General features: G+C 40.0%; 2 protein-coding genes and 1 pseudogene across 2 annotated transcripts; 1 reads left to right on the forward strand and 2 right to left on the reverse strand.

The window, feature by feature from the left end:
• Positions 1–15435: 15435 nt before the first annotated feature.
• LOC135475812 (complement C1q-like protein 4) lies at positions 15436–23213 on the reverse strand (annotated as a pseudogene).
• A 3130-nt stretch (positions 23214–26343) lies between these two features.
• On the reverse strand, positions 26344–36724 carry LOC135475267 (solute carrier family 35 member F6-like). The gene is made up of 7 exons (XM_064755102.1): positions 36521–36724; positions 33515–33584; positions 33134–33347; positions 32437–32718; positions 29619–29774; positions 26938–27237; positions 26344–26420 (listed from the first exon to the last, which is right to left on the reverse strand). The coding sequence occupies exons 1-7, from the start codon at positions 36595–36597 to the stop codon at positions 26389–26391; spliced, it is 1131 nt and encodes a 376-aa protein (XP_064611172.1). The 5' UTR covers positions 36598–36724; the 3' UTR covers positions 26344–26388.
• Positions 36725–37100: 376 nt separating this feature from the next.
• LOC135475408 (programmed cell death protein 2-like) lies at positions 37101–49580 on the forward strand. The gene is made up of 4 exons (XM_064755293.1): positions 37101–37807; positions 40321–40574; positions 47691–47814; positions 49420–49580. The coding sequence occupies exons 1-4, from the start codon at positions 37216–37218 to the stop codon at positions 49578–49580; spliced, it is 1131 nt and encodes a 376-aa protein (XP_064611363.1). The 5' UTR covers positions 37101–37215.
• The last annotated feature ends 22509 nt before the right edge of the window (positions 49581–72089 follow it).

Genomic DNA, 72089 nt, shown 5'->3' on the forward strand with positions numbered 1-72089 from the left:
TTACAGTTTGGGGATAGAGATGTATTTACATTCAGTGAATTTTAGTATGGAAGAATTATTCGAGATTTTTTTGTATATTACACGTATTTGATTATGTTTCATGCTGTATTGAAGAATTTTTCACTTATCTGATTTCTTTATTTATTTCATTGGTGTTTTACGCCATACTGAGAATATTTCTCTTATACGACTGCAACCAGCATTTTGATAGAAGGAAAGCGGGCAGAGCCCAGGGGAACCCACAACCATCCGCACGTTGCTGTCACACCTATCCACTTACGGCCGGAGATCAAGCCAGCATGAGTTGGACTTGAATTCACAGCGACCGCATTGGAGAGATGCTCCCGAGTCATTGCACCCTGCTGGGTACATATACTGTTTCTTCTTCTGGCAAACAGCCAAAGTACTGCTAGCACTGAAACATCGTGCCGAAAACACCAGACGTGACACCACACACAACATATTACACTGACACCGGGCCAACCAATCAATTTTCTTGCTTTAACCTCTCAGTACTGTGCGACAAGCGAGGCGGCACTGAGTACCAGTTTGAAAGTCTTTGGTATGACCCGACCCGTGTTTGATCCAGGGGTCTTTGAATTTCCAGACTAACCCCTGTAAGCATTTAGCCACCGAAGCGGCCTCACTCATTAATTTGGTAAGGGCCTTAACCGCCAGAGCCATATATGAATATGTTATGTCATTTCCAGCAAGTCTGTGAGAACTGCGGATATTGATTCATATCGGACAGAGTTTAGGAAACAAAAACACCTGACAGACATAACAGGTCCTACTGACCATCGTGTGGACAAGCGCTTACAGCTATATACAACCAAGTCTCTAACATGAGTTTAGGTGAAGATAATATTTCGTGAACACCTATTCATTTGAAGTATTTGTGTCATTTTAATGAGAAACACTCAGGGAAAGTATGTTCTTCATGGATTTTGATGGATACACTGATGTATTATTAAATATTGAAGATAAAACTATGTGCTTTTTCAGATGTACAATTATGTGAATTTGAGTTCTGATCAGGAAGATGTACATATTTCCATGCAGTGTATAAAACTGGTTATCAGGTTGTCATGGTGAGCATAGATGACGAGTGATGTGAAATGTGACACGGGGTTACCCATGCATCTATGCATGCACCAAAGATTAAAACAGTATATGCAAAGCACTTGTAATTGTATCCTGAAATACATGTCTATATAGCATAAAACGGGAAAATAGCAATTTGGTTAGCATGGTAACTCCGGAAATGGACAAGTGTAACGCACGGACACATCGTCATATTTGCATATATCAAATTCAAGATGGCAGCACTTCTGACGTCAGAAATGGAAAACTGGTAAAACTCCTGTACCAAGACGCTCCGAAGTTGTGAACTCACTTGTTCTTTCCTTTATTACGTCCCAATTAGTGGTGTACGTGTGCTCAAAAAACAAATATATAGTACATACACGTATACATAAATATATAGTATAGTACACACGCACTGCAACGACACAGAAGAAAACGAAACGTTCTACTGTCATTTGGACCGCCTGTGTGGCTTTTCCTCGAGTCTGCCATAACATTTATCTACAAGAAAGGAGATACATAGCATGTAAAACGCAAAATATAGCCCATCCAACCCACTGACTGACAAATGGACGTAGGGGCAGACAGATCGACCGGCCACTGTAATAACTTACCTCAAGACTTACCGACCAACATAAATTCTCTATGGGTAACCCTGCACCAATATAATACATTTTCGGTCATTACTGGCAAGTCCCACGGCCCCAATTACAAACATCACATCTCCATCATGGATATAAGTTGTCAATCACGGGAGTCTGTAAACATTATCTCTATCTAAATTTTAATCATGTTCACAACGTCCAACATCATCTACGATGTCCACAGCGCAGCATCAGCCTTTCTGACGGCAAGGCGACAAGCATATAGACGGGCGTACTTTTGTGAAGCTATATGACGTCACGGGGAACTATGACGGCTTACCATAGTGACGTAACAATCACAAAATTCCAGAATTGATGTTAACGTACCAGTATCAAGGATGAAGATCGTCAGAGCATTGCCGATACTTTTGTTACTTATTGGTTTGAAGTGGGTCGCAGACACTACACTTATCTTTCTTAATAATGAGTAAGTACATAATTCAAGTATTACCTGCTTCTAATAGAAGTTATCTTCACTAACCATGGCATCTATACGAACAAACCATAGCAATTTCATTCATCTTTGAATGTTGGTCGGGTCGGACATAATTTGTGCCATATGGGCTGATCAACTTGTCTTTAACGCTAATGTCTTACATTTTGCTAAACACATGATACGATCTCCTTCAGTTCATCCTCAAAGATTCAAGCTCAAATTTTAAAAGTTAAACGCGCCACTTCAGACATCGTGAGGATATGATAATTCAAAATCTAACGCGACAAGAGCCAAAGAATCGACTGTTACATGTGGGAAAGTTCGTCAGTAGCTTGCCAAAGGTCAGTGGTCCTATTTCCTTCACCCATCAACCTTACCGCAATCCGGTTTAAGTTAAAAATTCTTGAATATGACGTTAAGCAACGCCCAATCAAATAAATAACTAAAAAACAAAGATTAAGAATGACAGTGTTGTCTGAAATCATATCAGCTGAAATGATCCATGAAACGCTTGGTTTGTATTTCTAAATTACCGGTATATAATTTGGCCTGACCTATAAAATTACAAAAAATAAGCTTCTTAGCTTTTTTTGTTACGGATGGGTTGGTGGGGGGGGGGGGGGGGGGTGGCGGGCACAAAAATGAAAGCTACAGTTTTCCTCAAGCTCAGTGGTTAGTCCGAAAATTAATTAAGTTGTGATGACATCAAAAGTGACACCGGAACAAATTTGTTGGGGTCAGGGAGAGAGCCCAACTTAGGGGAGGGGTTTTACCAAGCTTGTCGTTCCCAGTATGTTCATCGATGACGTCCTTTCCCAATATTCCCGACTACTGACGGAAAATATGCATAAAATACAAGGGTCATTAAGAAATGCAAAATACTTTTTTGGCTTATCTTTCTTTAGTTTCCTTCAAACCATACTCTTCGTTTAATAGTACCTTTTCATGTATCCTTTTATTTAACATAAGCTTTCTCAGTACTTTATTTTGTTTTTGTCCTAATATAGGTGCTACCAGGAAGGGATTTTTGAATCTCTCTTCACAAAACTTCTGGTTGTTCTCAGGATAAAGAACCCTACTGTACCAGCGTGGTGGGCGCCATTGTGCAGCCTTACAAGTATACAAGGTAAGGCATGCAGTATTTATCTTGCATCGCCTGAACTTTTTGTTAATAGAAATTTCCAGACTTTATCTATATTGTTTTCTGAAAACAAATCTGAAATTTATGAAATTCATGAAAAAGTCATTTCAAGAATCAGAAGAAAAGAAATCAATTAATTTAACACATACAGCTATACAGAATTTAAAAAATATATTCAAACAGAAATAAATGTTATACATAATACATCATGAAAATAAGAAAGAATCCGATTTAATGTCAGCAAAAAGAGGCATAAATTTTGAAATTGTCTGCCTTTCTTTATTACAGGTTATTTTGATCCAGCATTCGCCATGTTGACCCTGGCTTGGTATCTGTATGCTTTTCTGCAGCTGAAACAGGGAAAAGGTATACTTCGGAAGGAAAAACGGTTTTTAATACACATGCATTGCATATATATTTCTGCCATATGGTTCCAAGGGTATTTGAGAGTAAGCATGAACCACACTCCTTTCCCGTGGTGCGTGAGAAGGTCTGACAGCAACTTGCGGTTAGCCAAGATTTTCCCCGGGCTCTGTTAGGTTCCTCCCATCACATTGCTTTTGGAATTGTTTTAAAGGATTAGTGTCCATGTCCATTATGTATTCATAATTAGCTACCCTGTATACCCTTTGTTAAATTGAGTTAAAGATATTAAGAAATTTACATTTATCTGATTTCTTTTTCAGAAAAAACATTACGAAGAAGATATTCAAAAGTAGTATCACTTCGAGGAAAGAGAGGCAAACGTAAGTGGCAATTTTTCTTGTTTATTTTTTTTTTTGACACCGCACTGATGAATTTTTCATCATATGGCGGCTTTCGGGTTTATGTGTGGTGGAAAGGGATGTGCCCGGAGAACTGCCCTTCTCCAGGCATGTTGTAAAGTTTCTGCTCTAAACAGCATACTCTAAGTGGAAATAACTGGATTTGAACCTCCAACCTAATTGCTCAGAAGACCGACAGTCTCAGGACAGTTTTTAAAATTTTAATCCCCTGAGCCAAGGAAGTGTCTCAAAACATGTATTTCTAAAGAAACAAAGTAAAACAGGAAATAAATTGTCATACGTGTCTTGTGATTTTTTTTTTGTTCAATTAAATCTGTCTAGGAAAGCTTACCAAATGTATAGCTATTTATATGCTAGTGACAGATCAGAGCTTAGCCCTACATGTATATTTTCTATTCCAGGAAAGCGCATCTCCGAGTGGCAAGAAGTGCTGCCAAGAAAACGTAAGTTCTTCTTGGCGACTTCACGCATCATAAGCATCTTTTAGATTTGACTGTATTGACATCCATTAACGTCGCTTTAGAAATGTAGGCATACAATAATATTCACTGGCTACTGTTTTACTTAAATTCACATATATTTAATTCACAAATCTTTTAACTAGGTTGTCTATATCTTGCAGGTCCATGTTGGAACAACAACAACAGTAACTTCTGCAGGGCTTTGTTGCCCAGACCACCTCCCATCGATGGGAAAATATTTATCAATCATGTAAGAAATAAGTTGAGCCTTACTGTAGTATATATTGTACCCCATGGTGGTGTACAACCACATGCAAACAACTACATGGCATCCAAAACAGTTAGTGGTTGCAGATTAGATTCCATTAGTTTAAATCCCGCTTTGCATATTTGAAATAAATGACATGAAAAGCTGTGATATATTTTAAACATAAAAATATATAGCAAAAATCCTTGCAAAATGACATAATTGTAATTGTCATATAATTGAATAGTTTAATGGATAACAATATATACAGTTCGCTTTATACACGGGTTATACATGTTTAGTCAATACAAAAATAATTCGCTGATCGACGGTAAAGGCATATTTTGTTATTTTGCAATATTTTTTTTTGTTTTAAGGTAAACTCACGCAGGGAGCGACTTCACCAAATTCTGTTGGGGCCAGTGGCCAGGACGTTTGAGGCGATCCGGCTCGTCCTGGCGGCCACGTTCCAGACGCTGAAGATTCCGGCGTCAGCACTGGCCTGGTCGTCCAGGGTCGACACGCATGGGAACCCGGAGTTTCTGGGAGTCCGGTCCCAGGACATCCGGGTTGATGTGGTGCTGGACCCAAGACAAGGCATCAACATCGATGTGCAGCGTCTGGGTCCAGCACGCGGCCGCCTTCGGGAGGTGGCTTATGGTGTTACCAGGTAACCTATAGGGGCGTGGTTTGTACCGAACAGGGTACTAACGTCCTGTACGGTTCACGCTGGGACCCTTAAGCCATTGGCCGTTTACTGGGAAGGGTGTATGTATCAACAGGTAAACTTTCGATAGCCACAATCTTCAGCAAAATTTCACAGTTTAGAGCACAACAATTACTTTTCTAAATAATTAACCTCTTCTCGAAAAACATTTTAAGGATTGTACATTTTTCGAGCCAGTAATTTATTTTCACAGTCCATACCCTCCCCATTAACCAGCCGCTGACCATACCAGCTTGTCACCATGCTAAATTTCTTCTGCAAAAAACAAATCAATACTATTACTTAATTTTGCACCTTTCTATTTGTTTCGATACAGATAAAAAGCTGGCACTGGGATATTGCGGCTTTAAGACGAACTTGTATGGTTGGTTTTTCGAATAACGCCGTGTGCACTGTAGAACATTTTTCCGACATAGGAAACCCTTTCGGGTTGATAACGAGTCGGATTCGTGTACAATCGTCACTGGCCCTGGGATGCACAACATTCAGAAGTACTCAGCATCTGGCCACACAGATACATATCCACTATACCTAAGGTTTCGTTGTACTTTCTTTATCCTTTACAAATAAACTCGCTTTCAAGCGAGTCAAGAATTGCTGTCAAGAAATGACTGTCTGTGGTAATTTTTCTTTCCGCCAGCTGTATATATAGATAAACAGATTGATTTGTTGGTTCATTGATTGGCGATATTCAGCTCAGAACAAAATCCCAGTTTGTTGGGTAGAGATGTATTTATATTACATTTACATTTACGGAGGGAGAGGAAGCCAAGCATGAGCTGGACTTGAACTCACAGCGATCGCATTGGTAGGAGCTTCTTGGTCATTGCGCCGTCCTTGTTTGCTACACCACCCGGTCACGGAGGCTACCAATCTGATTTATGGGTAAAGGAAATCGAAAGCTGCATTTGAATCACCGTGCATGTGTATACACTCTTACAAGTAAACACTTTTCCATCTGTTTCTATCTGCTGTGCTCATACGTAATAAAAATGTATTTACTGAACTCTACATTTAGATAGATTGATTGAATATTTGGTTGATCGATTGGCGATATTCAGCTCGGAACCAGATTACAGTTTGGGGATAGAGATGTATTTACATTCAGTGAATTTTAGTATGGAAAAATTATTCGAGATTTTTTTGTATATTTTACGTATTTGATTATGTTTCATGCTGTATTGAAGAATTTTTCACTTATCTGATTTCTTTATTTATTTCATTGGTGTTTTACGCTATACTGAGAATATTTCTCTTATACAACTGCAGCTAACATTTTGATAGAAGGAAAGCGGACAGAGCCCAGGGGAACCCACAACCATCCGCACGTTGCTGTCACACCTATCCACTTACGGCCGGAGATCAAGCCAGCATGAGTCGGACTTGAATTCACAGCGACCGCATTGGAGAGATGCTTCCGAGTCATTGCGCCCTGCAATCAATTTTCTTGCTTTAACCTCTCAGTGCTCTGCGCCAAGCGAGGCGGCACTGAGTACCAGTTTGAAAGTCTTTGGTATGACCCGACCCGTGTTTGATCCAGGGGTCTTTGAACTTCCAGGCTGACCCTGTAAGCATTTAGCCACCGAAGCGGCCTCACTCATTAATTTGGTAAGGGCCTTAACCGCCAGAGCCATATATGAATATGTTATGTCATTTCCAGCAATTCCGTTAGAACTGCGGATATTGACCCGGAGACAAAAACACCTGACAGACATAGCAGGTCCTACTGACCATCGTGTGGACAAGCGCTTACACCTATATACAACCCACTCTCTAACATGAGTTTAGGTGCAGATAATATTACGTGAACACCTATTCATTTGAAGTATTTATGTCATTTTAATGAGAAACACTCAGGGAAAGTAGGCACTTCATGGATTTTGATGCATATACTCATGTATTATTAAATATTGAAGTTAAAACTATGTGCTTTTTCAGATGTACAATTATGTGAATTTGAGTTTTAATCAGGAAGATGTACATATTTCCATGCAGTGTATAAAATCTTCCTCAGTTTGTAATTTAGTGACATCTAACTATGAATTCAGGGAATCTAGTACAGAGTATCTGGATTCACACATTTGCCTATTTGTGTCATGCCACTGAGAGTTATGTCCCCTGTTATAGTCCACTTGGGCTGCAGCGCGAAAAGAGAAGAGAGATTCAATATATTACGCACCTTTACATTTTTCATTATAAAAAGGGCATTCTCTGTGACACTTTTCTCTTCCTGTCCATATCGAAATGCGAAATACAACAAAGTTCCATTGCTTACAGGTTGCACGCAAATGAAAATTTTCAGGTAATTTGAGGTAATTTTTTTTTAAACATAGCATCTGTGTATAGGAGGCCCATTTCGTACAAGTTAATATTGTACATGACTTGGTAATTTCTCCTAAAGAAAAGAAATCATAGAGCATTATTGCATGTATCAAACATATTCGCAATATTACCAATCACGAGTGACAAGTTCACAGCCAAAAGAAATCATTCTGGAATATGTACAGACTGTAGTATTGTAGGCTTGTCATTTCAATCTTATTCAATAACATAGTCCCACCGATCTTTTTCTGATAGTTCCTTTAGGAAATTCTAGCTATGCCTCCATTTCGATTGGGAGGCGACAAACTGTCATGTCGGCTCAAGACTCTTTTGCAAGCCAGCCATTTCTTCAGCGCCAACTGCTTGTACAGCTGTCCAACACGTCGATTGATAACAAAGACAAAGAAAATTAGGAATCCTTGAGAGCAGTTGAATAAAGTAAAAAGTATTGTTAAGATTCTGAGAACAAGGCAAATAATGGATCCGCCATCTGATGCCACAGAACTGATGAAGGACGAGGTAAAGCCAATGATCCACGTAAAACCCATCACAGTAGACATGCGCACATAAATTATGACGTCATTTTGTCCCGTCAATCTACGGTGGGAGGAACGTCGGGTTATACTGATGGAGGATCGTGTGGTGGAACGTATGCAAATGATAGCCTTTACGTAGAAGATTGCGTTGACCAATAAAATCACAAGAATTGGTCCTCCAAATGCAGCTAGAGCTGCCATGGGCTCCTGTATCCAACAGCCAAGTCGATGACGTCTAATGCTGTAGCGAGCGGAAGCCGCCGTGGTGTTCAACAGAGCGGCCAACGTGGAGTTTGTCGTTTTGACGAGGTGGTCAGGCAGCTTTGGCCCGTATCCAATTTTAACTGTCTTGATTATGCAGGTGAAGTCTATAAAACAGCACATCGTCACGACCAGGGCTGGGCATCCCCATGCGTATAGCGCATATCGGGGTTGGTATTTGGATTTACTGCGCACGCGTGTTAACACGCAGCTGTTCGCGAAAGTCCGGTAAACGTCATAGGCCATAACGTTCATCCAGAAAAACGATGCCAGGAAGAAGAAGTGAAGCGCGACGCCAACCGCGACACACACGCCATGGATTTCAGAAGCGGATCCGAATTCGAAAACCATTTCAGCGATGAGCAGAGCCAGTGTCAAGTTCATAGTGTTTGTACCTGGGAGATTTCTCAGTTTGAGGAACAGGCAATAAGTGAGAAGAACAATAGACATTGACAATATGGAGATCATGGACAACGTCGCCGTTAGGTACACTTCGGCTTGGAGCCAGCCTTTGTACTGGGCAAGATCACAACCGGTCACGTGATCAGTGACGTTGGCGTCACCAAGATCGTCGAGGTAGTTTTTCGGAATGCAGATTTCCACAGAGCCATTTGCTGATTTCTCATACTGAAATATGTTATAGAATTCACCAGCGTAGCCGATAGACTTGTTCTCTAACATCTCGTACTCTGAAACACCCAGCTTGATCCGTCCACAAGATTTATCCGCTAAGTTTGGCATGCATATTTCCACGGAATCGTTGCCAACGCGTCTGTACTCGTAAATGGACCTCTGGGTATTCGTGTAGATGTCGACTATGGCTTTGTCGTGGTTCACGACAACGTACTCATCTTTCTCCAGCAAAATCGTGGCGCAGGATTTGTCGATAATCCTGGGCATTGTGCAGACGAAGACATAAGCGCTAACGTTCGAGTCACGGCTGTCTATCAAGCTCCCTTGCATTAAAACCATCAGATCGTATTGTCCACGCATGTACATATCACCAGTCTCGTTCACATATATAGCCGTCTCGTTTTCGCCGGTTTTCTGGCTCACGACTTGCCGTAAGTGGAAGTGTTTGTCGTCATACGCGTTTATGACTCCTTCGGTGCACCAACTGGATATGGAAAACGGCTCACCTTCGTTGATGATATTAACCACGCTAATTCTTGTATTGTTTACATTCATTTTAAAACTTTTATCGTTCACCATGTGCGCCATTTCTTCCACAGTGTCCCCAACACTCGTTTCTTCTTTTGCTTCGTTTAGCGGTGGAAAGAGAAGAAAGCTTATTTTCACCACAAAATGGCGGGTTGGAAGGTTTGCTGCTTCCGAGGACAGCTTCTCCCTGGAAGTTGCCAGAGGGATGATTTCAGCATTTCTTGTGAACTCTTGGGTGCTCAGAGGAGTGCTGCTGAACCCCTGAAGCTTATCAGCAGTGATTGTGATATCTTCTTCAATTTCAACAGTATCTACATAACTTCCATTGTTTTTACCAGTGTTTTTGAATCTTGTATTGTTCTCAGCAGTGTCTTTGAAGCTTTCATTGTATTCAGTACTGTCTTTGAAGCTTTCATCGTTCTTAGGGGTGTCCGTGAAGCTTTTGGTAGTAGTGCTGACATTTGCATTAGACTTTTTTCTGGTCTGAACTCGGTCATAGATATTAAAAAACATCAAAATACCCTGTAGAAGTCCTTTGGTATTGACAAATTCTGCGACACCCATATCAGGGTTGTGTATGGTCGTTATGTGTGAATAGGTGTCTTTATTTTCTGTGCCTGAATCATGAGGATTTTTCGATCTCGTTCGACGACCTATTTTCTCCTTGTACTTATGTATCTCTAATATATTGCCAGTACCATCACCTGGCAATGTTTCTATAGTAACATTTTGAATTCGTGAGATGCTAATGTTAAACAGACTTCCAATCTCCTTGCGCATCAGACGTGGAAAGTCCTTACTGAGCATGAGAAAATAATCAGCGATAGAGACGTTTACCTCCAAAGACACTTGAGCTATGTCGTCCGCTATCATTCCATCGTCAGCTGGAGGCTTGGATGTCGGTTTCGACATCAAATCTTTGACACACTTTTGATTTTTCAATACGTATCCTTCGTCACAAACAACAGGGCGACATATTCGTTTTTCCGGGTCAAATATCTGGTTTTTAGGACAAGGGTTGATATCGACGGGTGTCTGTAAAATATGATGGGCCTCGCTGAACAAAATGTGCGTTTTACCATCGAAGCCAAAATTCATTAATATCGAGAAAGACACTGGGAAGTGAATGTCGGTTTGATCCGACTTATCTCTTCTTGAGTTCTGTTCTCGCTTTACTCGATGTATCCTGGAGGGGGTGATGACATCGCAAGAGCTCGGGTCTAATGGGAATGGCGGCAACGCCTTGAGACCGCAGTCTTGTAGCATCGTCCCAACACCGGCTTCGCCTCCGTTTTCGTTATACTTTTCCAAGTCCAACGTTTCGCATTCAAATGCAAATTTCCAACTGGTAATCCCTGATGCTCCATGACACAATGCACAGTATCTATTTGCGAATACATTTAACCCATCGTCAGAAACAGGCATCAAGTGAAGCTGTATCACCGGATAACCGTATTCCCCACCAAACACGTCCATTTCATTTTCACACAGATATCTAATGGAATCATTTGAGTAGTTATCTGGACATTCGCTAACTAAAGATAACAAACTATGGACACTGTTCGGCCCTGGCCGACATTTCTCATACGATTTATAATACCCTTGGGGAGGACTATTTTTTTCAGGGGTACCATCTGGCCGTCCTTCAGTCATACGTAAATCCCCACGCGCCGATGTCCGTGCATCATCGCTTTGATTGAGGACATGGTCACGATCGACGACAAAAGCTTGAAATATTTTATCATCCATTTCACTCTGTTCTTTGCAATCGTTTCCTAACAGGTGTTTCACAAGCGTGTATTTTCGGTAAACCACTTCAGCTGATGGCAAGAGGCGGTGCGATAAAGAAGCCCCGTTGTTATCTGCAGGGTCAAGGTCACGCTTGTCAAAGCCACCTTTGTCAGCCGGAGATATTAGGGTCGAGCTGAACAAGTCTTGAGACACGGGTAAAGTGTGAGTCAAAGTCACCAGGCAAAATAACCAACAAGTGCTCATGATGCTTAACAGACGTAGATAAAACATCTGGTTCTCACAGTCAATGCAACGAAATCAAAGCGCTTAACACTAGCAGGTGTTCCACCAGAACGTTAAAAGCACGGCACTGAAACTACTACTCGAACACAGCCCCGCAACACCACTGTTGGGATATCATCTTTGATACCAACTTCAAACTCACGTCTGTACTGTTTGTATCTACTGTCAAGTCATATCTTTAGCGTACAAAAGTCCCAGTGTACGAATAACGTACATAACAAATGTCGAGTTGTTCGTTCCTTTTGTGTTGGTTATAACAAGCCGGATGTCCTTTGTAGATGCACTGAAACATCGATTTGTGCATAAATTTTCCCGATTATGCGTGAATATGTACTTCCTGAATCTTGGCTCTCTCCGTTATCCACTGTGAGCACAGAATACCCCCATCCAATCCCAAGAAAGGAAAGAGACAAAATTGGCAAGCTGGTCTACACAGTTCAAATGAACACGTAACAAGAAAATCAAATTTCCTGAGAAGGATTTTCTGAGATCATAAATCATGTCCACATACCCCGTACGTGTTCATGACAAGTCTGTTTTACCAATGTCTCAATGTCAATTGAACATTTCAGCACTTTGGCTTTAGTCCATCTCCGTCTTACACTAGAAGTGTTTTAACTGGACTTGTAATTCACTGTTCCTTCAAATACTACGCAGATCCATACATACACAGGTACAGAATAGTCATAAAACAGTCTCACTCTGTTAAGTGCTTCTGTCCTGCTTCGTGATCGGATGACCTGTGCGAGATTTTGTCTGCCAACGAGTTAGGCGACCAGATTCCTGTTACGAAGACGACGTAGGACTTAAGGAAGACTCGGCATCCGCTGTATTCTGCTGGAGTTCCCACGAGTCTTGGAATCACCAGGCTTCAGCGGAGAGATCTGGGAATGCTCAGTCCGCCGCGCTGTTATACGATCTGCCAATGACGGATGCCAGTAGTCAAGTCTGGTGTTTACTATAATCTTATCTCTTGTTGGACATACCCCTGTTAACACATGATTATTTCAACCTTACCCCGCACTATCAGCTCGAGATAAGAACACGAGTGCTATAGTTCTCCATTTAAAACTTCACACCTGCCAACAAATGCTTAAAGAGGAGAAAATAACAGAAACCACACAACAACAAATAAAAGAAACGTAACCGGCTTCTTTGGTCACAATTGTCACGACTTTAGTAAGAAATAAAATTCCAACAGATCACAAGCTAACATTGCCTTCCTATTCACACGCTTCCTAAATGACAATAAAGTTCACTCATGAAAGTGAAAAATACGCCAAATTAAGTAAGAGTTGATCGTTCGACCTTTAAAAACTAAATCTAAACCAATACCTTTATTTATTTATTATTTTTTTTATGAATTTATTTGAACTGAACATATAAAATGCTGACCAGTCACTGAATTCTATAGTCGGCTTTAATGGTTGGACTTTCATTTCATGAAAAAAACCTTTGTGACGTCACCAAGGTCTTAAATTGGTCAAAAGCCCACCATACAACTAAAAAAACATCTTTTTATTCTATGTATATTGCATGTTATTTACTGCAAAAATGTTATATAATCATATAGCGAAAACTAGATATGAAATCAGCGCTTAATGGCCTTTTAGATGATGCTTATTTTTTAAAAGGTTTTCTGCTCTAATAAGATCAGAATTATGTGTTTATGGTCTTGACAATACATCCAGATGAATCCGGAACTAGATCGAGAAGCGGAACACGCACAAATTTAGTAACCAAGCCAAATAACAATGCACTGACGGTCCAATCATTCCCACGAATGCAGCCTAACTGAAAGACAGAAATGCATTTTTGGTATTCCATTCACACAAAAACCAAAACAACAAAATCTTCCACGTTTTCAAATAAATGTAACAAATAAACTGTAGCAAACTACCACAGGTAAATTAAAAATGTCATAGAACCATCACAAGGGTGACCAAGAAACACAGACATGAGAAGGAGATGGCAGGTTCAAATACTAAATGGCTAGAAGAAAACATCTCTTCAAGGTTTTACTTTCGAGACTGAAAATTTAATTGTGTAACAAAAAAAGATGCGAGTATAAGCGTATTTTCAAATGTGAAACCCAAAATACAGGAAGAATACCATTCCCATCAACAACACCACTGAGAACAACATCAACAACGCTGTATTACAGAACACTGATTTGCATAGCACGTTCAATGATTGGTCAGTCGTGTTAACTACACGATATCTAGCCGCAGATTATCAGCTATTTCTCGCTAACCATGTCCAGAGAGGTCTAATACGGAATCTTACATGTCACACAGTTTTGTGAAATAGTTCAAGCTGGTCATTATCTCGGCTCAGTCAGGTCGTGAGATCTTGACGGATGGGATCCTGTCTGCCTCATAAACTGGAAACAGCCTCAAGTGTCCCGTTGTTTATGTGAGATAACAGCCACGTGCCCAGGTAGATCACTGTGTTTATGGGAGATAAAAAAAGGAAAAAAAAAAACACGTGCCCAGGTATCACTAACTCCCGGAGCCCTACTTCAGCACGTCGGGCGCACTGTTGAAGGTTATGATTTACAGTTTAAACCTTTAATCTGTTCATTTTAAGAACACGTGCGCTTAGATATAGAATGTTAAAAGTCAGTCGCGGTGATATTTACTTTCGTGCAATCCAGTTGCGTTGAAAAATAACCTTATGGTTTGGTTTCTTTGTGGATCTTAAACATTAAACATGTTCTCGCCACGATATGGCAGCAATATTGTTACATTGGGTTATTTATTCATTCAGCCCAGTTGCGGCGTTATTTACCGTTGTGTGATCAATCTGTGGCGATATTTTTCTTTGTGCAAACCAGTTGCGGTGATATTTAGCATTTTGTCATCAAGCTATGGTGATATTTACCACTGAGCAATCAAACTACAGTGATATTTACCTTTGAACAGTCTCGGATGATAAACGGCCCATACGGCCGTAGGAGCGGCGTCCACCAAGGCTCCACGAGTAGTAGAAGATGGGTAATGTCCAAATTTTCTGACCATATCTGGGTTTGAGCCCGCAGCTCACGTGTCCTAGTGATTGAAAGTTAAGCCCATTAAGCCCATTCCCTCGGAACAATAGTGCCACTTGAAGAATGTGGTCACGTGACAGAATCTGGCTCACGCAAGTTCGATTGCACCTGTACGTCATTAAACACCAATCACGTCAAATAATGCAATTTGCACCATTTATCGGTAAGAAGCAAATATAAATGTAAGGAAAGAAGCAAACAAAATTGTGTGTACGTTTGTGTATTAATCTTTTACTTCACGTGCTTCAGAACACGTACAAATAATTTATTATATTAACTCAGAAACGTCTCTACCACACGTACTTGTCCACCGTGTTACACAACAACTTCTCTACCACACGTACTTGTCCACCGTGTTACACAACAATCACGGTTATGTAAATTCACTAAATAACAAGTCAGGTGAAGTCCACAATTAAATGTGGCGCGGACGTTTAGCTTAAATCAGGCTGTCTGAATGCATGTGCCCCAGAAAATAGTTTCCAGGGCTTAGCTTAGATTGCGTCAAGTGGTTCAGCCGCTGAAAATAGTTCCCAAACCTTAGATTACATTGCCTGAATTAGCACACCACTGAAGGAAGTTCCCACCGCCTCTATCTTATGTCCGATAAAATTGGAGTTGGTCACACGCACTACATCGCTTTGTTTGAGACGGAGAACAACGGTTCCCGTAGATGAAGTGGACACCAATCCAGAGCCCACGGCAACTTGCAACTTCTTCTCTCCATTCAGTCCCAGTTCCACAGTGATTGGATGACGATCAAATGCGGTTATGGATACGGTAAACAGATAGAGACCCGCGACATCACAGGTGAAAGCCCCTTTGCTTCGGTCATAGCCATTTCCCACGTTAGTGATGACGTCATTAAAGACGATGATGTCACCCTTCGACAAACCACGCTTGGGACCTAACAGTCCAACAGAAAAACCGACAGCCTGGCCACCTGTATCCGCTGATGCAGGCGCAACTGTGTGAAAAAATAATAAAGAAGAAAATAAGTGGTAAAGGAGTGAAAGTGTTGAAAAGTGATGAGATGTTTTAACGTGTTCAGGTGTATATGTGTTCAATTTAAATACGTTCCCTTTTTATGCATGTCTGAAGTTACTATAACTGATGATGCTTGTGCATACTTGAATGTGATAAGTGTTGCATATGCTGATGGTGCATGTCGTACATGATTACCACTTCGTTTTGCATATGAATATTATTCACGACCCATATGATTATGATGTACGTCGCACCATGGATCGTCAAGCATGTCGCATATAATTATGACGCATGCAGCAAATCAGTTGATGGTGGTCATTGCAGATGACTGTCGCATCCGGTCATGATGTACGTGTCCGTCGCACATAATTTTGATGCGCGAGAACATTATTATAATATCTTATTTGATTGTGACGCACGTTACATATAATTATGATGTCGCCAATGGTCGTGATGTACGTCACGTATAATTATGATGTTGCATATGATCGTGATGTGCGTCACATATAATTATGATGTGTCATATGATCGTGATGTACGTCACATATAATTATGATGTGTCATATGATCGTGATGTACGTCACATATAATTATGATGTTGCATATGGTCGTAATGCACGTCACATATAATTATGATGTAGCATATGATCGTGATGTGCGTCACATATGATTACGATGTCACATATGATCGTGATGTGCGTCACATATAATTATGATGTCGCATATGATCGTGATTTACGTCACATATGATTATGATGCTTTTCGAACATTTATATCATATTCGTGTATGTGGTATATGGGCTGGGATTAAACTCCACGTAGTGACATACCCACACTACACTCTCAGTGAATAGACTACATTGTTTTTTTATAACAAAATTTCCTAACACCCAGCTTTAAAACCGCACTGCCGTGAGATTATATACTACATATAATAGTTATTTGTTTATATTATACCAAAACGTGAAAACAATTTCAAATATGGCAGGGTCAGAAACAGGGCTTACAATAAAATCGATAGCAGTTTAGGTAACTGGTCAAAAACATGTTGAGCTCAACCCAATATCCAGCATGTCATTGGTTTTTGAATAATTATGACGTCGCTCGAGGCAATGGGTTCTTGTTGAAAGCGAGCTTATGGACTTTATGAATTAGAAAAAGTGCTCTTTTCATTTTTGCAATAATATGAACTTCAAACAGATCAACGTGTTGAGCCTGTTGTTACGTGTCACAGACAAAAGGCAATTTTGGTGGCGAGTATGATTTTACAGACAGCCAAAAAATATGCGACTCTCAAAAAGAAATAGGCTATAAGCCAGTTTCTCAAAAATATGTGTACTGGATTCGTATCTTGTTTTGATGAATCTTTGATATAATGAGATGGGAGGAGAGGAACATTACAGGTAATCATAGTGGTGTAAGAATACAGCTAAAATGAAATAACAGGGCTATTACATTCTTTAAAGGACAAGACCTATAAAAATCGAAGTAGACATCACTAAGCAGACCACTTAAAACTATGTATAAATATGCTTTCGTATAGTTTTTTGAAATTTTTGTGAAAAGAGTTAAAGGTGCTCAAATATTTGAATTCTAAGGTGGACTTTAAGAACCCTACCATCAGAGGTTAGAAGCTCTGACGTCACAAGAAGTTTTTCCAGCTCTAATCACGGCATCAGATGTTGGAAAAACTCTTTTTACCTACGAGTAAAAGATTAGTGAAATAATGTTCCCAAAATTCCTTCCCTCTGGTGAACATCAGGGAAAAAGGCGACGTAACGTCAGAGTTCCTAGGTACGGTCAGCATCATAAAGCCCACCATAGTATTCAAATATTTGAATGTCTTTCAACACTCTTAAAAAAATCTGAAAAAATAAATGAAATTATTCTTGCGCATAGTCTGTATTGTGGACCTTACTTCTTATTTTAGCTTTCTTTTACAGTAACATTGTTTAACCACAGATTAAGTACCCCCATACTTATCACCACGCCGACAAATGAAGCAACCATCATTATTCGGTGAACTTGTCCAAATTTTCCCTACATTTTAGAGGTTCAGAACTTGCACAACTAACTTGCTTCCCTGTATGTTCAGTGTTGAGCTCTTTCAAATTGTGGAGATCGTGGTACATTTCAACTTGTCTCTTTTTTCAAGTTTCCCACAAAGTTATAGCATTATTGCCCCTTTCCCCGTTGAGGTCAAATCATCATAAAATAGTAATGTGCAGCAGGTTGACGAATGAGCTCATCTGTGATATGTTTATTACATCATACAACCTATCAGATAAAACTTAATAGTAAAAATAGTTTTCTTTAAAACTTTGTTAATTTCTTTATATACTGTATATAACTTGCATTTTCCAAACATAAAACGAAGTTTCTTTACAACTTTTAAAGTCATATTTTTAACAGTATATATAACATGCAAAATTAAGAATAAAGTGAATATAGTTCCGACGGAGATACTGTTCTGTTGAACTACTTGTACAATTTTAACACCAAGAAAATTTCGAAACAACAAATATCGCTGAAGACAAACATAATCACTTACCTTTCAGAGCGGGGGCCGCCGCCGGGCGTGGCGTCGTCGGTTTGGGTGTAGTTGTAGTTGTCGTAGTTGTTGTCGTCGGACGTTGTGTTGTTGTCGTTGTCGTCGTCGTGGGACGTGGTGTTGTCGTCGTCGTCGTCGGACGTGATGTCGTCGTCGTCGTGAGACGTCGGAACCTTGGCGTTGTGCCGAAAAAGAAACCTGGTCTAAACTGTCCGGAACATTTTGAGATAAAGACAGTCAGCAACAAACCACAAAAGAGGCTAAATGACAGAAAACCCTTCATCTCCTATCACGGTGTCTTCAGCGTTGAACAATTAAACAACATAATTAGAGCCCGTCCGTTTATATAGCGACAGTGAGTATATGCGCCTAAAGGCAATATTAGCTTAGAAGCATTCAAAACTAATCCTCTATAACAACAAGAGGAAATGTGCCTTGCAGCAATGCAGTCATTCGAGCCAACCTGCCAATTTTTGCCTCCAAAAAAAAAATGCGACTTTATGCAAGTCTGCACATTTTTAATTGAAAATAATAGCATTGTAGTTGGTATGCTGCCACGTCACATAACTCTGTGCGTAAAGACCTAATTACATGTCTCACAACAAAATTATTTTTTCAATACTTTTTTTTTTGTATGAAAGCCTTACTCAGGGAGATAGCAGAGGGATAGTCTGATGTAATGTGAAAATTGCAAATTCTTCTTTTATTGATGTAATTGATGAATCGAACTCATATCAAAAGTGGGCTAAATACTAAAATACACTCCAATAAATACGGTTTATTTATGCAACTGGTGTACAACAACCGAGGTTAAGAATTATTTGTTACTTATTCGATGGTATAAGAAATATTGTTTTTATCATCTACTGTTTAGATGATTGACTCATTTGAAGCATGTCTCACACAGCAGACACCTGTCGTTAGTAATACTTTAGTATAACAAGTACAAGGGTAATGAGAAACCTCTTTACTATTCCTATGAGGAAGTACCAATACAAATGTTACAAATTTTCTTAGCAAAAGCTTTGTCTATCTACAGTGAAAACTGAAATTCAGACTCTTGCCCAACAGGGATCAACTCGATGCCCAACTATGTGTCTCCATTTTTGTCCCCATTTTTGTCTTACTTGAGGCCAATTCTCAGGTATACTCTGTTCTTGGTATAACCACCATTCCTCAGCTAGATGACCTTACTTCGTCAATTTTACTGCTGACACAGACTTCTTTCTGAATCGAGGGACCAGTTAGTTTTCTGGATTCAAACATCTGGGGGCCTCCGTGGCTCAGTTGGTTAGCACGCTAGCGCAGCGTAATGACTCATGAGTCTCTCACCAATGCGGTCGCTGTGAGTTCAAGTCCAGCTCATGCTGGCTTCCTCTCCGGCCGTACGTGGGAAGGTCTTGCAGTAACCTGCGGATGGTCGTGGGTTTCCTCCCACCATAATGCTGGGCGCCGTCGTATAAGTGAAATATTCTTGAGTACGGCGTAAAACACCAATCAAATAAATAAATAAATAATCACACATCTGACATCCTTCCTCCTGAATATTACTGTCCAAAGCTACCTTGTTCTGTAGATGTTGTATGGCAGCCGGATAGAACTGTCTACCTCCTGAACAGAACCTTTTGAATGGGTTTTCAATTTATTGATACCTCTGTGTCATTACCAACACTGATAAGTGTTAATAACCACTGGCAAGAATGTACCTAACAGGGTGACAGACAATGGACAATCAACAACACAAGGTGATATAGATAAAAGCAGAATACAAAAATATAATGGACATGGGATAATAAAAAATTGAGAATAAAGAATGCAATGGACATCCTGCATTCTTGTGGGCTTTTCAGCCAAACAGAATCCACCCTCCGACCGCCCCTCCCCCCGCCCTCCGCTATTTTTCTTTTGCATCATAAAAGGCAGAATTAAAGGGAAAACATATATAAACTAAAACAATAATAGATACATGCAATTGCACATTTAGTAAATGGCAGGGTTTCGTATAGCTGATTTTTCATAAAGGACACGGCTATATCACTTTACATTACCAGTCTTGCTATATGGGGGCTAGTGTCCGTCCTTATCATTATCATTATCAAATTCATTATCTATTAGGAAAAAATCTGCTGATACTAAACACACTGTTGATTTTTTAAGCATGTGACAGACAGTTTTTTTTAGTCCGTACAAACAGCAGGCTAGTGGGTTCGGCGTACGAGCGAGTACTTCTCGGTGAACTGACAGAGATGGCCCCGGCTGACACTGCTGCCTGGTGCAAAACTGAATCCACTGTCAGACGCAGTGGACCAGTAATGATGCGCTCTACCCACTGAGGAAAACGGAACAGATTTGCGCAGGCGGTTGAACCGTGATTACATGCTCGTTCTGAATGAGTGGTTTTCTTGTAAACACATACATGAGGGCTCTACACGTATATCGTCTTAAATTTACAGCCCTTGTCAGATCAGAGTCTCAGATATAAAGTTAGAGGCTTAAAAGTTGTTCCCGTCTCCCTCCCTCCTCAGAATTTGAGGCAGAGGCAGGCCTAAATAAAGGCACTTTATTTCCCCTATTTAGCATTTTTCAAGTCATACATTTTGCTGGATTCTGGTTGATCCATCCACTTTGTATTATTTCTACTCAAACCAAAACACACAGGATTATGAGCTTTGGGTAGGACTCCTGCCATCATCAGATAAATGTTCTCATCTGATAATGGCAGCCGTTGCGGCCAAAAACTCACAATATACCACCATGTACAAAGTTGTCAAAATAGTCCTATGTACATAGGACATACTTAAGAACATACTTAAGTTCTACTCCCCAGCAAGCCAAAATCCCAAACCCTGTATAGGCTATATACACTGACAGAAAAGATTGGATCAGCCGACTCAAAAATCTCAGTAATTCAATGAAGTTAATTCATCTGAGTCATGTGACCATGTTAGCTGTCATGGACGACTCCTGTGAGTTTCCCAACTAAAGAAATGAGTCAAAACATAACCAAAGTCAGTCTCTTGACTCAGATGATCAGGTAATTTGACTCACTTTTCTGAGTCGAATTAGCTCCATTGAGTCAGCCAAACTTTTCCTTTTAGTGTATAATTATCCCGACAAGCGCTCTAATCACGTTAAGAGGTAAATAATTAAACGCATAAAAACAGACGAAACAAAACGCGAGTAACAACTCATATTCTCGGAGCTAATTTTATTATTCATAAATTCGTACTCATTTTTGATCTACATTCCGGCTGCTCTTCCTGTGTACACTTGAAGGCTGGAAGCATATATGCAACGCGCGTCACGTCTTCCATACCGCTTATTACATGTCACCCTGTCACAGATAATTTACGTATCCTTACCATGTTACGTCATATATATATAAACCATTTATTTTTTTCTTATTCAAAGACATTAACGGCATTCTTGTACATCAAAACCGAAGTTAAGAAGTTTGCACAACGCAAAAAATCATGACTATGTCGTCTAGCACAAAAATAATCATTTACCTGCACGGAAACATATGCATGGACAAAATAAGACATAATAAGGGCAAAACAATCTATCTATACATGAAATTTACCGAGCATCAAGTTACGTGTATATTAGGATGTAGGCCTACAAAGCCTTAAAAACCAAAAAGAAATAAGAAAAGAAAAAATGCTGTCAGCGGAGAAACCATTGAAAAATCTATATCTAAAACTACTATCATTTTTTAGATTTGTTTGTCACTTATTAAAATGAAGTTAAATGCAGTATTTCTGTTGTGGTACAATAACTAGCTTACCTACTTAGCCATTCCAGGGCTGTCCTAAGTGAACCGTGAACCTGAACCTTGCTGTGTTTGTCAACTATTGGAAGATGTCATCGCGCCTCAGTGATGTAAGATAACATGAAAATGGCGGGGTCAACAAGACGCGTTTTCGGTTTGTCCGATAGTGTTTATGCTTTCCATGTGTACTGTTTTAAGCTACACCTTACAAATTCCTGCTGTAGTTTCCTAATAAAACCGTTGTATGGATTTTCATTTTTTTTTTTTTGACTTCCTGATGTAATCCACCCCCTAAAGTTTTATTTTACATGATCTCCCGTTTATAGTGTCTCTGATTTCTAACCATTTTCGATTTCTTAATGTAGGCTTTCTGATTGCCTGATTGAGCATTCCTCATTTTCTCACAGTTCTAGTTTTCCTTTTACCATACGCTTGCGCCCCCTCCCGCACACAATTAATGCGTGATTGCCTGACTGAACATTCCTCATTTTCTCACAGTTCTAGTTTTCCTTTTACCATAGGCTTGTGCCCCCTACCGCACACAATTGATGTGTTGGCTGCATGATGAAGTGTTACAAAGGTATATGTGATGTACTATGTCTGACAATCAACAGAGTATTCAAAAGTATTGCACTCTTTTACCCGAGGCACAGAAATGAAAAACGTGGGAGAAGTGAGTAAGTATAAGCACTTCTAGAAGTGCTATATGGACAACAACTTGGGGTGTAGTACAACTACCCCAGCCCTTACACTCAAAGTATTAAATACAATTTATTTGTTACTTTGGAAGTGTGGTAACTCCCTCGATCCCAGAACTGATGCGTGTAACTTTTCCATGGTTACCAGGTTAGTTCTGTCTTTTCCCACAGACATGTGTGTGTGTTATATAAGTATATAAGCCTTCTGATTCAGCACAAAACCAATTCTGATCTTTTGACATGTATGTACAAGAAAAGCTTTGCGTTTGCTAGCCCAAACATATACATATAACACATCCATGTACCGTAAATTCTCAGCAAATAGGACAAAAAGAGCATGAGGTAACCTTGAGGTACTGGCCCAGTGGTGTTAAAAAAAAAAACAAGGAGTTAACAAGGGTCCAGGTACATAAATGTATTGTTCCAGAAGAGGCATAGATAATCTTCAAAGAAATAACTTCAGATAATTGTAAGATTCCTCTCACATAAGCTAAAACTGGCACTGTGGTAAAACCTTTGGAGAATTCTGAGTAGATGTAAAAAGTTTGTTTCTTACTAAGGTTAAAATATACATCCTTCTGACAACAGCCATCAGTCATGCTAACAAGAATCACACTTTCAACAATCATGCTGACAACAATAATTTTGCCAACAATCATACTAACAACAATCATGCTGGCAACAATTATATTTCCAACAATCATGCTGACAACAATCATACTAACAACAATCATACTAACAACAATTATATTTCCAACAATCATGCTGACAACAATCATACTAACAACAATGATGCTGGCAACAATTATATTTCCAACAATCATGCTGACAACAATCATACTAACAACAATCATACTGACAACAATTATATTTCCCACAATCATGCTGACAACAATCATACTAACAACAATCATACTGACAACAATTATATTGCCAACAATCATGCTGACAACTATGCTGACACTCATACTAACAATTACGCCAACAACAATCTTGCTAATGGTTTGGACTATAACATTCAAACTTTTTTCTCACAGTACATGTCTAACCCTGCTAATCACTATTAACAATCATCTACCTAAGTTACAACACCCAATAACAAAACAATATTTCTCCATTTTAAATACTTGGCCAATAATGGAATGAATATCACATTCCATATTTGTAACACTCCAAAAGTTACGAAATCTCATAGAATACAGGTATCTCACAAATGAAGTCTTATTCTTGTTACAGCTTGTCAGTATCCATATCTAACTTTACTGGCAAGCAATGACAAAGACTGAAACTGGACATACACTGCATATGTAACTAAGGACATGCAGGCCTGTCAGAAAAAAAACACGAAAAATCTGACAAACTCTTATACAATTTTATCCATCACTGCAATTTCTAGTTAAAAATTTAACAAGTGCACCTAGCCAAACCTGCAAAACATTCAATATAAACAAAAGAGACACTAAAAACATAAATATATGTACTACGAGACTAAGGAATAAACTTCAGTGTGTGCATGTTGGACTGATTACAGCTACACGGAAAACAAGGGTACAGTACTCATTTATTTAATTGGTGTTTTACGCCGTACTCGAGAATATTTCACTTATAAGACGGCAGCCAGCATTATGTTGGGAGGAATCCGGGCAGAGCCTGGGGGAAACCCACAATCATCCGCAGGTTGATAGCAGACCTTCCCACTTACGACCGAGAAGAAGCCATCATGAGCTTGGTACTCTGTAGATAATTCATATATGCAAGCTCTTGGGGGTTTGTAAGTGTGGAAATAAAAAGAGGCCAAAACGAAGTAACAAATATTTTTCCATACAGCATGTGATTATTATTTAAATTCTGTTAAAATGATATCTTTGTTTTGACTAAAATGTAATAAGCCACAAAATTTATATTTATAGGAATACATTTAAGGTTATGTACGGCTATACTATAATTATTTGTTTATCATTGCAAACAATACCTACTTTGTCCAGTGGAATTTATGCATACGATTATTATGAAAATGAGTCAATGAAGATGCTAGCTTGATAAAACTGTACAGAATATTTCCCTACACCCCATAGCTCTCTCAGAATGTTTCCATACATTGGTCGCAGTGGTGGTTGAGAGGGTTGAAGAATTAGTGTACATGTAACAGGGAGAAATACTTCAGTACATGTAAACAAGCAACATTGTAGCAATACAAAACCACTTTTACTGTTAGTGTCTTTACACTGAGAAGTAGTACTTTCTACATTCTACATTCACACTACATGCTTCTGTTAGATGAAACCTCATTATTTCTTTAATATTTCATCAGTGTTTTTAAGTTCCTATTAAGTAAATTTCACTTAATACATGTATATGGTGGTGGCCATATTTATGGATGCAGGAAACTCAAGAGAGCCCTGAGGACACCACAGCACCCTGCCCTGAGTACTGAACAAAACTCCTGACGTAAGGCAGCAGCCAAATACATGACAAGGGTAAATTCCCAACAGTTGCAACATTCCACAAAAAAGTTGACATCTTCTCGCACTCACATAGGCTACATGCACGCCAAAACCTGATGAATAAGTTACAAGAGTTCTGACCAACTTTCCCAGAAAGACGGTTAATTTGATCATTCCTCATATGACAGGCAGACATTGCTTGTCACTGATAAAAACTGGATTCCCATACTTTCATGAATTTTTTTTTCTAGTGACAGTGAAGTCATATAAAAAATCAACTGCTTCTTGAACTTTCACTTCTAATCTACAGACACACCAAGATTCAATTTTCTTGTAGAAATCATAAAGTTAGTCTATCCTTCAGGCCTAAAAATGTGCAAAATCCTCTTTTAAAAAAAAATATATATATATAATAACTTTTTAGCAATGAGATGAAACAGAAGAAATTTGTGTTACTAAAAGCATTATACATGTATATATGTATTTTTTCTTTTTGTGCTAGTATGTAGAAGTAAGAGTTTCTTTTAAAGATATACATGTACATGTACCTGTAAATAACATATATTTCACTTCTTGACAAAACCAGACGCATAAATACAGACAATGAATAAATCATCAGTGTGTGTGGAAGACGGTCACACAGCCTTTACACCGCATAATCATCAATACATCATGTAGTCATTAGGAGCTCATTAAGTGCTTCACCTTCATATTCAGTATGCGCATATACTTAATACATCATTCTTACATTAAGAATTTTATGATTAAGTGATGTTTAAGCAAGACAAAATAAATGTAAGTATCTACAGTAGCAAATATATAATAATGAATTTAATACATTACTTAATATGGAAAAATAAAAATAAATGTAAGTATAATTACTGTAAATAGGTTAATTATTAAGACTGAGACATTAAGTATTTTCTAGGGTGTCTTGACAGAAATATGGAATGTACCAAAGTGATGAACATTCATAAAATTAACACCTGGGTTTTCTTTTAAGTTTTCACATTACAGCATCTGTTGGAAACTGGGAACCCTGACGCTTACGTCACTTGATGAATTTCTTCGGTATTTGCTGAAACAAAGAACATATTTATTTTGAGTGTTTCTGAGAAAATCCACCTGAAAGAAACCCATAAATTACCGTGTGATTGCCATGTTGAATCAGCAAGTTTAGAATATAAAGCTGATTTGCTGGTAATAAATCTACCCCATTTATGCTCTGTGAAGAGGACAAGATTTAACCTACTACATACAACAAGCATCTCACTGCCAACCAATCACCATCAATTCTGTCCCAGAAAACCAAAAAGGTTGGAATCCAGTTAAGACTGGATTCAAAAACCTTGTCTGTCAAGGGCCTGATAATTGCAGTAAGCTAGCTCCTCAAAAGATCTCTTTTAGTGAGGGCCCCAGACGAATATGTTAGTGCAAAAAATTTACTTTTGACATTTGATTTTGAGGAATATTATGAGATATAACCTGTGTTTCCCAATTCAAAGAACATATTTACAAAAATTAAACTAATTAAATCTAAAAATGAGATCCTGATCTGCACTCTGTAAATGTGACCTTGAACTCTGACCCCTCACCTTCTGGTTCCTCCTCATTGATTAAGAACTGATGGTCAGGCCGTAAGAGAATAACTGTTCTTTTCCACATCCATTTTAAGAACGGCACGATAATGACTTCATTGTAGAGGCACATTCCTAGAAGCAACAAGGCAAAGCCAACAAGCTGGAGATACTGGAATGTCTGCCAGCCCACTGCAAGGGAGACCACCCAGATAGCGACAGTACGCAGACTATCCAGAACCATCCTCGTGGTGGCACTCATCTCCTTGGTAACGCTGATGCCAGAGAAATTGAAGAAAGCGATACTCAGCACATTCCCTGAAACAGAGATTTGATACAACAAGGGAGGTAACTATACACTATGGTATATGATGATCTGGCTCTGTGGTAATACTTAACAGCAGGGAAAGGCCGTTTGAAATGAATTAAAAGTTAAGTCATCGTCTCTTGTACAGTACAAAAATCTAACTGGATATTAATACCACCGTTTCCCACAGGACCACATTACATCGCCATGACGAAATTACTGAAAATGTTAAATCATGCCTAAGAAATCTTAAAGAGAAAAATTAGCAAAACTGTGCTAAATTTCGCCTTTGATCTGCCATTTTAGAATGGGCTGTCAATTGAAGCCTTATGATAACAAACGACCAGAGGATCAGGTCTCATGCTTTGGGAGGGGTGGGCGGGGGGGGGGGGGGGGGGAGATTTTGACCAAGTGTTTGATCAGAGTGGTTGGAAAGTGCTGAAGGAAGAGAGTTTTTTTCATTTGATTTGGTGAAACTCAGGAATTTTCCACTTATATAAAGGCAGTCTGGTTTACTTTAGCAAGAAACTAGAGTGCCAAAAGGAAACTGCCGCCATACACTGTACAAACTGATAACTTGCTGGTAGATGGCTTGTACTGACAATATCATAACTTCCACTGTCACTTCCTGGTGGACATGCACAGGAGTGGATTGGCACTTCCACACTTCCCATTTGTTTGTGTCACACACCTCCTGATTTAAAGCGGCAGGTGAGGTAGTAAGAGCTGGATTTGAACTCATAACAAGGTCAGGCGGATGCTTCGCACTTGCAGCCAAACTCTTCTTTAACGGCTTGATTCATTTATTTGATTGGAGTTTTACACCATACTCAAGAACATTTCACTTATGCGACCGTTGCCAGAATTAAGGTGGGCAGAGTGCATGACCATCTGCAGGTTGCTGCAGACCTTCCCACATACATCGGATATGAACTTTAATGGTTTTAGTGAGGAGAGGGGCAGTAGGTGGCTCAAACGAAACAGTGGCCTACAATAGTTGGGGTGGAATAAACCACGAAAAGTATCATGAAAGCAATATTTGGGTCAGAGTGAGCAGTCGGAATAATGACTGTGCACTAGTCCAAAGAACAACACAAATGGCCATCATTTTGTTCAAACTGCAGGTTGATGAAATTGCTAAAAAAAAATTAAACTTTATCTGTAACAGTATTCTGAACTTGGCTCAGTTAAGCCATATAAGAGGTGTCAATCTAAATTAAAATAGTCAACTGTTTTGTCTGAAACACTGTACAAAAACAGGATAATGTAAATGCCTTTTTATTTGCAGGCATAAACTTTCGCGGATTTGGTAAGAAGACACATTCCCGGGACTCATAACAGAATTTTTAGACAACGACAAATGAAAATCAAACTTCAATACAGACATGTCAAGTATTAAAACAACTCAAGCATTCAAGTCACAGTGTTATCATTTAAACTTGTTTGTACCTGTAAGATGTGACAAAAGTTCTATACAATACAGTAACTTGATCACACAAAGGAAGTTAATCCTCCTAAGCTTTTAATCTTCTGAAGACTGTTAATCTTTGTATGACGAAGCCCTTACCTGCTATGTGAGCAAATATTTGCATCACTCTGTGAGACGACGAAGGATTAAATGTGATATAAATAAATCTCACTGTTTAATTATCAGGCATCAGCAGTGCAAGTGAACTTTGACAGATTTGAGTAAATTTCTCAGAAATCATCATTATGAAAAGGAAGTTTGAAGTGCGGAAACCCCCGAGTGATGTATCAGGCACGTCAGAAAAGTGATCTGACTGGAAGGCAAGTACAGTCGATCAGAAACAGCCTTTCTCATTGTATGTATATTGTATCAAATACACATTTGTATGTCTCTAACCACGGCAATAAATCAACAACAATAAAGACAACGTCGCAATGTGGTGATACTTAGACGGAGCTAAGCCTCCTTAAAAGAAAGCAAGATTAACTGACGATCAGTTAAGCTGGATTTGTGAATTCATACTCATTAGGTATTTCTAATTATTTCTAATTAACGTGTTTGAAAAAGTATAAGAACTATAGTGCTTCTAAATGAATGTATAACTGTATCGCATGCTACATTAATAAACTTACATCGGTTTTTATATTTGACGGCACTTATTTACATTTCTGCGAAATCCGTGAATGTTAGTACCACATGAATAAAAAGGCATTTAGAGTAAATGTGAGAATAGTTTTGTCAAATAGTTAAAAAAAAGTCTGGAAAACTGTCATATCTGATTCGCGGTATGATTCACAGACCAATGGAAGGATGAGCGAGGTGTAAACCTATAGTCCCCTTCAGTCACAATTGGTGACAAACTAGTTGATGTTTTTGACTGTTGATGTTTCAGATATATGTGCAACACCAATGATGTTAGCTTACCTAATGTGGCCAGAGCAATTTTCCAGTTGTTGCCAATCTGAATCAAGCCATCAATGGCATCCTCTAGTTTGTTATCTGGCAGCTTGCTGAACGTGCCAGCATTGATGAAGTAGAACGGTATTAGAAGAAAACCCAGGACCGAGAAACCGAAAACACCTGAAAAAATAGGAATAAAGTCAAAAAAGATAAAGGCTGACTTTGCCAAGTGCGAACAGTTTAGTACGTCAAAATTTTACTTACATTAGGAATATTTATTTCAGTTCTTGAGAGTTGACTTTGATGACAAAATTGAAAAATGGTCTTAAAAGTCAAATCAAAGTTCAGCAATACCAAAACTTTAAACAAAAGTATAGACAGTGATTCAGTTGATGTTGATAAACCTTTCTTCATACACCATCTGAGTTGTGTCTTACCTTCCCATCCTACAGCCAGAAGAGCTGGGATGTTGTGCTTCAGGATAACTCTTTCTTCATACACCATCTGAGGTGTGTCTTTTACCTTCCCATCCTACAGCCAGAAGAGCTGGGATGTTGTGCTTCAGGATAACTCTTTCTTCATACACCATCTGAGTTGTGTCTTACCTTCTCATCCTACAGCCTGTAGAGCTGGGATGTTGTGCTTCAGGATAAACCTTTCTTCATACACCATCTGAGGTGTGTCTTTTACCTTCCCATCCTACAGCCTGTAGAGCTGGGATGTGCTTCAGGATAAACCTCTCTTCATACACCATCTGAGGTGTGTCTTACCTTCCCATCCTACAGCCTGTAGAGCTGGGATGTTGTGCTTTAGGATAAACTTCTCTTCATACACCATCTGAAGTGTGCCTTACCTTCTCATCCTACAGCCTGTAGAGCTGGGATCTTGTGCTTCAGAATAAACCTTTCTTTATACACCATCTGAGGTGTGCCTTACTTTCCCATCCTACAGCCTGTAAAGCTGGGATGTTGTACTTCTGGATAAACCTCTCTTTGTACACCATCTGAGTTGTGTCTTACCTTCTCAACCTACAGCCTGTAGAGCTGGGATGTTGTGCTTTAGGATAAACCTTTCTTCATACACCATCTGAGGTGTGTCTTACCTTCCCATCCTACAGCCTGTAAAGCTGGGATGTTGTGCTTCTGGATAAACCTCTCTTCGTACACCATCTGAGTTGTGTCTTACCTTCCCATCCTACAGCCTGTAGAGCTGGGATGTTGTGCTTCTGGATAAACCTCTCTTCATACACCATCTGAGGTGTGTCTTACCTTCCCATCCTACAGCCTGTAGAGCTGGGATGTTGTGCTTTAGGATAAACTTCTCTTCATACACCTTCTGAGTTGTGTCTTACCTTCTCATCCTACAGCCTGTAGAGCTGGGATGTTGTGCTTTAGGATAAACCTTTCTTCATACACCATCTGAGGTGTGTCTTACCTTCCCATCCTACAGCCTGTAGAGCTGGGATGTTGTGCTTCAGGATAAACCTCTCTTCGTACACCATCTGAGTTGTGTCTTACCTTCTCATCCTACAGCCTGTAAAGCTGGGATGTTGTGCTTCTGGATAAACCTCTCTTCGTACACCATCTGAGGTGTGTCCTACCTTCTCATCCTACAGCCTGTAAAGCTGGCATGTTGTGCTTCTGGATAAACCTCTCTTCATACACCATCTGAGTTGTCTCTTGCCTTCTCATCCTACAGCCTGTAGAGCTGGGATGTTGTGCTTTAGGATAAACCTTTCTTCGTATACCATCTGAGTTGTCTCTTACCTTCTCATCCTACAGCCTGTAAAGCTGGGATGTTGTGCTTCAGGATAAACCTTTCTTCGTACACCATCTCAGTTGTGTCTTACCTTCTCATCCTACAGCCTGTAGAGCTGGGATGTTGTGCTTTAGGATAAACCTCTCTTCATACACCTTCTGAGGTGTGTCTTACCTTCCCATCCTACAGCCTGTAGAGCTGGGATGTTGTGCTTTAGGATAAACTTCTCTTCATACACCATCTGAGGTGTGTCTTACCTTCCCATCCTACAGCCTGTAGAGCTGGGATCTTGTGCTTCAGGATAACCCTTTCTTCGTACACCATCTGAGGTGTGTCTTACCTTCCCATCCTACAGCCTGTAGAGCTGGGATGTTGTTCTTTAGGATAAACTTCTCTTCATACACCCTCTGAGGTGTGTCTTACCTTCCCATCCTACAGCCTGTAAAGCTGGGATGTTGTGCTTCTGGATAAACCTCTCTTCGTACACCATCTGAGTTGTGTCTTACCTTCTCATCCTACAGCCTGTACTGGGATGTTGTTCTTTAGGATAAACTTCTCTTCATACATCTTCTGAGGTGTGTCTTACCTTCCCATCCTACAGCCTGTAAAGCTGGGATGTTGTGCTTTAGGATAAACCTCTCTTCATACACCATCTGAGGTGTGTCTTACCTTCCCACCCTACAGCCTGTAGAGCTGGGATGTTGTGCTTCAGGATAAACCTTTCTTTATACACCATCTGAGGTGTGTCTTACCTTCCCATCCTACAGCCTGTAAAGCTGGGATGTTGTGCTTTAGGATAAACCTCTCTTCATACACCATCTGAGGTGTGTCTTACCTTCCCACCCTACAGCCTGTAGAGCTGGGATGTTGTGCTTCAGGATAAACCTTTCTCCATACACCATCTGAGTTGTGTCTTACCTTCTGGTCCTACAGCTTGTAGAGCTGGGATGTTGTGCTTCAGGATAAACCTCTCTTCGTACACCATCTGAGTTGTGTCTTACCTTCCCATCCTACAGCCTGTAGAGCTGGGATGTTGTGCTTCTGGATAAACCTCTCTTCATACACCATCTGAGGTGTGTCTTACCTTCCCATCCTACAGCCTGTAGAGCTGGGATGTTGTGCTTCAGGATAAACCTCTCTTCATACACCATCTGAGTAGCAACAATAATCTGAGCCATGATGATCAGAAGGTCACCAGCGATGATGCCATTCATATCATGGATGTCTTGAGAATTGAACAGGATGTCTGACAGCCCCACAACACATAGTCCACAAATGACGAAGAACATCCCCAGCCAGCCGACCAGTTTGATGGAGCGCCCCAGAAAGGCCACGGACAGCAGTGCCGTGAAAATGATGACTGCGCCTTTGAACACGAAAATTCCGTCATGCAGACTGACTGACTCATCGATTGTCATTTCATTCCACACATTTGACTAATCTTATCATGCTAACACAGTAAAGGTTCAAGAATGGGCAAGGAAACTGGAATGCCCAGGTAAAACCATCAACCTTTGACAAGTCACTGGTTAAGATTTCCACATATAATGTACAGGCTAACATGCCATACTGATGGATGAGAGGAGGTCTTTAGCATTGGTAAGCCTCTGAGATCAACCCCAAAAGACCTGTCAACAGCTTATTGTCATTGAAACTCCACAAGGACAATTTTTTTTCATTGCTTTTTCTTGATATGTTCTGCATCCCTATCATCATAACCTCAAAACCTGATAAACTGCATATGCAACACCAAAGCATTCAAAAAAAGGAAATATAATCACCTCTCAACATCTGGAAAGATGAGGCAAAGGTCAGGTTGAGGCCGATGTACATTAGTGATGTTCCACACATGTCAAACAGTGCTGCTGGTAAAAATATGATGGGACGGAACTGCTGATTTCCTAGCTCCATGTCTCGATCGCGACGCACATTCACGATGAGTAAAGCACGGAAAAAGGCCAGACATAACATCTCCCCTAAAAACATTCCCACGGCCTGAGGGAAAGGAGAAGATTTTGAGCTTTCAGGTTGTGATTTTTTCTGGTTTTAGGATTTAATCTAAAAAATGTTTTAAAAAAATTTCAGTTATTTTGTTAGCAGAAATCTGTGGTAGAGCTTTTAATACAGATGTGCTGAGGCATACAATATTTGTCTACACATACCTGGAGAAATGGATGGTCAAAAGAATGGGTCGTTCCCACTCTACCTTTGGCCTCTTCATTATCAGCCCATCTAGGAAAGACGGAACAGTTGAATTAATTGTTATATCAAATGTTACATATTGTGTAGGATATGAGAAAACTCATCTGTGAGCATTGTGGATGTACAACCAAATGAAAATAACGCCTCACCCTAGGATTATAAATGCTGTTTTCATTTTGGTGGCAATTTTGGATTGCCTTTGCCCTAATCGATTTTTTTTTTGGTTCTGGCCAAACATTTGTGGTATAGCCTGTTTACTTACTCTTACAAGTATACATATACTCTCAGTTAGATTTGTTTGGATTCGCAGATGATGTCATTATACCGTCGTTTTAGCAAGTGTAAAAACAGAAAAGTTTATGAAGAGGTTCGAAAGAAACAGAGCAAGCCATTTCCTTGGAAATTCTGATGCTCCATTACCTGGGTAAAGAATGAATGATTATGGTTTCTTCAACAATATTGTGGCCATATCATGGCAAAGGATCGGAAACAAGAAGACCACGTAAAAATTACATTGTTGGGGTTACATCGGTATAAACATGTACTTTCAACAAAGTAGTATAAATGGAAATCTTCAATCTTCTTCTAAAAGGAAATCCTCAAATTGTCGATCTTGTTCACACTCAGAGATGTAATTAATGCAGACTTATTTATGAAACTTTATCTTACAATACTGATTTGGCATTCACTTAACATCTAGGCTCGCCCTATTCTGACCCAAATATCTACATGTCTTGGTGTCACCAGGCTTACAAGTCGAGGATTTCTGGATTTCTAGCCAGTTCTTCTACTATCCTACATGTAGCATCACACTTACATTCTACACTTGCAATTTCAGGCTGCTGACCATATTACATTGAATACAGTTGAGTACACGGTGTTTTGACAAAGGATAATAGCCTAGTACATGTACAAGTAGACATGCAAGACTAAGGAAGAAGCATTTATCTGCTGCCTGGTTACAATGAGATACTGTATGATACTGAAACTGTCATGCATTATGAGGAGTGAATTTCTACTTTTTACAACTTCCTTTTCTCCATATTTAGAACAGTGAAAGCATATGATTAAATTTGTAATACATATGTAATTGTCTTTAACGTTAACCAGGGACACATCCTATTTTTCTCTCATGCAACTTGATTATCGCTGAGGGATGAGTCAACTATTTTATTTTTTAACTGAATTTCTGGAAAAGGGTTTGATACATGTACATCGGCCAACACATCATACAATTCATTCTGAGGTCTGTCATGTCCGTCACACACCTTTAACTACAAGGGAGATAACTTTTGTCATTCCCATTCCCACTTGTTAATACAATGTAGTTTTAAAAGTGAGTAAAGATCAAAATAAAATGTTTGCTTTAAATAATTAAAAAAAAATTACTCTAAATTATCCACCTTTTAAGCAGCACCAAAACAACATTTTATGACCTGTATTTTTTCTCTAAAAATGTACATTTTAAGGTGAAGTTTTATGGCAAATAGAATAAAACATACTTGTAATAGTTCAATGCCCCAGTTAGCTGAAAAAGCAATCGACAAACATCTTATGTGTTTTTACCATTCTAAAGTGACTAAGTTTGCCAAATGAATGTCCTAACAATTCTCACATGATTAAGTGTGCCAAAATCATAGTGTCAGTGTCCTTACCATTTTAACATGATTAAGAATGCCAAAATCATAGTGACAATGTCCTTACCATCCTAACATGATTAAGAATGCCAAAATCAAAGTGTCAGTGTCCTTACCATCCTAACATGATTAAGAATGCCAAAATCACAGTGTCTGAGTCCTAACCATTCTAACATGATTAAGAATGTCAAAATCACAGTGTCAGTGTCCTTACCATCCTAACATGATTAAGTATGCCAAAATCATAGTGTCCGAGTCCTTACCATTTTAACATGATTAAGAATGCCAAAATCATAGTGTCAGTGTCCTTACCATCCTAACATGATTAAGAATGCCAAAATCACAGTGTCTGAGTCCTAACCATTCTAACATGATTAAGAATGCCAAAATCACAGTGTCAATGTCCTTACCATCCTAACATGATTAAGTATGCTAAAATCATAGTGTCCGAGTCCTTACCATTTTAACATGATTAAGAATGCCAAAATCATAGTATGAGTGTCCTTACAATCTTAACATGATTAAGTATGCCAAATCATAGTGTCAGAGTGTTAATACATACAACATATTTCAAAGATGCAGCCATTTTAGAATAACTTTCCATTCTCCTGGTCGAACATATGTAGCTTACATATATGACTTGGCACACTTCTTTCTAGACACAAACCTGACATGTATGGATGGTTACATTTGTAGCCCCCGAAGTCACCTTTTCTTATACTGACCTAGCTCCATTGAGGTCTCAACACTTATAATGTACCATTTGTTTTCATAGAAGGTGTGAGCTCATGACAAGCCTATAATTGTTATCAAACAATGCTAATACAGGTAACAGCTTAAACACCAACTTCCTGCCTCGACTGCTCGATCTGTCAACATATGGCCGTATGTCCTGAGTTTGAGAAGTTCATGTAGATATGGATAAGACAGGATAGGGATCTCGCAAACCCAGGCATCTATAATGGCAGATTGAATATACATCGATCTCGAATAGGGGGTCTTTCATAAACACACGCCTTTTAGTCGCGTTAGTTCCCTAAAGCCCCACCCCGTCTCATTTCAGCCTGCGTGAGCTCGCGAGATCCCTGAAATGTCGACTCTGCTTATAGGGCCTATGAAAGATACGAGTTCTTGGGAGTTCCGCATTTGGGCGTTTGCGCATATGATGGAATTTGGGGTAAGAAAACACTCCTTTCACCCACCCGTCATGCACAAAGGCCATGTACCGCCAGGGTTCTAAATCCAACTTTCGGCATATGCTCAAGCGCCCCCACAGGGAACTCCTGAGAACTTGTATCTCTCATAGGCCCTATGCTAACTCATACTTACTTGGTGGATAGGGTGTTAATAGACCCTGTGATAAACATCATGAGTGCCAGACCCATCTGATTCAGTGTCCAACCCATTTTGAATCCTCGTTTGCTCTCTTGATCGCCGTTTGGTCAAAAAGCTGAGTTGCTGTTGTTGTATGTTGTACTGCTACGTGTGGTCAGCTGATCTAGATCTCTAGATCAACGCCTCTAATCCTGTCATACTCTATGTACCTTTCTATGTACCGTACCCGTATATGTAGTTATCTAACCAAGTTACGTTGACTCCCGTCTCCTGAAAGTTTCTCAGAAATCTGACTATCTAACAGTTGTGGAGTACAGTAACTTCGCCAACAAAAAATTTCAAGAGTTAAAATACTTCCTTTAACTTCTGTGTTACGTCGGAGCTTGTACACGGATGTGAAGACTTCCTTCTTGCTGGTTTCGATTTTGACACATGACCGAAACATGCAACCTCCACGTGGAGTTATGTCCCTTCAATAATATTCTCTGGATTACCATGAAGGCTGTTCGCAAAGTCCAACTTGTCAGGATAGGTCACATATTGTACAGTACATATTTTGTATTTGCACCTAACACTATTTTCGAGCACAAAGTTGTATAAAAACTGAAATCGTTAACCATGTTCTGTTCGTTTCTGTGACAGAGATATTTTTGTGAGACAACTCCCTCCGAGGAGGTCGAATTAACAAGATGGCCGCCAAAAGTGTCAAACCCACGTGTAGTTGTAAAGCGACGGAAAAACCAGTCGACCTTGGGTTTGTTGAAGAAGCAGAATCGGCTGAAAGCCTTTTAAGCTATAGGTTTCCGAGTAAAGTCGGCGGCCGACCCGCATGGTTGGCCTTAGACAATATTCCCGGGGTGGAAAGCGTCAGTTGTCGTTCATGTGGAAAATCATGTGTATTGTTGTTGCAAGTGTACTGTCCAGACGATAACTCGACGAACTGTTTTCACAGAAGCGTATTTGTGTTCGTTTGTCGGGAGTCCAAGTGTTATCAAACAGATTCCACAAGCTATTTCCGTGTGTTCAGATCACAGCTTCCCAGAAATAACCTGTTTTATAGCGATCAACCGCCTGTCGTTCAGATAGCATCTGGAGAGTGGAAAGAGACAGATGGAGAATTTCCGAAAAGGTCGGCAGCTGACTTCAACAAGCTCTGTATTATTTGTGGAGGACTTGGCCCCAAAGCGTGTGCAAAGTGTAAGGTGGCTTCTTACTGCAGCAAAGAGCATCAAAAACTAGACTGGAGAGTTCATAAACAGGAATGTGTGAAAGGGTTAAAAGGTATAGTTTAAGACTAAGTTAAAAACTTGCCCGTTGGAACCAACTGACTTTTCCAAGCTGTCAATTAAGAACATGCAATTGACCAATCGGTATTGTTCTAAGCAGTATTGTTGTAAATAGGTCAACCAGAAGTCCTACAAATATTCAATAATTTTGTGACGTCATGAGGTCACAATTGCTTTCATCAGAAATGGAAGGAAAAGTGACATTGTCACGAGAAGGGGTAGTGGAACATCAAATGTTTTGGATCAATCCATTATTTATTTATTTGATTGGTGTTTTACGTGGTACACAAGAATATTTCACTTATACTGCGGCGGTCAGCATTATAGTGGGAGGAAACTGGACAGAGCCCGTGCGGAAACCCATGACCATCTGCAGGTTGCTGACAGACCTTCCCACGTACGGCCAGTGAGGGGATCCATCCGCATTAAGGTGTCGGTAGTGTATGATGGAGTGTGGTCAAATTGTCCAAGACTCCTCTCCGGCCATACGTGAGAAGGTCTGTCAGCAACGTGCGGATGTTTGTGAGTTTCCCTAGGGCTCTGCTTGGTTTCCCTCCCACCATATTGCTGGCTGTCATTGTATAAGTGAAACATTCTTGAGTACGTCATAAAACAACAATCAAATAAATAAATAAATAAATACAAAAATTGTCCAAGAGAAGTCATCTAATAAACTTTGTCAGATGTGTGATCATATTGTAAAATAGTGGCGTTCCTGATAGTAAGGCCCATGATTATTAGCAAGTGTTAATTAGTAATGCTTACTGCATACAGATTATAACAAACTAAAGCGAATCCATGTTGCTTTGTGTGGCAGATTTTCCCAATCTATGGGCGCGGTCAAATTTTGAGGTCATCTGCATTGTGACTTATACTATACATACAAATACTTTTAAGGTCTGGGCCGAACAAATAAAAATACAATGTATGTTTAAATCAAACTTATGCAAAACGAGGCCTGAGCCATGTGAAACTCGCATTCCAGGATGGTGACAGTCGGAATAACATCCACAAATCCATGTCAAATCTCCTCTTCAAAACAACAAACAACCAAGTTGTGTGACTTAAAAAAGTTGTTGCACAGAATTTTAGGGTAAATACACCTTTGGCTTTAAGTTGATTCAATCTGACAAGTTAATATCAATTCCACTTGGATTATATTCTTCCTTTTCCTCATTACCACTTGACATTTTTTAGAAGGCCCAACTTCAGTAATCTGTGAACGTTTATACCATGAGCAAAATATCAAGAAATCAAAAGCACAGTATGATAACCCTTTGTTTTAGGGGACTCCTCTCACATCATCTTAACAAGGTAATACGCAGCTTGAGATATGGGCAAGGAAACTTACTATGCTTATCATGCATGCATTAAAAGCCATACTGGGTACAAATGTAGACTTAGTCCCATCTAGCGCTAAACCAGGATACTAGGCAGATGTTGTGCAAACACACAGCAACAAAATTATTTCAAATTTGCCCGTTATTAGCCTTAGAAATTAGTCTTCCCACGGTCGTTGTATTGACTATTGTTAATCATCGGCTGGTCTAGCTGATTAACTTGCAGTCAATCAAAGCTTCGTGGCATTAATTCATCTCATTCACTCTACTGATGGATGGGGGTAATTTGTGTGTTTATTATATATATATATATATATATATATATATATATATATATTACTGCGATTATGTACACATATTTACTCGCTGTCATTTGATAATAGCTCCTAGCCAGCTAGTGTTATGATAATTCTGAGAATCAGCCATGTAAAGTGCTTATTTTATCTTAGTCAAACCACACATTCCCTGCCACCACGCGCACACCATGTTAAATCCTGCATTAAAACTCATCACTTCATGTTTGCCAGAAACTGTCCCAGGAAATGAGATTTTCATAATATACATGTATAGCTCAAATAATGAAAATGAAAATATGCCTGCTGCCAGTTACCTCCCCTGTCTGTGTTACCCGACAGTGACTATGACGTAATGTAAGATTAGTTTTTGAGGCAGGAAACAATAACAGGGGGACCTTGCATTTGTAAAGCAATCAGAATGCAGGTTATGCCACAAAATCGCCAATTTTTTTTCTGGGTAACATAATGTGAAAAAACATGAACTCAGCCTTTGGGAGTTGCAGATATGTCCGGATATCTTCAAATGTTTTTCTGTGTTTTTCAGTGTAGGTAGAATTTATTATTATATCTAAAGCTGTCTGTTGTATTTATGTCTATTTTGCCCTATTGTTCCGCCGGCCGCTCTAATTTGCCAGCATATTCTGATGAGGCCCAAGGAGGCAAGTGTGGTTGGGATACACGTTAAAATTCAAATTCAAATTATATTGCATGTTTAAAATATTTTTCTGTGGCAATTTGTCATGTTTGTCACCAACACATATTTTTCTAGTTTCCTTCATGCTCTAAAAGTGACCATTGTCCTATACTTTAGCATTACTGACTTCTACATAATTAAGCTGTCAAATTTTGATACCCTGTTGTTTTTGACAAAGAAATTTCAGACAGATCGAGCAGTTCTGCTCTGTTTCCTGAATTCAAGTTAATTACTGAGACAGAAGAATGTGATGTGATCGATGATGAGAATGATGCAGAAGAGGTGAAGTACGAGGAGATCAACAGGCAAAGTGAACAGCAGTCTGGGGAGAGTTTTCTGAGTGGAGAACTGGAAAATATGGCATTGTCGGAATCAGAGGAGGATAAAGTTTTTCAAAAGTTCAAATGCAAGATTGATCGTGATCCTGATCAGGTATGAGGTAAAACTTGACTGATTGGTATTTAATGCTATGCTCGAGAATTTGTAGCTTGTCTGTACAAAGTAAGGAGAGTAATTGTGAAATGGGGATCAAATGCTGTCAGTGGTGGTGTCAGTGGTGGTGTCAGTAGCGGTGTCAGTAGCAGTGTCAGTGTCCTGTTTGGTTAAAGATTTTGGCCAGTCATTGGGTTGCATTGACCACCCATAGTAGACAGATATTCAATCGTCGGTAGCAACTTCCATATGAAAGATCAAAGAAGTTTTTTACCTCATACTTCAACATTTCCTCAGCCATTCACAGGGTTGCAGTAGCCAGCCATAATACACAGATAGCCACTCGTCGGTAGCAACTTGCATATGAAAGATCAAGGAAGTTTTTTTACCTCATAGCTCAACATTTCCTCAGCCATTCACAGGGGTGCAGTAGCCAGCCATAGTACACAGATAGCCAGTCGTTGGTAGCAACTTGCATATGAAAGATCAAAGAAGTTTTTTTACCTCATACTTCAACATTTCCTCAGCCATTCACAGGGTTGCAGTAGCCAGCCATAGTACACAGATAGCCAATCGTTGGTAGCAACTTGCATATGAAAGATCAAGGAAGTTTTTTCACCTCATAGCTCAACATTCCCTCAGCCATTCACAGGGTTGCAGTAGTCAGCCATAGTACACAGATAGCCAATCGTTGGTAGCAACTTGCATATGAAAGATCAAGGAAGTTTTTTCACCTCATAGCTCAACATTCCCTCAGCCATTCACAGGGTTGCAGTAGTCAGCCATAATACACAGATAGCCAATCATTGGTAGCAACTTGCATATGAAAGATCAAAGAAGTTTTTTTACCTCATAGCTCAACATTTCCTCAGCCATTCACAGGGTTGCAGTAACCAGCCATAGTACACAGATAGCCAATCGTTGGTAGCAACTTGCATGTGAAAGATCAAGGAAGTTTTTTTACCTCATAGCTCAACATTTCCTCAGCCATTCACAGGGTTGCAGTAGTCAGCCATAGTACTCAGATAGCCAGTCATTGGTAGCAACTTCCATATCAAAGATCAAGGAAGTTTTTTTACCTCATAGCTCAACATTCCCTCAGCCATTCACAGGGTTGCAGTAGTCAGCCATAGTACACAGATAGCCAATCATTGGTAGCAACTTGCATGTGAAAGATCAAGGAAGTTTTTTTTACCTCATAGCTCAACATTCCCTCAGCCATTCACAGGGTTGCAGTAGTCAGCCATAGTACACAGATAGCCAGTTGTCGGTAGCAACTTCCATATGAAACATCAAAGAAGTTTTTTACCTCATAGCTCAACATTCCCTCAGCCATTCACAGGGTTGCAGTAGTCAGTCATAGTACACAGATAGCCAATTGTTGGTAGCAACTTGCATATGAAAGATCAAGGAAGTTTTTTTACCTCATAGCTGAACATTTCCTCAGCCATTCACAGGGTTGCAGTAGCCAGCCATAGTACACAGATAGCCAATCGTTGGTAGCAACTTGCATGTGAAAGATCAAGGAAGTTTTTTTTACCTCATAGCTCAACATTCCCTCAGCCATTCACAGGGTTGCAGTAGTCAGCCATAGTACACAGATAGCCAATTGTTGGTAGCAACTTGCATATGAAAGATCAAGGAAGTTTTTTTACCTCATAGCTCAACATTCCCTCAGCCATTCACAGGGTTGCAGTAGTCAGCCATAGTACACAGATAGCCAATTGTTGGTAGCAACTTGCATATGAAAGATCAAGGAAGTTTTTTTACCTCATAGCTCAACATTTCCTCAGCCATTCACAGGGTTGCAGTAGCCAGCCATAGTACACAGATAGCCAATCGTTGGTAGCAACTTGCATATGAAAGATCAAGGAAGTTTTTTACCTCATAGCTCAACATTCCCTCAGCCATTCACAGGGTTGCAGTAACCAGCCATAGTACACAGATAGCCAATCGTTGGTAGCAACTTGCATATGAAAGATCAAGGAAGTTTTTTACCTCATAGCTCAACATTTCCTCAGCCATTCACAGGGTTGCAGTAGTCAGCCATAGTACACAGATAGCCAGTCGTTGGTAGCAACTTGCATATGAAAGATCAAAGAAGTTTTTTACCTCATAGCTCAACATTTCCTCAGCCATTCACAGGGTTGCAGTAGTCAGCCATAGTACTCAGATAGCCACTCGTCGGTAGCAACTTGCATATGAAAGATCAAGGAAGTTTTTTACCTCATACTTCAACATTTCCTCAGCCATTCACAGGGGTGCAGTAGCCAGCCATAGTACACAGATAGCCACTCGTTGGTAGCAACTTGCATATGAAAGATCAAGGAAGTTTTTTACCTCATACCTCAACATTTCCTCAGCCATTCACAGGGTTGCAATAGCCAGCCATAGTACACAGATAGCCACTCGTTGGTAGCAACTTGCATATGAAAGATCAAGGAAGTTTTTTACCTCATACCTCAACATTCCTCAGCCATTCACAGGTTTGCAATAGCCAGCCATAGTACACAGATAGCCACTCGTCGGTAAGCAACTTGCATATGAAAGATCAAGAAGTTTTTTTACCTCATAGCCTCAACATTCCCTCAGCCATTCACAGGGTTGCAATAGCCAGCCATAGAACACAGATAGCCACTCGTTGGTAGCAACTTGCATATGAAAGATCAAAGGAAGTTTTTTTACCCTCATACCTCAACATTTCCCTCAGCCATTCACAGGGTTGCAATAGCCTGCCATTGGGGGAGGGGGGGGGTTATTCACAGATAGCCACTCGTTTGGTAGCAACTTGCCATATGAAAAGATCAAGGAAGTTTTTTACCTCATACCTCAACATTTCCTCCAGCCATAGTACACAGATAGCCACTCGTTGGTAGCAACTTGCATATGAAAGATCAAGGAAGTTTTTTTACCTCATAGCTCAACATTCCCTCAGCCATTCACAGGGTTGCAGTAGCCAGCCATAGTACACAGATAGCCAATCGTTGGTAGCAACTTGCATATGAAAGATCAAGGAAGTTTTTTTACCTCATAGCTCAACATTTCCTCAGCCATTCACAGGGTGGCATCAAAGACCTCTGGGGTAAATTTGTGCACTCCACAGTGTCTTTTTAAATCAGTGCTTTACAACTCCATGAGAAGTCACTGCTCTGCAATCCTTGCGCATACGATAAATAATCATAGTTGTGACACTATAATAATGTTGGCCTTTTTGTTGATTTAATGTTAAGATCTTAGCACTGTCAAATTAGACAGTAATATCTGTGTATGAAGGTGTCAATCAATCTGCTTTATTTTGATTTGGAGGTCAATATTTGAACGTTTCACATGGCTTGAACGTTATGCAGTTTATGAACTGCTCAGTCAGGTGAATCATCGGTGTTCTCTGAATGCTTTGTTCATTTATATACAATCAGGTTTATAAATGAAGAAAACAAAAGAGCACAAAGTTTGTGACCTTTGTCAGATTCCCGACAAACCTTCTGACTGAAAGCAATGGTCGAAAAAGTGAATGCTTTGTCTAAAGCTATAGTCATCCGGTGCCTTAACAACCCAGCAAGGCCCCCAGTAAAAATTGACTGGTCAGCTCTGCAGGTCACCTTAGTGTTATACCAATATTTGTGTAATTAATGTCTTGAATACACGTGTGTATATTCACTTCAATTTCTGACAATTTATAAGCCTTTTTCTAGTCATGCAGTGTGAAATAGTCTGTGCATCTAACAATCATAGAAGTGCAGATTTATCTTCTAGAAGTGTATAAATGTGTAAGATGTCTACAGTTCTTATCAGGTCATTGTTCGACTTAATATCCACAAAGTCGGGCACTCCATGGCCCTCTGCCCTGCCGTACTGGCTAGCATCCCCGTCGCTGAGTACAGAATAAAATATGACCTGATTATTATGACATAAGTAGTTACATACTTTGCAGAAATAAAGTATCAAAACTGACTGGCATTTAAGTTCTCATGCCAGCATGCTTTGATATTCTTGATAATGGTGTGGACTATTTGTCTATACAGCAGGCCTGCTTTTATCAGTAGCATCAGTGTAAGATAACATTATCTTGATGTGTTTCAATATAATATTTACTCTGCCTTTTTGTTTACAAACACTTAAAACTTAAACTTATCTTTGATTTTTTCCCAGCCTCCAACTCCTGTGTAATTTTCTTTTTTCCCTTCCTCTTCCCCTTCCTATTTCCTTCCCTTTCTTTTCCCCACTACACTGTGCGTGTAAATCAATCCCCCCAGCTACACCTACACTAACTCCATTGGAGACACCCTACCCCCCGCCACCCACACTTACACTTACATTTTCACTTACACTAACCTCACATTAAGACACCTTCATTCCCCCTCCCTGTCACATCTACACTACTCCTGCCACATCTACACAACTCCCCCCCCCCCCCCAACGAATACCTCCAGATACAACTACAACCTCTGACCCCCACCCCCCCCCCACCCACTGCCACACCAACCCTCTGACACATCTTCACCCCAACCAGCTACGCTCTCACTACATTGATCCTCTACCTGTCTACAGTTAAAAACACCAAATCCCCCGCCCCTCCTCATCCAACAGATTAAGTGTACTAAAATCTCTAGTTTCTTGCTCTTGCATTAGCGAAAGGGAAAAAAAAAGAGAAAATCATAACTAAGTAAAATAAAGTGAAAGGTTACTGCTTCTCTTTGAGAGAAGTTATTTGCGTTACATTGTAATAACATCTAGAGAACACTGTTTTGAAATTTATAATCAGATTTATTACATAGCATTACCTTCATTTAATATAATCTGCATTCCACATTTAGTGAATGTTTGTAGTAAAATATATTTTAATATGTAATATCAGGGTGGATGATAACGGAACTCACAAGTAAATACAAATGAATCGATTAACCTGAATAAGTTTAAAAAAAAAGATGCAAATAACCATCAACAGCAGCAAAAGGTCTACTGAACAGAAAGAAACAATGGGGGTTATAAAGAAGAACATGAACAAATTTTGAACAGAACATTTGATACCTTCTCATTTGGCCAAATTGTGATGTACCCTCGTGGAGCCCCTTGTCGGGACTCCAGGGACTTGGTAATGGATGGTAATGGTTTGGGGTCTCGCCTGATCAGTAATGTCTAATTCTTGTGGTGCTACACATAGAAAAAGAGAAGATTTGCCCCAGGTTATTATTTTTTTTTTTAAAGTATGTAGAATATTCATTGTACTTGTCATAAGCTGAGATAAAATAATGGCTTTTTATGTATGTATAAGAATGATATATTTACCTCCTGTGGCGAGGATTTTCACAAAATACTTCTGCCCGCAATGAAGCAGGTGGCAGACAGAGGATATGTAATCTCCGAGGATGGCAAGTCGAACATCGGCTTTGCAGTGCACATGGTCTTGTCATCCTCATCAAAAAGAGAATAAGGTATTCTGAATAAATATATATAAATCTATATAATATAATAATTATAAATCTTATTATAATAATTAATTATAATATTATAAATCTGTATGGTAGTCCACTGAATATTAACTTGACCTGTGGCTGTAAATATTAAGACCATCAACAATGCAAGTTATACTGAGCATGGAGAAAAAAATAGTTGAAACAAATGGTGATGCGCTTACAGGAGGCCTAGAATGAACATGCCATTTTCCTTCTCCTCTGCTGCTAGCTGCCTCAGAAACCGGCGGGCCTTGCATGGGACTCCTGTGAAAATAAAAAATAGTTTTTATATATTGATAATTGCCTTTCTGTACTGAAAATACTTTCTTGTGCTGTAACCCGTCAGTTCAGATCATTTTATGTTAATTACATATAGCCAGTAATGTGACGGGGGTATAGGATTTTATAGCATATCATGTTCCACAAATACACAACTGAAATTGTGATATAATGCAAAATTGTTATCAATATATACAAATGTAGGCATGTACTGGTGCATTTTACTCGGAGAGCAAAGCTTATAGAAACTTGTCTTAATACGCAAATTAATTCCGGTATTCTTAGGTACGGTGTAAAACACCAGTCAAATAGATCAATCAAATTTTTGAATGCAGTTTGCTTCAGCAGATTATTTAAAAAGAATACACGAAGTTGCCTCCCTTCCTGACCGCGAACTGCGTCATTGTAAAAGTGTAAAACTGGCGCTGTGATATTTGTTTATACCATTTTACTTTAACGTTTCGGTTATTTTGTACATGTTGGATGTCATACAGTCATGCGAGACTGTCTTACCCTGCTGTATTTCATATTTTACGATTTGGAAACTAAAATCGGATGCTAGTCAGAAGAGTTGGTTATGTAAACAGAAAGCAGAGCCTAAACGTGCTCATGTCGAAAACCCGTAATTTGTTTTCATTTACTGGAAAGAAGGGAAAGTGGAAGAGTTCAGATTAATAGGGGGGCCTCCGTGGCTCAGTTGTTTAGCGCGCTAGCGCAGCATAATGACCCAGGAGTCTCTCACCAATGCCGGTCGCTGTGAGTTCAAGTCCAGCTCATGCTGGCTTCCTCTCCGGCCATACGTGGAAAGGTCCTCAGCAACCTGAGGATGGTCGTGGGTTTCCCCTGGGCTGTGCCCGGTTTCCACCCACCATAATGCTGGCCGCCGTTGTATAAGTGAAATAATCTTGAGTACGGCGTAAAACACCAATCAAATAAATAAATCAATAAATCAGATTAGTACATGCAATTATTACCATAGTGGGTCATTTTTGTGTGATTATGGTAGGTATTTTACAGCCAAAAGGTTTCAGTATTTAGTTTTCAATTGAATATATTTCAAATTGGCTATGAAAGTGTACCCATCCACTTCTGCTAAACAACACTTAGAAAACCCTGCAAGGAAAATATGTATGTATAATTGTTTATTGGATCAGTGTTGTCAAGAATATTTCACTTATGCAATAGCGACAAGCGTTATGGTGGGAGCAAACCAGGCAGAGCCCCAGGGAAACCCACAACCATCCGTAATGGAAAATAAATGGCCAGAAGCTATTGTACAGGGATGAAGAATGTTTGTGGATTTGGAATCAGGTTTTGCAGAAGAAGTACGAAAGATCAAAACTCAAGTAGATGCAATATTTGATATGTTTTCTGTTGTTTCCAGGTTTTGCGCTATCAGAAAGGTGGTGAACCTTTGTGGGTAAGCAGTAAACATATACCCTCACCTGACGATATACCAGCATGCAGCTGTGGTGCTAAGAGGCAATTTGAATTCCAGGTAATTATATGTTTCATATTGTATTTTTTAACTATATATATATATATATATATATATATATATATATAACTGTTGGAATGGTAGTAATTACATTCTGGAGCTGGTTTAAGGAGTTTCTTGATTAGGTTTTCACTGTGACATTAGTCACCTTGTGCATAATAATACTTAGATCATGCCAAGGGGTTTCACATTCTTACTGCTGTATGTAATTGGCTGTTTGTTTAAAAAAAATAGAAAAAAAAACAAAGTTACAAAAAAAAAATTAATAAATAAGTAAAAAATAATTGTGCTTTAAAGACCCTAATACACATTATCTTTGGCATAAATTGTGATTCAGTCTTCTTGGAGTATTTGCCCGTATTTAGTATTGAGCCGACAGCTATAGGCGAAACTGAATGTATCAGCAACAAGGGTGTTAGAATATTCCAAAAACTCAATTTCCGTCCAGTTCGGGAGTGGTGGATCCAGGGTCATGTCACACATAGGACTTTAAAAGAGAGGAAGTTGCAGCTTCCTTGTTGGGCGTTCAGCATGAAGGGGATATTTCAACGTTGGTTGGTTGACCCTTATCAGTAGAAAGGCTCGGGCAGGGCAGCTTACTTGCCTTCGGTAAGGCGTCTCAGTGAAGTAGCACTAGACAAAAGAGCAGTGGAAATCCGTCCTGTGACAAGGGGCACATTACATGCACTCTAATAATTCCTTCATCATCATATGACTGAAAAATTGTTAAGTACAACGTTAAACTCCAAGCACTTACTCACTCACTCACTCACTCACTCACTCACTCACTCACTCACTCAATTTCCGTAGGAAAATGTCTGTTATGTTGTACAAATTCAGAAGGCCTAAAAGGTGTGAAATGCGCTTGGGACTAAAATAACTGTTATTTCAGTACGAGGATTGATTGAGTTTTTAATAATAACAAAGATTTATTAAATTATAATAAAGGTTTAACAGGCTGGTAAAACTAAGGCTATTATGTTAAAAGAAAATACAAAGAATAATTTAACCTTAGTTATTTCGGCTGAAGAGCAGAAACAGACCTGAATGGCCACATCCATTTTGTCCTGATGTGCTGGGTAACTCGAAATCAAATTTAAATCTGAAATTCTTATGAGGCCACGTTTTATACCATAGTAAGGAAACCAGAAACATGATGCATGGCATTAAACACTTGTCAAAATTATAATTTAAATTATAATTAAAACAAATATGAATGTTACATCTTCAGTACACATGTAGAATAATAAAGCGTTCTTGATGTTATTTAGGCAGGTGATTAGAATGGTTTTGAATTTGACCAAATTATTAACCTATATTTTACCAAGTTTAGGTGTTACTAGTGTTACTAGTGGTAATAGTGTTACTAGTGGTAATGGTGTTACTAGTAAAAGCACATCTGTGGGTGACCTCGAAACAGGCAGGATGGAGAGCGAAAGTGGACTAAAATATGTACCGGTACTGTGTTGATAATACATGAAGGAGGCGGTCACATTACTCATTTTTTTTGTATTTTTGCTCTAGCACATAGACCCATCCTTCAGTGAAGTGCGCATGTTAAAGCATTCAATCATTCACTCATTTAACAGTTGATGAAAACTTTCTTTTTCGTCAGATTCTTCGCAACTGCTGAACCATCTGGGTGTGGACAATTTAGGGGAGAGCCTAGACTGGGGGACCCTGGCTGTGTACACGTGTGCAGTGAACTGTGACATTGGGGACAGTTATGCTGAGGAATTCTTATGGAAACAAGACTTTCATCAGGACACAAGATGACCAGGGGACCCTAGCTGTGTACACGTGTGCCGTGAACTGTGACATTATGGACAGTTATGCTGAGGAGTTCTTATGGAAGCAAGACTTCGTCATGGACACAACATGATGGTGAGGACCCTAGCTGTGTACGTGTGTGCCGTGAACTGTGACTTCGGGGACAGTTATGCTGAGGAGTTCTTATGGAAGCAAGACTTCGTCATGGACACAAAGATGACCGGGGGACCCTAGCTGTGTATGTGTGTGCCGTGAACTGTGACATTGGGGGACAGTTATGCTGAGGAGTTCTTATGGACGCAAGACTTTGTCTTGGACAAAACATGATCGGGAGAACCCTAGCTGTGTACATGGGTGCCGTGAATTGTGACATAGTGGACAGTTATGCTGAGGAGTTCTTATGGAAACAAGACTTCGTAACGGACACAAGATGACAGGGAGACCCTAGCTGTGTATGTGTGTGCAGTGAACTGTGACATTGGGGACAGTTATGCTGAGGAGTTCTTATGGAAACAAGACTTTGTCACGGACACAAGATGACCGGGGGACCCTAGCTGTGTATGTGGTGTGCACATGCACATTTCCTGGATTTGACTCTGTATGAAACAAGACAGTGTTAAACCCTTGAACAGCGTGCAGTAAATCGTTTTTAAGTTCATGGAATTTCCCACCATCTGAAGCAGTCTCTCATCAATGCGGTTGCTGTGAGTTCAAGTCCAGCTCATGCTGGCTTCCTCTCCGGCCGTACGTGGGAAGGTATTCCAGCATTCTGCGGATGGTCGTGGGTTTCCTCCAGGGTCTGCCTGGTTTCCACCCAACTGTGACATTGGGGACAGTTATGCTGAGGAGTTCTTATGGAAACAAGACTTTGTCACAGACACAAGATGACAGGGAGACCCTAACTGTGTACACATGTGCAGTGAACTGTGACATTGGGGACAGTTATACTGAGGAGTTCTTATGGAAACTAGACTTTGTCATGGACACAACATGATGGGAGAACCCTAGCTGTATATGTGTGTGCAGTGAACTGTGACATTGGGGACAGTTATGCTGAGGAGTTCTTATGGAAGCAAGACTTCGTCATGGACACAAAATGACTGGGGGACCCTAGCTGTGTATGTGTATGCAGTGAACTGTGACATTGGGGGACAGTTATGCTGAGGAGCTCTTATGGAAACAAGACTTCCTCGTGGACACAACATGATGGGAGAACCCTAGCTGTGTATGTGTGTGGCATGAACTGTGACATTGGGGACAGTTATGCTGAGGAGTTCTTATGGAAGCAAGACTTCGTCATGGACACAAGATGACCAGGGGACCCTAGCTGTGTACATGGGTGCCGTGAACTGTGACATCGGGGACAGTTATGCTGAGGAGTTCTTATGGAAACAAGACTTCGTCACGGACACAAGATGACAGGGAGACCCTAGCTGTGTACGCATGTGCAGTGAACTGTGACATCGGGGACAGTTATGCTGAGGAGTTCTTATGGAAACAAGACTTCGTCACGGACACAAGATGACGGTGGGACCCTACCTGTGTTTGTGTGTGCCGTGAACTGTGACATTATGGACAGTTATGCTGAGGAGTTCTTATGGAAACAAGACTTCGTCACAGACACTAAATGTTCTACCTTGCTGTCAGCTGTGGGCTGTGTACAAGTTCATATCAAATAGAAAGGACCTTTCAAACATCATAAAATGTGTCAGGCAATAAAACAGGGTTACCTCCCAGAATAATACACTGTAATACACTGTTTATTTCAGCAAATAAAAAGATTTGAACTTGTTCACGTGTGAAATTTGTTTTTATGGTTTATATATATATATTCCTTCAGTGAGAAAGATGCTATTTCACATTGTTATGGATATCACTTTTGTTGTTACAAAACTTTTAGGTTCCTACATGTATGTCACGCACAAATCCATTCATATACAGCTTTGAAATATCTGGTTCAATTGTTCAGTTTGGCGTCTGAAATCCATGAGCTCTGTGGAGGGCGTGGGAAGAATGTCAACATGAAATATGCTGTCTTTTGCACTTTTCTTGGGTTTTTTGGTGGGGAGAGGGGAGAGGGTAGAACAGACTAAAACACCTTCATCTTGGTGCTTGTTGTCTAAACCAATACTGGTAAACCTTGTTTCATACCGAGTGAAATCCATGCACATTTCCTGGATTTGACTCTGTATGAAACAAGACAGTGTTAAACCCTTGAACAGCGTGCAGTAAATCGTTTTTAAGTTCATGGAATTTCCCACCATCTGAAGCAGTCTCTCATCAATGCGGTTGCTGTGAGTTCAAGTCCAGCTCATGCTGGCTTCCTCTCCGGCCGTACGTGGGAAGGTATTCCAGCATTCTGCGGATGGTCGTGGGTTTCCTCCAGGCTCTGCCTGGTGTCCACCCACCATAATGCTGGCATATGTGAAAGCATAATGTGAAATATTCTTGAGTACAGCGTAAAACACCAATCAAAATCAAATAAAATAATTGGTGAAGAATTCTGTGAAATTGTAAGTGATTTATGGTAATCAGTGTTCTACGAGAGGTTCCAGAGTGGATGAGAAACAAAAGCCTGGGGTCCTTTTTTTATATGGGGTCAGGAGATGATGTTTACTGGTCTGAAATTGCGCGACTGCTCGGCGTCTCACTTGATCATCACTCCACTAATGCATTACCTTTGTTGCAACCACTAACCAGTACAGCCATGGATTCGAATCCAGCTCTCATTAGTTTGGCAGCAGCTTTAAGTCACGAAGTTTGTTAGTAACAACCATTAATTGTTATTTCCAAGCTCTGTTCAGTTTCCTTCACTCATAAAGCTGACCGGTGTCTTTTGTAATATGTAATATATATATTGCATTGTACGTAGAACAAGAGAGACTACTCTCGTTGTCACGACAGTTTACGACACTGTACCGCTTGTTGGTAAAACACTTCTATGTCACCCCATCGGCGAGTCAATGTGGTCATGACGAGTGTCCTATAAATGAAACTTCTTCTTGAGTACAGCATTAAATCCTCTGGAACGAAGATCAGATTCAAGAATTTTTTTCTGATATGACGGTGGTTAATTTTATGAGTGTTGGAAACTTGAGCGCTCAGAGTAAACCAAAGCCCAAGATAAACAATAGATGTAGTGAATGTGTTGTTTGTTTTATGGCTTGGTTGTCCCAAAACAATCTTGTTGTCATGGTTATAAAGTACTTAAACTCCTCAGCCACTCCTGTAAGCAGAAGACAGTTTGTCAAGTTTTAGACCTGCAGCCATCATCCTGCTCATAGGAGAAGTGTTGTAATTCAGCCCCAGCTGGCTATGCTTAAAGGCCTTTGTATGTTGCGATGAAGTTTATCTGGTACTTGGTAAGGTGTGATTTTCTGAATCTGTTTAGCTGTACATGTACTTACCTCCACTTTTGCTCCAATACTTATAACAATTTAGAAATACCAGGGCAAGGGTGAGCCTGTTAGGACCACCCTTTCGTTCTGAGGATCTCACGGAGCCAACGTCCAGTAAAGAGCGCCTCGCTTGGTGCTCGGCATGTGAGATGTGAGAGCAAAGAAACATGACTATTTGGCCCGTTGCCGGTGTCTGTGACTGGGTGGGATGTCGTGTCTGGTGTCTTCGGCATGTTGCTTCAGTGACGGTAATACATTGGCGGCATGGACTCGCCCTTCCACTAGAACACGCAATACATGTACACACACCTAATGACTCTTCCTCGCCATATGTCGTCGTCATATGACTGAAAAATTGTTGAGTACGACGTTAAACCCCAAGCTTTCACTCACTCCTCGCCATATGACTGAAAAATTGTACGACTTTATACCCCAAGCATACATGCATATATACATACATACTTAGTAATTGTTGATGGCGAATAATTCTTCTACTGTTTACAAGGCCTGGCCAAATATTTCCACGTATCATTGGAACGTGCCATGCAATATCCTTTAATTACAATGTACGTCCATTGGGAGACATGCTTTCATATTTCACCACCGATAAAGACATCTCCCGTCTTCATGCTTCAGTGTATGACGGAGCGCTTTGAGTTATTGGATGTCATAGACAAGATCTGTGTGCGAAGGTGCTACGCCGATGTATAAACTATAATTCATTCATAATTGTAATTCATATAGCTATAGTGTTGTGCAATGATATAATGATCTGCTTTTCAAATTCAAACTACGATCAATAAAGGATTTAACTCATGAATAAACGGTTTGTAAATTAGTGTCGTACTCAGTGGTGTTTGTTCTATTGACTGGAAGGTGTTTGGTAACGTGTTTGTTCTATTGACTGAAACGTGCCTAACGTTTTGCCTTACGTATGCTCAGACAGTAGATACACCAGGGATTCCTATCAACGGCACAAAGTGAAACCAGAAATACACCAGCTACAGTTATTTATTTATGTATTTGTTGTTTTACACCGTACATCTATGGTCGTCCATGGCGGGTTCCCAAACTGCTCGTCATTCATATTTCACGTCAAAAACGTCATCAGGACTTTAAACTTGCATGATCTCTCGGTTTGTTTTAGCATGTGATTTAAATCCTGATTTTTAGTTTCAGCTAAAGCTAATTCAGATCAAGATTCGGCATAACGGTGAAGAACGTGTTTAAATAGTACGACTTTATGGTTATACATGCTTAGTCATGAATTTTCGTCAAGTGGTTTCATGTTAACGGAACAGAACAAATACATTTTTGCATTCACTGAAGCTATATTAAACCAACGGGACACTGTACATGCAAACAGGCCAATTCCGAACACATTTTTAAAGAGGACCGTGTTTTAATGGCTGGCTGTTTATTAACCAGGCGCTAACCTCAGGAGTGTACCAATACGATGGGACACAGAGTGGTATAACTTGTTTTCAGGGCTCGCTTTACAAAGGCACATGTCGTAACGCTACTTCACGCGCATGTATCTTTTCAAAATGCCAGCAACCTGGGGATAGTCGTGTCATCTCCCCCGAGCTTTGCTCAGTTTCTTCCCACCATAATGCTAGCCGCTATCGTATAAATGACATATTCTTGAGTACGACGTAAAACACCAATCAAATTAATTAATAAATCTTTTCAAATTGTGTTGCCATGGACGCTATGCCAGGCAGGCGCACGTCGCAACGACTTCGTTAGATGGGATCCATGCAGGTGAGTGTGTTTAGCCTAAGTTAGTGACACAATGCAGTGGCTCATAGATCCTACTCTTGCCATACATCTATAAAAGACACATATGGAACTCAATATATCAGTTCGCGTGTGACAATTCTGTAACATGGGAACCGTCTGGGTAATGTAGGACCAATCGTCTATGAAGTATGGCAACTGACTGATATATAAAGCTGTGCCGATTGGTCAGTTTTGTTCCCAACCTGTCCAATCAGCGACCTCGTTTCGGGATTTCATCAGACAAGCTGGAACAAGTTGCATATCTCGTAGGTTCTAACCGAGAGTTCAATAACCACCTGTCCTAAACATACTTTATATATCCATTTGATTCAATGTGATATGCCCGTGCACAGAGAGCGACACATAATCGCTCTGTTTAATCCTGCGACCACTAATCGTGTAAATAGTAAATGTAGTAGATCAAATCTCATCAGATGAACAAATAAAATCAGTTTTCATTTAGTTCTTTTATCGCAGTGAAAATTGGTCAAATGGGGTATGGAAAGGAACAAATACGCTACTCAGCTTTTAAGTTCTCTCTCACTCGTATTGTCTTCAGAACAGTTAACCGCTCCTTTGTCGCTGTAAATCAGTTTAATAGCCTAGAGTGTCAGGAGAATGCAGTCGAAATTAATAGCTTTTGCGATAATTAATGGCAGACAATGCTGCAGAATACAAATGGGAAATTGGCGAGCGGCCTATAGCACTGTGTTAGCTGCACACCCTATTGTTTTGTGTACTTTGTGTCAAATACACGGTTCTTTCACGTAATTCCGTGGATTTATGGATGGCGTAACTCGCCTGGGTTATTGAGTGCATACATGTTCGCTATTCAGACAGTAACTTAGGTATGTGTGTAGCCCTATGTATGCTTGGGGTTTTACGTCGTATACTTGAAAAAATTTCAGTCACATGGCGACACCAAATCATTCGGTATATGTACATATACTTTGTCTTCTTGAGGAAAGCGTGTCCATGTCACCCAAGTGCTGCCGCTACTGAAGTTTCATGCCGGAGACACCAGGCATGACACCACATCCAGTCATATTATACTAACACCGGGTCAACCAGTTCTTTTTCCTTTGCTCTAACCGCCACTAACTTATAACAAACACGATAAAGGGTGGGATCAGACTTTGAGCAGGGAATGTGTAGGTTTACCTGCTCTTACCACTGATTGTAGGTTTTGAAGAAGTCGTCGACGCTTATGTGACCGTTGACACAATCTTTACCTTTCGTTGAAGACCTTTTCTCTTCCACCTATTTGGTGTGCATATCTATACGTCACATATGTAGTAGCGAAGTTCGTAAGTAACTTGCCAAAGGTTGTTGGTTTTCCACGAGAACTCTGACTTCCACCACCCCTAAATCCATGGTATAAATGAAGAATTTTTTCGGAAAAGAATAGCCTTTAACAGCTGACAAGTAATTGTAGCACCATAAAGGTAAAAGAGTTCTACAACCATATATAGTATACGTTTAAGGGGGTGTTCTATTATCGTTGGTTTGGAAGGAAACCGGCCAATCTCTGACGTTTGAATGTTTGATGCGGGGTGTTGTCGTTCTATCCAATCATGGCTTGTTAATAGCGGGTCGTGACCAGCCCTGTGGTTAAGATGCAGGTCGTGACCAGCCATGCGGTTAAGATCATGGTCGTGACCAGCCGTTTGGTCAAGATCATGGTCGTGACCAGCCGTGTGGTTAAGATGAGGGTCGTCACCATTCGGGTGGTTAAGATGAGGGTCGTCACCATTCGGGTGATTAAGATGCGGGTCGTCACCAGCCGTGTTGTTAAGATCATGGTCGTGACCAGTCGTGTGGTTAAGACCATGGTCATGACCAGCCGTGTGGTTAAGATGCGGGTCGTGACTAGGCGTGTTGTTAAGATCATTGTCGTGACCAGTCGTGTGGTTAAGATCATGGTCGCGACCAGCTGTGTGGTTAAGATGCAGGTCGTGACCAGCCGTGTTGTTAAGATCATGGTCGTGACCAGCCGTGTGGTTAAGATGCGGGTCGTGACCAGCCATGCGGTTAAGATCATGGTCGTGATTAGCTTTGTGGTTAAGATGCGGGTCGTGACCAGCCGTGTGGTTAAGATGCAGGTCGTGATCAGCCGTGTGGTTAAGATGCGGGTCGTGACCAGCCGTGTTGTTAAGATCATGGTCGTGATCAGCCGTGTGGTTAAGATTGGTTGCTGTTGAAGGGATTGAAGCAAGTTGACACCAATTCTTATTGTCTATCGAACGTTTGTAAAATTATCTTTAATAACTAAACCTTTGACAGGGAATGCTTGTTTCTCCTTTCTCACATAGGTGAATCGTTTATCTCTTCCCGGTTGACTCTTAGGAGGGTAACTTGTGTTCAGTTTAAATACATGTAGCACATGTCATCCAGTGGAGTGCTATCTAGAGCAAATTCGGGTGCAAGCTGGACTGATCATTGTTTCTCACAAACGTCATGGCAAAGTCATGAATCAACAATAAATTGCACAACTTAGGTCAGAATTACATTAGGCCCGGAGAGGTTCCCTGCTTGTTCACGCAATTGTATATATATATACTTGATTTTTCATTTATTGTGTGTTTTATTCCACCTACAACATGGCGTCTACATCCCTACTTTTTGAGCAATGGTTTAGTCTGGCACTGAGATGGTGGTGTTTTTGTATCCCATCAGTCTTGTGATTTCCCATCCAATATACTTGACAGACAGAATGACACACGCACCATTAGCCTGGGAATGTATAGGGAATATATACATATATAGATACCATACAAATCCATTGTATACCACATATAGATACCATGCAAAACCAAGGTATACCAGGAAACAACAGGAAACAGTATAAATCTCCCCCAACGTTTTGCCGCCTTTGATTCTTGAGACTACCTAACGTGTGGATTAGATACTGTCAAAAAGACAGCTTTATCGGTGTGGCGACGTCGTTATGTCGTCACGTGTGTAGATCGATGGCCAGCTACATCTCCCCTAGATCACCGCGTGAGGTACTGCTATTGTGAGTACCAGCTCCATAGGCTCTCTGATGGACGGATAACATGGCTCTCCCAGGTGGATGGCATGGGGGGAACAACCCGCTATAACAGCCCGACGCCGTGAGATGCCTACTTCATCTTCATAACGGGATAAGTACAACGAATCGGCCGCAAGGTCAGTATCACATTTTATGTTTTTACGTGGATTGATTTTCTAATTGATGTTTTTTTGAGAAATATGTATGATTTAATCAAGCTTAATCAGAACGCGGGCTGTTATATAAATGGTGTATAGGCCCCCTATGTTGTTGACTCTAGAGTTGCAATTTGTACATTTCAAATGCATATAAGGGTGAACATATTTATGTTTAATTTAGCACATTTCCCACTGATTCTTGTCTATTTCAGGAACAAAAATAACTCTCAAGAAGAGCAGTGAATCAGCAATTGAAACTGCACTTGTATATTAGTCCCAACACCGCATGAATGGTTTCGATACATAAAGCGCTTTGCTTTAAGGGTGGCGTCCTTTTTCCTTAGAACAAAACAGTTCATAATGTCATTTATTGGTTTCATTTCCATCCCAAATGGGAAAAAAAGAAAATTTGTCTTGGGGAAATTGAACAATGCAACCCACCCAATCAAGACACAATTTGTCAGCATGATAAGCAGAATAACACAGGGATGATTTTGCCTCAAATGGTAGCATGAACGATGTGTACTTTGTTAGTCCGGTGCGATCTTCTCTTGTATTGGGTTATCAAATATACTAATGTCCACGAGATAAGCCTCTAATGCCTCAGCATGGACTTTCATATCCAGAGTGGAAGTGTAGTTAAATCAGTAAGAAGCATCTCTTGTTCTTTGTCCATTTATTTTTCTATATAGAGCTTGCCTCGCTTGTTTCAGCTGATCTTGTGTATCGTGTCTATTTCAGCTTCTTGAGTATGACACAATAATTTGCATTAAAATGCATCTTTTTAAAATGCAACTTAAGGCGGCCTTGTAACCACACGCAACATAATACTTTGAGAAATACATAGACCTACGTGTATGTAGTGGTCCATTTGTTGTGAAGCGAACAGACTGTGATGTGCAAGGCGTTAGCTTGTTGTCAAATACAAGGAGGTAGCTTGTTGCCAAATACAAGTAGGTCGCATGTTGCCATATACTAGGCGGTAGTTTGTTGCCAAATCAAAGGGAGTAACTTGTTGCCAAACACAAGTAGGTAGCTTGTTGCCATATACACGGAATTTGCTTGTTGTCAAATACAAGGAAGTAGCCTGTTGCCAAATACAAGGAGATAGTCTTTTGCCCATAGCAGTTTGAACTTCTGGCTTTGATTGATTGATTATTCTTTAGAGTCACATTCACGACGATGGTGAATAGTTGCATGGATGGAGTAAACCACCGACATTTGGCAAGTTACTGACATTCCATTGTGTGATGTATAGACATGCTCACCATGTTGATGATAGATAAATGATCATCAAGTTATTAATTTTTACGGCGTGGGAAAATAGCCACACGAGCCATGTCGACGGCTTGTTGTTAACAAATCCACTAAATGAACCGTAAGAGCTGGAGAATCTTGTGACTAGCTGTCGAAGGCCGGGATTGAACGTATACCCCGTTTGCTTCAATCATGACGGAGGGTCGCTCACTTTACTCAGTGAGCACAATGAGGACAATTCCACATAACCACATAACCACTAAATACATGTAGCAAGAATATTTCACTTTGTAAGACTTATGCATATGCATATCTGAATCTGAACTAAAGTGATATTTTTCCGAGGGTAGGGACATTATGCAGTGGTTTCGAAACGCCCAGCGGGCCGTACGTGGGAAGATCTACCAGGAAAGTTTCCCCGGCCTCTACCGGGATCCCTCCTGCCATAATGCTGGCCGGCGTCGTATAAATCAAAATATTCTTGAGAGAAACACCGATCAACTAAATAAATAAAACAAATCACCCAATGATTTTGGTTACAGGTGTCATATATTTGCCATGCAAATGTAAATATTTTCGCATATCGCTCTTTGAATGATTTCTGTGCCACTTTAACAGATCGTTCAAATTAAATTTTGATAACGTGAAAATGCAATTTTTTCTCTAGAGACGTGAATATTTTCACGTCTCCCTTAAATGGAATGGGTCACAAGCCACTCTACCCTAGACTGGTGCTATACAGCCCTAGCACATATCACCACCCGTTTTTTTTACATTTTTTAATGAATTGTACATACTTTTACATCAAAGAATCTCTGTTCTGTTTCAAGATGTGTTTGTCTGGCAACATATGGGGTTTTTATTGACTGTTCGTTTAGGGCCAGACTCAAGACTGTCATATTTGGACAAGTTAGCATAACCACTGATGTAGACCATAACGATCTACGAATTAACTGTTAACGGAAGTATATGCACATAATTTGATTTTCGTTTCAATAAAGAAACCAAACATGCATTATACATCAATAACCTATATTGTCCCATCCATGACGCTGTCAAACATGAATATAACAATTTCTATGTGTCCTGGTAACGTACATTTTTATTGCTATTTTTATCGATTCTCTAGCACCTTTCTCTTCAGAGCAGATTTGGAGGAATCTAAAACAAAGTTTACAAGGTGTCACATCGATTCATCTGGAATTTATTGATAAATATTTGGTTTGTATGTACGGTGTGAATCTGTTGAAATGCATTATCAACTTTCGGATAAACTTTTACCATCGGGACATCAGTATTATGCCTGGCTTAGTTTTTAAGTAGAACACTTTTGGTTCATTGTAATATCTCTCAGTAAAGCCTACCCAAAAAGTTTCAATATCTCAAATGCAGAGACATTTATCTGTCTTAGCTTATGTTAATAGGCTAACGCTCTATTTGTTTGTTCATTATGTGAACTTAGGTTTAACCTGTACTCATTTCGTAAATGTAAAACTTTTTCTCAAAAGTACGTAGGTTGCCTGTAATATTGATAAAAACATAACCTGCATGTATATTGAAACCTTTGTACTGTTCTTCAGCCGTATAACTAGTACTGTTTACGCATACTTATTCTGTATAGATACACCAGAACTAAGTAACGGACAGTTGGTAAATATATATGTTGTGTGTATGTTTTTTTTTTTTTGCTCCACACAGAAGTATTAAAATTTTAAAAGTATGTACTACTACAGTACGTTGGGCAATGTGATTACAGTCACACTTAATTGTATCTACCATTTCAACATATCTCGTTAACTCCAGTAGTTACAATCAGTTAACCGTAAGATTGATTGTGGGGAAGGGGCCCTGAATGAGATCTTGTAACTAAAGCTCGTTGAACTGACCTGTCCTGTTTTTCGGGCTTCATCATTTATCAAAGGTTTAAAACTATTTTGAAGATTTATTTAATGTAACATTTATGTGACTGGTAATCGTTGATATAGTGAATTATTGCTATGAAAGTATTTTCTATACTTTTAATTTCCTTAGAATTGTTTCTAGTCCTAAACAAGACAAAAACGGCCATGATTGAGTAGACAATGGATCAAACTGCCCAAACCTCGAATTTCCCCTGAAACTCGCCATGGTGATGAACAGTTTTAACAAAAAGTCCAGAAAGCCGTCAAATTCCAAAACAGGACAAAACGGTCCTTCTTTGCTAGAAACTGAACAAAACAGCCCAAAACCTGGAATTTGTCATACTGTCGCTTCACTTTCAAAGTAACAAAAAAGCCACAATTTTGTAGAAAATGGACAACCATTCCGAAAACAAAAATTGCAATTTTGATCTGCGAGTCGTTACGGAAGATGAAAGATTTTCAAACTAGAATCCGGATGTCCGAAATACTCCGCTTCCATCCTCCATCATTTCCTAAACTAAAGGAAAGAAAACAAAGAAAATCTTAAAGGAACTGACAAGGTGCCATGTTGTTTAGTTTGGCATCATGTAGATTGTTTGATTGGCCACATCGTTGTGATCATTTATTGCACTACTGGTACATCCAGTTTGAACGGAGAAATGTAGCAAATCAGAAGTGCACTGATTGCACTACTGGTACATCCAGTTTGAACAGAGAAATGTAGCAAATCAGAATAGAATACAGCGTACGTGAAAATCCATTAATTCACCAAGTACCTGAACGGCAGTAATTTTGAATATAATTACCTGATATGCAGTAGATGAGAAGAGAATATGTATGCTGAGTTTCATGGAAATAGGTCCAGTACTTTATGGAGAGTTGCATGAACAAAAAGTCTGAATAAAGCACTATCATGCAAAGTCCTATATGGGGGTAATTATGAAATTATATGCACAAGTTCAGATGATGGGCCAGACGTATGGTAAGTTTCATCAAATTCGGCGCAGCAGTTTTGGTGGAGATGCCTGGACATAATGGTGTGTACAGACAGACAGACAGACAGACAGACACGGTAATTCCAGTACATACCCCATGGATTTACAGACGTATTGTACACCCATAGTCTCCTCCAGTACCAGTAAGGACCTATGGTAATTTATCTGGGGAAAGTCGTGAAGTTTAATTTAAAGACTATAGGTAGGTGTGCCACATCCACTCACTACAAGGTCGAAGTTATTCAGTGGGCTATGCTGACTTGTGCCTCCAATCAAATTCATTACGTAATCAATAATGCGTACTTTTCTGACAAATTGTGCAGCAACTTGAGACGCCATTAAGGATCAATATGCACTCAAAGCGGGAAACTTTCCGTAAGAACGTGCTAAAAACCACTTTGCATACATGTTTGTTAACACCTTGGTACGAGCTGTGACGTCGGCTCCACCATCGGCAAGCTTCCGACAAGCAAGCCGCCATTACTGGCGAGTAGCAACAAAAAAAAACTCCTATCGTATGAGATCGATAATCACATCTTATTGATGATTTTTGATTTATACGGAGGCCATACACTGGCAACACATAACCATAATTGCTTAATTGACAGTTTGGGGGTTGGTCTGGAAAAGCTATCAAATTAATGATGTCCTTGGTTCTAGTTACCTTAGAGCATGTTGAGAAACAATTTGTATAATTACATGATAATAATAGTGTATCTATATAAAGGCAACGACAGTCTGAAAATAAAGATGATTATTAGTCAAGTGAGTTAAATTTTCTACAGAAACGTGTTCTTAGGGTAGTGTTCTTTTTAATTTTTAGTATATTTATTTCTTTTCTTTACATTTCTTTAGTTACTTAATTTTTTGTCGCGGATGTTGTTTGGGGCAAGAGTGCCAATAAGCGTTGTGAGTTACTAGAAAAGAAAATAAGAATGAATGCTCAAGAATGTTTGACTGATACAATGGCGATCAGGTTTATGGGTGGAGAAGTGGTCGAGGTAAACCACCGATCTTTGGTATAAGACTGACGAACTTACCTGACGTCAAACGTGCAGTATTGATGGAAGACAAGTGATCTCCAGTTAACGTTACAATATAAGAGTCGACGACCACTCAATGTTACCGGGCCCCACCAACGGTGAAAGTTGGTCATTCCACAAATTCCCTGTCAAAGGCCAATAAAGGCCAAACCACAGAAACCATCAACAACTTGTGATGGTAAATTTGTATAAAATGAATCTATTTAATAACTTACATGTTGGAAAACTGAAACTGGGAAGGATATAGCTTGAGAATGAAAACTGGCTTATGGCATGAAGGCAAATAGGTTTACATTTGATTCGACGAATGCTACCGCTACGGGCAGTGTGGGGTGATCCGATCTGTATACCTCACAAAAGAGGACAGTGGTTTTATTGTTGCACCTGTCCAATAAAAACTTAAGATGTTCCAAGCATGCTTAAATTCAGATAAAGTCACGGCATATCTGCAGCTATCCTGTTATATTGGATATTTATTCCCTTGTTGAAGCATTGAAATGTATCGATTTTTGTGCCACTTAATAACTACTTCTGAATTGTTTCTTTCTTGACTTAGCATTTCTTTGTGGCAGGCATAACGGCCAAATCTAACAATTTCCTTGTTGGTTATTGACACATCTTTGCTGTTCTCAGGCGCATTATGCGTTATCAGTAAGCAATTAGCACAGGGATCTGCCTCACCCGATCGTGACTGGCATATTGGTACCCGAAGGACATAGCACAGGATGGACGAAAAACAATCGAAGACCGACGGATTCGGGAAGATTTAAACCATCAGATACCGCCTCAAACGAAACGATCATCGATGATAATATAGCTACTGAACACTCAAAGGTATCGTCAAAAGCCAGCACAAACATAAGCCCCATGTGATAAACTTAAAAACTCTGTTTGACGAGTGGGAGGAACCAATTGTTTCAAGTAGCATTTTCCGGCTGAAAGTGTATAAACTACTTCAGAGTTTACAATACGGTGGATATCCAGTCTGAAAATCAATATGTACGTTGTGGCCAATTGCATCCTATCTTGGCATGTTTGATTTTGGCTCAGTAATAGGATAATCGTTCATCAGTTACGTATTCGATCAAGGGCAGCAATTTGTCCATTAACTCGGTAATTTGCTAATTAGACATTGGCTCGTAAGCTCTATTTATTCATGATATGGAGCCCGGGATGGTAGGAAACTTGGCTCGGCCATGGGAAACCGTTCATGTAGACACAGTGGTCTGTTTTCCAGAGACAAACTTGTATCTCTATAATCACTGTCCATATTTGGCAGTGGGAAACGCGTCTACCAGTAAACCGTTAGGTCCACATTTGACAGCGAGAAACGCGTCTACCTATAACTGTCAGGTCCACATTTGACAGTGGGAAACGCGTCTACCTGTAACCATCTGGTTCATATTTGACAATGGGAAACGCGTCTACCTGTAGCCATCAGGTCCATACTGGACAGCAGGAAACACGTCTACCTGTAACCGCCAGGTCCACATTTGACAGTGGGAAACGCATCTACCTGTAACCGTCAGGTCCACATTTGACAGTGGGAAACGCATCTACCTGTAACTGTCAGGTCCACATTTGACAGGCGGAAACACATCTACCTGTAACCATCAGGTCCATATTGGACAGCAGGAAACACGTCTACCTGTAACCGCCAGGTCCACATTTGACAGTGGGAAACGCATCTACCTATAATCATCAGGTCCACATTTGACAGGTGGAAACGCGTCTACCTGTAACTGCCAGGTCCACATTTGACAGGTGGAAACGGGTCAACCTGTAACCATGAGGTCCACACTGGACAACAGGAAACGCATCTACCTGTAACCGTCAGATCCACATTTGACAGTGGGAAACGCGTCTACCTGTACCCATAAGGCCCACATTTGACAGAGGGATATGTTTGTATCTGTAACCATTAGCTCCATATTTGACAGTAGGAAACGCATCTACCTGTAACCGTCCGGTCCACATTTGACAGTGGGAAACGCATCTGCCTGTACCCATAAGGCTCACATTTGACAGAAGGAAATGTTTGTATCTGTAACCATCTGGTTCACATTTGACAGTGGGAAACGCGTCTACCTGTAACCATCACGTCCACATTTGACAGTGGGAAACGCGTCTACCTGTAACCATCACGTCCACATTTACAGTGGGAAATGCGTCTACCTGTAACTGTCAGGTCCACATTTGACAGGTGGAAACGCGTCTATCTGTAACCATCAGGTCCCCACTGGACAGAAGGAAACACGTCTACCTGTAACCGTCAGATCCACATTTGGCAGTGGGAAACGCGTCTACCTGTACCCATAAAGCCCAGATTTGACAGAGGGAAATGTTTGTATCTGTAACCATTAGAGCCACATTTGACAGTGGGAAACGCATCTACCAGTAACCATCACGTCCACATTTACAGTGGGAAACGTGTCTACTTGTAACCATCTGGTTCACATTTGACAATGGGAAACGCGTCTACCTGTAACTGTCAGGTCCACATTTGACAGTAGGAAACGCGTCTACCTGTAACTGTCAGGTCCACATTTGACAGTGGGAAACGCGTCTACCTGTATCTGTCAGGTCCACATTTGACAGGTGGAAACGCGTCTACCTGTAACTGTCAGGTCCACACTGAACAGCAGGAAACACGTCTACCTGTAACCATCAGATCCACATTTGGCAGTGGGAAACGCATCTATCAGTAACCGTCAGGTCCACATTTGACAGGTGAAAACGCGTCTACCTGTACCCATAAAGCCCACATTTGACAGAGGGAAATGTTTGTATCTGTAACCATTAGAGCCACATTTGACAGTGGGAAACGCATCTACCTGTAACCATCACGTCCACATTTACAGTGGGAAACGCGTCTACCTGTAACCGTCAGGTCCACATTTGACAGTAGGAAACGCATTTATCTGTACCCGTCAGGTCCACATTTGACAGTAGGAAACGCGTCTACCTGTAATCATCAGGTACACATTTGATAATGAGAAACCTGTCTGCCTGTAACCATTAGGTCCACGCTTGACAATGAAGAACTTGTGTGCTTGTCTATCCAAATATTTGTTAGAGAACGTCGAACTTCGCTTTTCTCTTACCATCCGATCCCCATGCAAACGAGCAAAACGATACAAACGACCTTTTCAGTCCGAGAATTTGGTAAAATGTCAACTGTTCTGTTTTGCGCGTTGAAGTCACAATACTGGTAAGCCAAGTATCACAACTGGCGTATGAGGACATGCGGGTCATGGAAGATACACATAGCGCAGTCAAAACTACCTGAATTAATCCACTTCTGGCATTTATGTCCTATGTAATTACATTTTTCCTTATATTTAGTGTCAGACACATCGTTGCAGCTGACAGAAACTTGTTGAAGCACTTAGTCTGTGGAACAAGTTGAGATACAATCTGACGCGTCCGTTCAATTCCCTCTTGACAATGACCATTTACTTGCGGAAATGTTGTTCATCATAACAAATTCAAAGTATTTATCCAACAATTCTGTTCCATACATACCTGGCTTAAACAAGGAAAACGTGTTCAAAACATCAGTCTAGTAAAAGACGTCATTTAGAAAGTGGATTTTTAAGTAACCGTATTATTGTTGTTAGGATTACACTTTCAAAGTGTCCAGAATCTGGTAACTTCTATTATAACCTCAAAGTAAAATGTACATGTAAGTATAATGTACACATTACATGTACATATAGGTGATTAACCATAACTACGATGGTATACGTTTTGGATATGAATCTTTACAGGCTTAGAACATTCCTTGCTACTCTAATCCCGAAATCGTTGAAAACTGTTGAATGCGTAACTCTCTTTTACATGCAACATTAATCCCCAAATCATTGAAAAGTGTTGAAAGAGTAATTCTCTTTACATGTAACTATAATCCCGAAATTATTAAAACTGTTGAAGTGTAACTCTCTTTACATGCAATTCTAATCCCGAAATCACTGAAAATTCCTTAATGTGTAACTCTCTTTATATCCAACTCAAATCCCGAAATCATTGAAGACTGGTGACTGTGTAAATATCTTTACACGCAACTCTAATCCCGAAATCATTGAAAACAGTTGAATATCTCTCTTTACGTGCAACTATAATCCCGAAATCATTGACAGCTGTTGAATGTGTAGTTTTCTTTACAGGGTGCCATTCTCTTACTTATGTTGAACGTATTCAGGGTTGTGTGGGAAATTGGTCTTGCGTGAGGTCTTATAGTGAGTGGGTACCTCCGTTATAGTTGACGACTGTTATATTCATGCGTAATACGACGTCTAGTATTCGAAGATCATATATATACACCTGCTCAGATTATAAGTAAACTACTGACAAGTTACTAGCATTAGTAATGTTTATCAACTGTAAGTTTTTTCATCTCTACCTCTCCCCCCCCCCCCCCCACGCCCCAGCCCTAGGACCACGAAATAATCGTATTTACTGGGGACCATCATCTCTTCTCAAGACGCCTTGTTTTCAAAGTTTTGTTGATTAATTATGTATCCTCCTAAGCACTTTTTTTTCTTTTTACGTCGAGATTTTTGCCTGTAGGTCGGGCCCTGTGCCGACATATTTATAGAGCTGCTTGACTAAACACCATATTCAAGGCAAAATTAACGAAACATGCATGGTCCACTATAGGACTCTGAATATCCTCCCACGCAGATCATACTATATAAATTCTGGAGAACGCATCGTGCATGTATAGGAATGACTGTCTTACAGTACAATAAAACGGACAAGATTTCCGTCATTCTACCGTTCACAAGCCCTGAACACCTAGGGGTAATGTTTTATTCATTCATCCATTATCTGACACACATGTTTTGTTAAAGTGGCTTATATTATGTAATCAGAATGGGAACGTAGACTGTTCTCAGAGACTATGCACAGGGCTTCAAATTGCACAAAATCTTTCATGCTTCCCTTTGCATATTGGTACTGAGTGAAAAAAGAAGATGAATTCTTCGCCTGATCTTACAGAAGTCTTTGATTATTTCGTTTTATTTACTCAGCAAATGGTTTTGAAGTGTTCTCGCCTCGGATCGGAAATGGTGCTGAGAATGCGGCCAAAGCTTCATCCCATTAGTTCTCAAATAACCAGAGAAGCCGGAATAATTCATCGTGTTGCAAATGGTTAGCGAACAGAAACCGAGCCTTGGTGCAATAATCCGAGGTAAAGTCGCGCTAACCCCTCAATAAATCCTGTGGATTTGACCCCCAATGGCTCCCTGGGTTTGCTGGAACTATAACTCATCTGGATAAGTCTCATCTCATTTAGCGGCCCTGATGACTGTGAAAATGGTCTTAATTTGAGAACCGACCACCAAATGGACACGTTCCCTGGACTCCGATGTGGTTCACCCCCCGTAGTCTTCTCCACGTACCCTCTGTCTTTTATTGCTTCGCACGGGGGTCTGGATTAGTGCTATAATCGGGCAAGGATTGCCTTGTATGTCACCAAGAGGCGATCGGTGGTGACCGTAAGTACCACAGTGTCAGCAGATTCATGATTCATTTGCAGTTTGAAACTGTCGATTAAATATTGAAAAGAAATTACCGTGCTAACCATTTAACCGCTAATGGGGTTGCGAAAGTAAGGCCCAGTTGGGTCACAAAGTTCAAATGCACGCACAACTGGCTTTTGTGATTTTAGCAAGTTGCCATTAATACTAATATTATAATACAAAGCCTTTACAAGAAAATCACATCTGAAGTCTGCGGTGAAATTTTCCCACTTAATTTCTCTGATTTGGTTGGTATACACACTGTTTACCAATTTTCTTTTTGCCTTCTGTATTTTTTTTTTGTTACTATTTACACACTTTCCTTTGTAACATCTGCATTTCAAGTAAAATACTTATTACAGATTCTTTTGGGTTGCCCTGCGAATTCATTCGTCGTTTGATTTCCTCAGCATCATAAAACATCGTACTTTTCGGTTCAGTTGTTTAACTCATTCCTTTATGATTTCATCACTATGATTTATTTATTTATTTATTTATTTGACTGGCGTTTTACGCCGTACTCAGGAATATTTCACTCACAACATTATTGTAGGAGAAGCCCGGAGGGAACCCAGCATCACCCGCAGGATGTTGCCAGGCCTTCCCACTTACGACCGAAGAGGAAACCAGCATGAGCTGGACTTGAACTCAAAGCGACCGCATTGGTGAGAGGCTCCTGGGTCATTGCTCCTCGGTGGCGTGCCAACCCCCACGGCCACGGAGGCTCCCGCTACGACTTATGTACCTCTCGCTCACGTTTTTCTATATCACCGGTTTCCCTTGAGAGGTGAACCAGTTCTCCTCTGTTTTATGGGTCTGGGTGCTTTCTTTGAGGGGCTTATGCTTTTCTTCAAACGGAACCGCCAGTATATTTAAATTTCAGTTGGTTTAAATAACGCATTTTCTCTCTGAAAGATCGTTAAATATTGTACAAGAAAATGCACATAATGATTTATGCATTTTTTTCAACCGATTTAAAACACAGTGGCTGGATTTCTACTTTGAAGGTACATTTGCGTAGTCCTATAGGGGTATGAATACATTCGCCGTGGGTGTGACGTCATCGATATTCGCTGGTCATACAAATCAGATACTTTAAAAACATAGTACTTGGTGGGAAAACTTCTAAAAACAAACAGAAGAAAAAAAGAAACGTGATATTACCTGGACAGTTTTACATTATCTTTAATGTGGCATATACTTTTTACAGTTTTCTTTGCTTTTATCCACCTTATTTCGTTCCCATCTGATTTGCTAGTCTCTGTACTGTGTGGCAACTCGGTGTCCTCGTCAACCTTTTCACCTTGTACACATAAACTGTTTCTTCTCTGGCGTGTATATGTTTCTCACATCACAACAGTTTACCTTTGTTACAGAATCGTGTTTGCTAATATCGATTGCTCAGCCGATTCAAGTAGGTTCTGAAGAAACTCACCTGACTACAACAGGGGGGCTTTTTTGGTCCTTATCGATTTGACTTCAATATGAAACATTGCTCCATGTTTAACATCAAATCCCGGCTTAGTAGCTATCCAGTGGGTCAAGATGTTTGCCTAGTCTTAACCGAAGATAAGGTTTCTAAGGTGAAGGAGTCTGGAAATAGTGAAAGTGTACAACAAATAGCCTTACCAGCCTTGGCTGATCGATGAACACGGAAGCTCGGTGTAAGTGTGCCCTGAAGCTACAGACCCTTCAGCCGTCATGTACACGTGTGGCTTTGTCATTTGGATGACTGAAATGTCGGGTAGACCTTCCTGTACTATGGAATAGGGACCAGTATAGCTGTTATAGTAATGTATCAAAGCTTATTGTATGGTGGTTAAAACTGACGTCCAACTTGAAATTCCCGAAACCAAAGTTTGGTTTTCCTTAGCAAGCATATACAAAAGCGATTAAATCCCATAGATAGCTGGGGATGTTTTAGTTCATGTTTTCTTGATAAGGTTATGTCATGACTGTTCATTTGGTGAACAAAGTGCTTGATTGTCTGAATGGAGTTTTTTATGTGACTGTTGTGTATGTTTGTGTGAACCATCGACTTTTAGCAAATTGCCAAAATGTAAACCTCGCATTAGTGGAAGAAAAATGGGCTCCAAAGAACGTTAGATTGTGAAATGTCATAAAATCAGTCGTCGATCGTTTGTTTTCACCAAGGCATCAGCGAACAGTGGAAGCGGTGAAATCCAGAAATTCCCTGACCCTGACCGGAGTTGAACTTGCACATTGTGTATCTTAGCCACACAAAGACAACCGTCTTAACAGCGCTCTGTTCAGATAAATACAGACCATGTAACAGTCGAGTTTCTCACAGTGATTTTTAATACTCCATACAAATGACCTACAGTAACACATTTTGATACGATTGCACTGGTTTGTGGAATGCAACAAATGGACATTACAAACGCTGTGACAGATATGTTGTCTTGGCAGTTTACTATCATTTTTGATTTAACTCTAAAACTTCGAAAAAATGATTGCGAACAAGTAGGCCCTGCTCTTGCGTAAAATCATTGGTTTTCTAGAACAGCTGTGCATCTCAATCATCACATTGTCTTATATGATACAAATATCCTTATATATCGTTCGAGGCTTTGATTAAAATTCTTTAATTCCGCAGGCGTATAAAATGTATTTTGCATTTAATCAAATTTATGATGCATAGTGTATATTAGACATTGCTGTCTTTTTTAGACCGTGTGACAGAATGACTTCACGACATGCTGAGCAACAAAGTACATTCTGTAGGTAATGTTTAATACAACCGACAATTTGTCCAACGCCTCATGTATTAAACCAACCAAAGCCCAGAGTGTTAAATTTCATTATTGTTTATCATTGCATAGCGTGTCGTTAACGTAGTATAACTCTCATGTTAAACACTAAATTTTTTTGACTCCAGAAAAAAAGAAACATTGCCGTACTTTCCTCTCTCAGAATTTCTAGAAATAACTGAATCGGCGTTGGAGGAATGTTTTCTTTCGGACTCGAAGACATTGTTGGAACCGCACTTCGGGTAACATTAAACCGAAATCAATGTGTAAATCAATTCTTGGACTGATGTGCAGGTAATGACAGGTTATACTCCCGGATGATGCATTGGACGTCCCGAATCTCTGCGCGCTGCAGGGACTTTGGGACCGCCAGCACATTAATCATACCCGCCGGATAGACAAACATTCATCTGATAGCGTCATAGCCATATAACATAATTAATTTCCCAGCGGTTTGGTAAAGTAGTTAATTCGAATTTGCTGAACTATGCTCCTTTTGCCCTTCCGTACTTTTCACCTCACATTATATTCCAGCCAGATATGAACCGGTATCTCGTATTTCATACCTGAGTCACGTCTTAGCCAACTTGATGGAAAATCATCAGCTATTCCAAAATTCCAGCCCGATTACAGGAAACGCGAAAGATGTGGAGG

Source organism: Liolophura sinensis, chromosome 9 (assembly GCF_032854445.1).
Source record: "Liolophura sinensis isolate JHLJ2023 chromosome 9, CUHK_Ljap_v2, whole genome shotgun sequence".
NCBI lineage: Eukaryota > Metazoa > Mollusca > Polyplacophora > Chitonida > Chitonidae > Liolophura > Liolophura sinensis.

Excerpts from the sequence above, each read along its gene's own strand:
- LOC135475267 (XM_064755102.1), bottom strand. The coding sequence starts at position 36,597 with ATGGGTTGGACACTGAATCAGATGGGTCTGGCACTCATGATGTTTATC. Across the intron at positions 27,238-29,618 it reads AATTGCTCTGGCCACATTAG|GGAATGTGCTGAGTATCGCT; the intron begins GTAAGCTAACAT and ends TCTCTGTTTCAG. Across the intron at positions 26,421-26,937 it reads CAATGAGGAGGAACCAGAAG|CAAATACCGAAGAAATTCAT; the intron begins GTGAGGGGTCAG and ends TCTTTGTTTCAG.
- LOC135475408 (XM_064755293.1), top strand. The coding sequence starts at position 37,216 with ATGGCCGCCAAAAGTGTCAAACCCACGTGTAGTTGTAAAGCGACGGAA. Across the intron at positions 37,808-40,320 it reads ATGTGTGAAAGGGTTAAAAG|AAATTTCAGACAGATCGAGC; the intron begins GTATAGTTTAAG and ends TTTTTGACAAAG. Across the intron at positions 40,575-47,690 it reads TTGATCGTGATCCTGATCAG|GTTTTGCGCTATCAGAAAGG; the intron begins GTATGAGGTAAA and ends TGTTGTTTCCAG.